The following is a 72089-nucleotide window of genomic DNA, read 5'->3' as shown; positions in this document are numbered from 1 at the left end:
AATTGTATAGTGGATGCCCAGCTTTAGTGATAGACAGATAAGTGTATAGCAGATGCCCAGCATTAGTGATAGACAGATAATTGTATAGTCGATGCCCAGCTTTAGTGATAGACAGATAAGTGTAGAGTGTATGCCCATTATTAGTGATAGACAGATAAGTGTATAGTGGCTGCCCACCATTAGTGATAGACAGATAATTGTATAGCGGATGCCCAGCATTAGTGATAGACAGATAAGTGTATAGTGTCTGCCCAGCATTAGTGATAGACAGATAAGTGTATAGTGTCTGCCCAGCATTAGTGATAGACAGATAAGTGTATAGTGGATACCCAGCATTAGTGACAGACAGATGTTTGTATAGTGGCTGCCCAGCATTAGTGATAGACAGATCTTTGTATAGTGTATGCCCAGCATTAGTGATAGACAGATAAGTGTATAGTGGATGCCCAGCATTAGTGATAGACAGATCTTTGTATAGTGGATGCACAGCATTAGTGATAGACAGATCTTTGTATAGTGGATGCCCAGCATTAGTGATAGACAGATAAGTGTATAGTGGATGCCCAGCATTAGTGATAGACAGATCTTTGTATAGTGGATGCCCAGCATTAGTGATAGACAGATAATTGTATAGTGGATGCCCAGCATTAGTGATAGACAGATCTTTGTATAGTGGATGCCCAGCATTAGTGATAGACAGACAAGTGTATAGTGGATGCCCAGCATTAGTGATAGACACATCTTTGTATAGTGTATGCCCATTATTAGTGATAGACAGATAAGTGTATAGTGTATGCCCAGCATTAGTGATAGACAGATAATTGTATAGTGGATGCCCAGCTTTAGTGATAGACAGATAATTGTATAGTGGATGCCCAGCATTAGTGATAGACAGATCTTTGTATAGTGGATGCCCAGCATTAGTGATAGAGAGATAATTGTATAGTGGCTGCCCAGCATTAGTGAAAGACAGATCTTTGTATAGTGGATGCCCAGCATTAGTGATAGACAGACAAGTGTATAGTGGATGCCCAGCATTAGTGATAGTCAGATCTTTGTATAGTGGATGCCCAGCATTAGTGATAGACAGATAAGTGTATAGTGGATGCCCAGCATTAGTGATAGACAGATAATTGTATAGTGGATGCCCAGCTTTAGTGATAGACAGATAATTGTATAGTGGATGCCCAGCATTAGTGATAGACAGATAAGTGTATAGCAGATGCCCAGCATTAGTGATAGACAGATAATTGTATAGTCGATGCCCAGCTTTAGTGATAGACAGATAATTCTATAGTGTATGCCCAGCTTTAGTGATAGACAGATATAATTGTATAGTGGATGCCCAGCATTAGTGATAGACAGATAATTGTATAGCGGATGTTCACCATTAGTGATAGACAGATAATTGTATAGTGGCTGCCCATTATTAGTGATAGACAGATAATTGTATAGTGTATGCCCAGCTTTAGTGATAGACAGATCATTGTATAGTGGATGCCCAGCATTAGTGATAGACAGATAATTGTATAGCGGATGCCCATTATTAGTGATAGACAGATAATTGTATAGCGGATGCCCATTATTAGTGATAGACAGATAATTGTATAGCGGATGCCCATTGTTAGTGATAGACAGATAATTGTATAGCGGATGCCCATCATTAGTGATATACAGATAAGTGTATAGTGTCTGCCCAGCATTAGTGATAGACAGATAAGTGTATAGTGGATGCCCAGCATTAGTGATAGACAGATCTTTGTATAGTGGCTGCCCAGCATTAGTGATAGACAGATCTTTGTATAGTGCATGCCCAGCATTAGTGATAGACAGATAAGTGTATAGTGGATGCCCAGCATTAGTGACAGACAGATCTTTGTATAGTGTATGCCCATTATTAGTGATAGACAGATAATTGTATAGTGTATGCCCAGTATTAGTGATAGATCAGTGTATAGTGGATGCCCAGCATTAGTGATAGACAGATAAGTGTATAGTGTGTGCCCAACATTAGTGATAGACAGATAAGTGTATAGTGTATGCACAGCATTAGTGATAGACAGATCATTGTGTAGTGTATGCCCATTATTAGTGATAGACAGATCATTGTATAGTGTATGCCCAGCATTAGTGATAGACAGATAAGTGTATAGTGGATGCCCAGCATTAGTGATAGACAGATCTTTGTATAGTGGATGCCCAGCATTAGTGAGAGATAGATAATTGTATAGTGGATTCCCAGCATTAGTGATAGACAGATAATTGTATAGTGGTGCCCAGTTTTAGTGATAGACAGATAATTGTATAGTGGATGCCCAGCTTTAGTGATAGACAGATAATTGTATAGTGGATGCCCAGCATTAGTGATAGACAGATAAGTGTATAGTGGATGCCCAGCATTAGTGATAGACAGATAAGTGTATAGTGGATGCCCAGCATTAGTGATAGACAGATCTTTGTATAGTGGATGCCCAGCATTAGTGATAGACAGATAATTGTATAGTGGATGCCCAGCATTTGTGATAGACAGATCTTTGTATAGTGGATGCCCAGCATTTGTGATACACAGACAAGTGTATAGTGGATGCCCAGCATTAGTGATAGACAGATAATTGTATAGTGGCTGTCCAGCATTAGTGATAGACAGATCTTTCTATAGTGGATGCCCAGCATTAGTGATACACAGACAAGTGTATAGTGGATGCCCAGCATTAGTGATAGACAGATCTTTCTATAGTGGATGCCCTGCATTAGTGATAGACAGATAAGTGTATAGTGGATGCCCAGCATTAGTGATAGACAGATAATTGTATAGTGGATGCCCAGCTTTAGTGATAGACAGATAAGTGTATAGCAGATGCCCAGCATTAGTGATAGACAGATAATTGTATAGTCGATGCCCAGCTTTAGTGATAGACAGATAAGTGTAGAGTGTATGCCCATTATTAGTGATAGACAGATAAGTGTATAGTGGCTGCCCACCATTAGTGATAGACAGATAATTGTATAGCGGATGCCCAGCATTAGTGATAGACAGATAAGTGTATAGTGTCTGCCCAGCATTAGTGATAGACAGATAAGTGTATAGTGTCTGCCCAGCATTAGTGATAGACAGATAAGTGTATAGTGGATACCCAGCATTAGTGACAGACAGATGTTTGTATAGTGGCTGCCCAGCATTAGTGATAGACAGATCTTTGTATAGTGTATGCCCAGCATTAGTGATAGACAGATAAGTGTATAGTGGATGCCCAGCATTAGTGATAGACAGATCTTTGTATAGTGGATGCACAGCATTAGTGATAGACAGACAAGTGCATAGTGGATGCCCAGCATTATAGATAGACAGATAAGTGTATAGTGGCAGCCCAGTATTAGTGATAGACAGATAATTGTATAGCGGATGCCCAACATTAGTGATAGACAGATAAGTGTATAGTGTATGCCCAGCATTAGTGATAGACAGATAATTGTATAGTGTATGAACATTATTAGTGATAGACAGATCATTGTATAGTGTATGCCCAGTATTAGTGATAGACAGATAAGTGTATAGTGGCTGCCCAGCATTAGTGATAGACAGATAATTGTATAGTGGATGCCCAGTTTTAGTGATAGATAAATAATTGTATAGTGGATACCCAGCTTTAGTGATAGACTGATAATTGTATAGTGGATGCCCAGCATTAGTGATAAACAGATAAGTGTATAGTGGCTGCCCAGCATTAGTGATAGACAGATCTTTGTATAGTGGCTGCCCAGCATTAGTGATAGACAGATAATTGTATAGTGGATGCCCAGCATTAGTGATAGACAGATAAGTGTATAGTGGATGCCCAGCCTTAGTGATTGACAGATCTTTGTATAGTGGATGCCCAGCATTAGTGATAGACAGATAATTGTATAGTGGATGCCCAGCATTAGTGATAGACAGATAAGTGTATAGTGGATGCCCAGCCTTAGTGATTGACAGATCTTTGTATAGTGGATGCCCAGCATTAGTGATAGACAGATAATTGTATAGTGGATGCCCAGCATTAGTGATAGACAGATCTTTGTATAGTGGATGCCCAGCATTAGTGATAGACAGACAAGTGTATAGTGGATGCCCAGCATTAGTGATAGACAGATAATTGTATAGTAGCTGCCCAGCATTAGTGATAGACAGATCTTTGTATAGTAGATGCCCAGCATTAGTGATAGACAGACAAGTGTATAGTGGATGCCCAGCATTAGTGATACACAGACAAGTGTATAGTGGATGCCCAGCATTAGTGATAGACAGATCTTTCTATAGTGGATGCCCTGCATTAGTGATAGACAGATAAGTGTATAGTGGATGCCCAGCATTAGTGATAGACAGATAATTGTATAGTGGATGCCCAGCTTTAGTGATAGACAGATAAGTGTATAGCGGATGCCCAGCATTAGTGATAGACAGATAATTGTATAGTCGATGCCCAGCTTTAGTGATAGACAGATAAGTGTAGAGTGTATGCCCATTATTAGTGATAGACAGATAAGTGTATAGTGGCTGCCCACCATTAGTGATAGACAGATAATTGTATAGCGGATGCCCAGCATTAGTGATAGACAGATAAGTGTATAGTGTCTGCCCAGCATTAGTGATAGACAGATAAGTGTATAGTGTCTGCCCAGCATTAGTGATAGACAGATAATTGTATAGTGGATGCCCAGCATTAGTGATAGACAGATGTTTGTATAGTGGCTGCCCAGCATTAGTGATAGACAGATCTTAGTATAGTGTATGCCCATTATTAGTGATAGACAGATAAGTGTATAGTGTATGCCCAGCATTAGTGATAGACAGATATTTGTATAGTGTATGCCCAGTATTAGTGATAGATCAGTGTGTAGTGGATGCCCAGCATTAGTGATAGACAGATCTTTGTATAGTGGATGCCCAGCATTAGTGATAGACAGATAAGTGTATAGTGTATGCCCAGCATTAGTGATAGACAGATCTTTGTATAGTGTATGCCCAGTATTAGTGATAGATCAGTGTGTAGTGGATGCCCAGCATTAGTGATAGACAGATCTTTGTATAGTGTATGCCCAGCATTAGTGATAGACAGATAATTGTATAGTGTATGCCCATTATTAGTGATAGACAAATCATTGTATAGTGTATGCCCAGCATTAGTGATAGACAGATAAGTGTATAGTGGCTGCCCAGCATTAGTGATAGACAGTTCTTTGTATAGTGGATGCCCAGCATTAGTGATAGATAGATAATTGTATAGTGGATGCCCAGCATTAGTGATAGACAGATAATTGTATAGTGGATGCCCAGCTTTAGTGATAGCCAGATAATTGTATAGTGGATGCCCAGCATTAGTGATAGACAGATAAGTGTATAGTGGATGCCCAGCATTAGTGATATACAGATCTTTGTATAGAGGATGCCCTGCATTAGTGATAGACAGATCTTTGTATAGTGGATGCCCAGCATTAGTGATAGACAGATAAGTGTATAGTGGATGCCCAGCATTAGTGATAGACAGATCTTTGTATAGTGGATGCCCAGCATTAGTGATAGACAGATAATTGTATAGTGGATGCCCAGCATTAGTGATAGACAGATCTTTGTATAGTGGATGCCCAGCATTAGTGATAGACAGACAAGTGTATAGTGGATGCCCAGCATTAGTGATAGACACATCTTTGTATAGTGTATGCCCATTATTAGTGATAGACAGATAAGTGTATAGTGTATGCCCAGCATTAGTGATAGACTGATCTTTGTATAGTGTATGCCCAGTATTAGTGATAGATCAGTGTGTAGTGGATGCCCAGCATTAGTGATAGACAGATCTTTGTATAGTGGATGCCCAGCATTAGTGATAGACAGATACGTGTATAGTGTATGCCCAGCTTTAGTGATAGACAGATAATTGTATAGTGTATGCCCATTATTAGTGATAGACAAATCATTGTATAGTGGATGCCCAGCATTAGTGATAGACAGATAAGTGTATAGTGGATGCCCAGCATTAGTGATAGACAGATAAGTGTATAGTGGATGCCCAGCATTAGTGATAGACAGATCTTTGTATAGTGGATGCCCAGCATTAGTGATAGACAGATAATTGTATAGTGGATGCCCAGCATTTGTGATAGACAGATCTTTGTATAGTGGATGCCCAGCATTAGTGATACACAGACAAGTGTATAGTGGATGCCCAGCATTAGTGATAGACAGATAATTATATAGTGGCTGTCCAGCATTAGTGATAGACAGATCTTTGTATAGTGGATGCCCAGCATTAGTGATACACAGACAAGTGTATAGTGGATGCCCAGCATTAGTGATAGACAGATCTTTCTATAGTGGATGCCCTGCATTAGTGATAGACAGATAAGTGTATAGTGGATGCCCAGCATTAGTGATAGACAGATAATTGTATAGTGGATGCCCAGCTTTAGTGATAGACAGATAAGTGTATAGCAGATGCCCAGCATTAGTGATAGACAGATAATTGTATAGTCGATGCCCAGCTTTAGTGATAGACAGATAAGTGTAGAGTGTATGCCCATTATTAGTGATAGACAGATAAGTGTATAGTGGCTGCCCACCATTAGTGATAGACAGATAATTGTATAGCGGATGCCCAGCATTAGTGATAGACAGATAAGTGTATAGTGTCTGCCCAGCATTAGTGATAGACAGATAAGTGTATAGTGTCTGCCCAGCATTAGTGATAGACAGATAAGTGTATAGTGGATACCCAGCATTAGTGACAGACAGATGTTTGTATAGTGGCTGCCCAGCATTAGTGATAGACAGATCTTTGTATAGTGTATGCCCAGCATTAGTGATAGACAGATAAGTGTATAGTGGATGCCCAGCATTAGTGATAGACAGATCTTTGTATAGTGGATGCACAGCATTAGTGATAGACAGACAAGTGCATAGTGGATGCCCAGCATTATAGATAGACAGATAAGTGTATAGTGGCAGCCCAGTATTAGTGATAGACAGATAATTGTATAGCGGATGCCCAACATTAGTGATAGACAGATAAGTGTATAGTGTATGCCCAGCATTAGTGATAGACAGATAATTGTATAGTGTATGAACATTATTAGTGATAGACAGATCATTGTATAGTGTATGCCCAGTATTAGTGATAGACAGATAAGTGTATAGTGGCTGCCCAGCATTAGTGATAGACAGATAATTGTATAGTGGATGCCCAGTTTTAGTGATAGATAAATAATTGTATAGTGGATACCCAGCTTTAGTGATAGACTGATAATTGTATAGTGGATGCCCAGCATTAGTGATAAACAGATAAGTGTATAGTGGCTGCCCAGCATTAGTGATAGACAGATCTTTGTATAGTGGCTGCCCAGCATTAGTGATAGACAGATAATTGTATAGTGGATGCCCAGCATTAGTGATAGACAGATAAGTGTATAGTGGATGCCCAGCCTTAGTGAATGACAGATCTTTGTATAGTGGATGCCCAGCATTAGTGATAGACAGATAATTGTATAGTGGATGCCCAGCATTAGTGATAGACAGATAAGTGTATAGTGGATGCCCAGCCTTAGTGATTGACAGATCTTTGTATAGTGGATGCCCAGCATTAGTGATAGACAGATAATTGTATAGTGGATGCCCAGCATTAGTGATAGACAGATCTTTGTATAGTGGATGCCCAGCATTAGTGATAGACAGACAAGTGTATAGTGGATGCCCAGCATTAGTGATAGACAGATAATTGTATAGTAGCTGCCCAGCATTAGTGATAGACAGATCTTTGTATAGTAGATGCCCAGCATTAGTGATAGACAGACAAGTGTATAGTGGATGCCCAGCATTAGTGATACACAGACAAGTGTATAGTGGATGCTCAGCATTAGTGATAGACAGAGCTTTCTATAGTGGATGCCCTGCATTAGTGATAGACAGATAAGTGTATAGTGGATGCCCAGCATTAGTGATAGACAGATAATTGTATAGTGGATGCCCAGCTTTAGTGATAGACAGATAAGTGTATAGCGGATGCCCAGCATTAGTGATAGACAGATAATTGTATAGTCGATGCCCAGCTTTAGTGATAGACAGATAAGTGTAGAGTGTATGCCCATTATTAGTGATAGACAGATAAGTGTATAGTGGCTGCCCACCATTAGCGATAGACAGATAATTGTATAGTGTCTGCCCAGCATTAGTGATAGACAGATAAGTGTATAGTGTCTGCCCAGCATTAGTGATAGACAGATAAGTGTATAGTGTCTGCCCAGCATTAGTGATAGACAGATCATAGTATAGTGTATGCCCATTATTAGTGATAGACAGATAAGTGTATAGTGTATGCCCAGCATTAGTGATAGACAGATCTTTGTATAGTGTATGCCCAGTATTAGTGATAGATCAGTGTGTAGTGGATGCCCAGCATTAGTGATAGACAGATCTTTGTATAGTGGATGCCCAGCATTAGTGATAGACAGATAAGTGTATAGTGTATGCCCAACATTAGTGATAGACAGATCTTTGTATAGTGTATGCCCAGTATTAGTGATAGATCAGTGTGTAGTGGATGCCCAGCATTAGTGATAGACAGATCTTTGTATAGTGTATGCCCAGCATTAGTGATAGACAGATAATTGTATAGTGTATGCCCATTATTAGTGATAGACAAATCATTGTATAGTGTATGCCCAGCATTAGTGATAGACAGATAAGTGTATAGTGGCTGCCCAGCATTAGTGATAGACAGTTCTTTGTATAGTGGATGCCCAGCATTAGTGATAGATAGATAATTGTATAGTGGATGCCCAGCATTAGTGATAGACAGATAATTGTATAGTGGATGCCCAGCTTTAGTGATAGCCAGATAATTGTATAGTGGATGCCCAGCATTAGTGATAGACAGATAAGTGTATAGTGGATGCCCAGCATTAGTGATATACAGATCTTTGTATAGTGGCTGCCCAGCATTAGTGATAGACAGATAATTGTATAGTGGATGCCCAGCATTAGTGATAAACAGATAAGTGTATAGAGGATGCCCTGCATTAGTGATAGACAGATCTTTGTATAGTGGATGCCCAGCATTAGTGATAGACAGATAAGTGTATAGTGGATGCCCAGCATTAGTGATAGACAGATCTTTGTATAGTGGATGCCCAGCATTAGTGATAGACAGATAATTGTATAGTGGATGCCCAGCATTAGTGATAGACAGATCTTTGTATAGTGGATGCCCAGCATTAGTGATAGACAGACAAGTGTATAGTGGATGCCCAGCATTAGTGATAGACACATCTTTGTATAGTGTATGCCCATTATTAGTGATAGACAGATAAGTGTATAGTGTATGCCCAGCATTAGTGATAGACTGATCTTTGTATAGTGTATGCCCAGTATTAGTGATAGATCAGTGTGTAGTGGATGCCCAGCATTAGTGATAGACAGATCTTTGTATAGTGGATGCCCAGCATTAGTGATAGACAGATACGTGTATAGTGTATGCCCAGCTTTAGTGATAGACAGATAATTGTATAGTGTATGCCCATTATTAGTGATAGACAAATCATTGTATAGTGGATGCCCAGCATTAGTGATAGACAGATAAGTGTATAGTGGATGCCCAGCATTAGTGATAGACAGATCTTTGTATAGTGGCTGCCCAGCATTAGTGATAGACAGATAATTGTATAGTGATGCCCAGCATTAGTGATAAACAGATAAGTGTATAGTGGATGCCCTGCATTAGTGATAGACAGATCTTTGTATAGTGGATGCCCAGCATTAGTGATAGACAGATAAGTGTATAGTGGATGCCCAGCATTAGTGATAGACAGATCTTTGTATAGTGGAAGCCCAGCATTAGTGATAGACAGATAATTGTATAGTGGATGCCCAGCATTAGTGATAGACAGATCTTTGTATAGTGGATGCCCAGCATTAGTGATAGACAGACAAGTGTATAGTGGATGCCCAGCATTAGTGATAGACAGATCTTTGTATAGTGGATGCCCAGCATTAGTGATAGACAGATAAGTGTATAGTGGATGCCCTGCATTAGTGATAGACAGATCTTTGTATAGTGGATGCCCAGCATTAGTGATAGACAGATAAGTGTATAGTGGATGCCCAGCATTAGTGATAGACAGATCTTTGTATAGTGGCTGCCCAGCATTAGTGATAGACAGATCTTTGTATAGTGGATGCCCAGCATTAGTGATAGACAGATAATTGTATAGTGGATGCCCAGCATTTGTGATAGACAGATCTTTGTATAGTGGATGCCCAGCATTAGTGATACACAGACAAGTGTATAGTGGATGCCCAGCATTAGTGATAGACAGATAATTGTATAGTGGCTGTCCAGCATTAGTGATAGACAGATCTTTGTATAGTGGATGCCCAGCATTAGTGATACACAGACAAGTGTATAGTGGATGCCCAGCATTAGTGATAGACATATCTTTCTATAGTGGATGCCCTGCATTAGTGATAGACAGATAAGTGTATAGTGGATGCCCAGCATTAGTGATAGACAGATAATTGTATAGTGGATGCCCAGCTTTAGTGATAGACAGATAAGTGTATAGCAGATGCCCAGCATTAGTGATAGACAGATAATTGTATAGTCGATGCCCAGCTTTAGTGATAGACAGATAAGTGTAGAGTGTATGCCCATTATTAGTGATAGACAGATAAGTGTATAGTGGCTGCCCACCATTAGTGATAGACAGATAATTGTATAGCGGATGCCCAGCATTAGTGATAGACAGATAAGTGTATAGTGTCTGCCCAGCATTAGTGATAGACAGATAAGTGTATAGTGTCTGCCCAGCATTAGTGATAGACAGATAAGTGTATAGTGGATACCCAGCATTAGTGACAGACAGATGTTTGTATAGTGGCTGCCCAGCATTAGTGATAGACAGATCTTTGTATAGTGTATGCCCAGCATTAGTGATAGACAGATAAGTGTATAGTGGATGCCCAGCATTAGTGATAGACAGATCTTTGTATAGTGGATGCACAGCATTAGTGATAGACAGACAAGTGCATAGTGGATGCCCAGCATTATAGATAGACAGATAAGTGTATAGTGGCAGCCCAGTATTAGTGATAGACAGATAATTGTATAGCGGATGCCCAACATTAGTGATAGACAGATAAGTGTATAGTGTATGCCCAGCATTAGTGATAGACAGATAATTGTATAGTGTATGAACATTATTAGTGATAGACAGATCATTGTATAGTGTATGCCCAGTATTAGTGATAGACAGATAAGTGTATAGTGGCTGCCCAGCATTAGTGATAGACAGATAATTGTATAGTGGATGCCCAGTTTTAGTGATAGATAAATAATTGTATAGTGGATACCCAGCTTTAGTGATAGACTGATAATTGTATAGTGGATGCCCAGCATTAGTGATAAACAGATAAGTGTATAGTGGCTGCCCAGCATTAGTGATAGACAGATCTTTGTATAGTGGCTGCCCAGCATTAGTGATAGACAGATAATTGTATAGTGGATGCCCAGCATTAGTGATAGACAGATAAGTGTATAGTGGATGCCCAGCCTTAGTGAATGACAGATCTTTGTATAGTGGATGCCCAGCATTAGTGATAGACAGATAATTGTATAGTGGATGCCCAGCATTAGTGATAGACAGATAAGTGTATAGTGGATGCCCAGCCTTAGTGATTGACAGATCTTTGTATAGTGGATGCCCAGCATTAGTGATAGACAGATAATTGTATAGTGGATGCCCAGCATTAGTGATAGACAGATCTTTGTATAGTGGATGCCCAGCATTAGTGATAGACAGACAAGTGTATAGTGGATGCCCAGCATTAGTGATAGACAGATAATTGTATAGTAGCTGCCCAGCATTAGTGATAGACAGATCTTTGTATAGTAGATGCCCAGCATTAGTGATAGACAGACAAGTGTATAGTGGATGCCCAGCATTAGTGATACACAGACAAGTGTATAGTGGATGCTCAGCATTAGTGATAGACAGAGCTTTCTATAGTGGATGCCCTGCATTAGTGATAGACAGATAAGTGTATAGTGGATGCCCAGCATTAGTGATAGACAGATAATTGTATAGTGGATGCCCAGCTTTAGTGATAGACAGATAAGTGTATAGCGGATGCCCAGCATTAGTGATAGACAGATAATTGTATAGTCGATGCCCAGCTTTAGTGATAGACAGATAAGTGTAGAGTGTATGCCCATTATTAGTGATAGACAGATAAGTGTATAGTGGCTGCCCACCATTAGTGATAGACAGATAATTGTATAGTGTCTGCCCAGCATTAGTGATAGACAGATAAGTGTATAGTGTCTGCCCAGCATTAGTGATAGACAGATAAGTGTATAGTGTCTGCCCAGCATTAGTGATAGACAGATCATAGTATAGTGTATGCCCATTATTAGTGATAGACAGATAAGTGTATAGTGTATGCCCAGCATTAGTGATAGACAGATCTTTGTATAGTGTATGCCCAGTATTAGTGATAGATCAGTGTGTAGTGGATGCCCAGCATTAGTGATAGACAGATCTTTGTATAGTGGATGCCCAGCATTAGTGATAGACAGATAAGTGTATAGTGTATGCCCAACATTAGTGATAGACAGATCTTTGTATAGTGTATGCCCAGTATTAGTGATAGATCAGTGTGTAGTGGATGCCCAGCATTAGTGATAGACAGATCTTTGTATAGTGTATGCCCAGCATTAGTGATAGACAGATAATTGTATAGTGTATGCCCATTATTAGTGATAGACAAATCATTGTATAGTGTATGCCCAGCATTAGTGATAGACAGATAAGTGTATAGTGGCTGCCCAGCATTAGTGATAGACAGTTCTTTGTATAGTGGATGCCCAGCATTAGTGATAGATAGATAATTGTATAGTGGATGCCCAGCATTAGTGATAGACAGATAATTGTATAGTGGATGCCCAGCTTTAGTGATAGCCAGATAATTGTATAGTGGATGCCCAGCATTAGTGATAGACAGATAAGTGTATAGTGGATGCCCAGCATTAGTGATATACAGATCTTTGTATAGTGGCTGCCCAGCATTAGTGATAGACAGATAATTGTATAGTGGATGCCCAGCATTAGTGATAAACAGATAAGTGTATAGAGGATGCCCTGCATTAGTGATAGACAGATCTTTGTATAGTGGATGCCCAGCATTAGTGATAGACAGATAAGTGTATAGTGGATGCCCAGCATTAGTGATAGACAGATCTTTGTATAGTGGATGCCCAGCATTAGTGATAGACAGATAATTGTATAGTGGATGCCCAGCATTAGTGATAGACAGATCTTTGTATAGTGGATGCCCAGCATTAGTGATAGACAGACAAGTGTATAGTGGATGCCCAGCATTAGTGATAGACACATCTTTGTATAGTGTATGCCCATTATTAGTGATAGACAGATAAGTGTATAGTGTATGCCCAGCATTAGTGATAGACTGATCTTTGTATAGTGTATGCCCAGTATTAGTGATAGATCAGTGTGTAGTGGATGCCCAGCATTAGTGATAGACAGATCTTTGTATAGTGGATGCCCAGCATTAGTGATAGACAGATACGTGTATAGTGTATGCCCAGCTTTAGTGATAGACAGATAATTGTATAGTGTATGCCCATTATTAGTGATAGACAAATCATTGTATAGTGGATGCCCAGCATTAGTGATAGACAGATAAGTGTATAGTGGATGCCCAGCATTAGTGATAGACAGATCTTTGTATAGTGGCTGCCCAGCATTAGTGATAGACAGATAATTGTATAGTGGATGCCCAGCATTAGTGATAAACAGATAAGTGTATAGTGGATGCCCTGCATTAGTGATAGACAGATCTTTGTATAGTGGATGCCCAGCATTAGTGATAGACAGATAAGTGTATAGTGGATGCCCAGCATTAGTGATAGACAGATCTTTGTATAGTGGAAGCCCAGCATTAGTGATAGACAGATAATTGTATAGTGGATGCCCAGCATTAGTGATAGACAGATCTTTGTATAGTGGATGCCCAGCATTAGTGATAGACAGACAAGTGTATAGTGGCTGCCCAGCATTAGTGATAGACAGATCTTTGTATAGTGGATGCCCAGCATTAGTGATAGACAGATAAGTGTATAGTGGATGCCCAGCATTAGTGATAGACAGATAATTGTATAGTGGATGCCCAGCTTTAGTGATAGACAGATAATTGTATAGTGGATGCCCAGCATTAGTGATAGACAGATCTTTGTATAGTGGCTGCCCAGCATTAGTGATAGACAGATCTTTGTATAGTGCATGCCCAGCATTAGTGATAGACAGATAAGTGTATAGTGGATGCCCAGCATTAGTGATAGACAGATCTTTGTATAGTTGCTGCCCAGCATTAGTGATAGACAGATAATTGTATAGTGTATGCCAATTATTAGTGATAGACAGATAATTGTATAGTGTATGCCCTTTATTAGTGATTGATCATTGTATAGTGTATGCCCATTATTAGTGATAGACAGATCTTTGTATAGTGTATGCCCAGTATTAGTGATAGATCAGTGTATAGTGGATGCTCAGCATTAGTGATAGACAGATAAGTGTATAGTGTGTGCCCAACATTAGTGATAGACAGATAAGTGTATAGTGTATGCCCAGCATTAGTGATAGACAGATCATTGTGTAGTGTATGCCCATTATTAGTGATAGACAGATCATTGTATAGTGTATGCCCAGCATTAGTGATAGACAGATAAGTGTATAGTGTATGCCCAGCATTAGTGATAGACTGATCTTTGTATAGTGTATGCCCAGTATTAGTGATAGATCAGTGTGTAGTGGATGCCCAGCATTAGTGATAGACAGATCTTTGTATAGTGGATGCCCAGCATTAGTGATAGACAGATACGTGTATAGTGTATGCCCAGCTTTAGTGATAGACAGATAATTGTATAGTGTATGCCCATTATTAGTGATAGACAAATCATTGTATAGTGGATGCCCAGCATTAGTGATAGACAGATAAGTGTATAGTGGATGCCCAGCATTAGTGATAGACAGATCTTTGTATAGTGGCTGCCCAGCATTAGTGATAGACAGATAATTGTATAGTGGATGCCCAGCATTAGTGATAAACAGATAAGTGTATAGTGGATGCCCTGCATTAGTGATAGACAGATCTTTGTATAGTGGATGCCCAGCATTAGTGATAGACAGATAAGTGTATAGTGGATGCCCAGCATTAGTGATAGACAGATCTTTGTATAGTGGAAGCCCAGCATTAGTGATAGACAGATAATTGTATAGTGGATGCCCAGCATTAGTGATAGACAGATCTTTGTATAGTGGATGCCCAGCATTAGTGATAGACAGACAAGTGTATAGTGGATGCCCAGCATTAGTGATAGACAGATCTTTGTATAGTGGATGCCCAGCATTAGTGATAGACAGATAAGTGTATAGTGGATGCCCAGCATTAGTGATAGACAGATAATTGTATAGTGGATGCCCAGCTTTAGTGATAGACAGATAATTGTATAGTGGATGCCCAGCATTAGTGATAGACAGATCTTTGTATAGTGGCTGCCCAGCATTAGTGATAGACAGATCTTTGTATAGTGCATGCCCAGCATTAGTGATAGACAGATAAGTGTATAGTGGATGCCCAGCATTAGTGATAGACAGATCTTTGTATAGTTGCTGCCCAGCATTAGTGATAGACAGATAATTGTATAGTGTATGCCCATTATTAGTGATAGACAGATAATTGTATAGTGTATGCCCTTTATTAGTGATTGATCATTGTATAGTGTATGCCCATTATTAGTGATAGACAGATTTTTGTATAGTGTATGCCCAGTATTAGTGATAGATCATTGTGTAGTGTATGCCCATTATTAGTGATAGACAGATCATTGTATAGTGTATGCCCAGCATTAGTGATAGACAGATAAGTGTATAGTGGATGCCCAGCATTAGTGATAGACAGATCTTTGTATAGTGGATGCCCAGCATTAGTGAGAGATAGATAATTGTATAGTGGATGCCCAGCATTAGTGATAGACAGATAATTGTATAGTGGATGCCCAGTTTTAGTGATAGACAGATAATTGTATAGTGGATGCCCAGCTTTAGTGATAGACAGATAATTGTATAGTGGATGCCCAGCATTAGTGATAGACAGATAAGTGTATAGTGGATGCCCAGCATTAGTGATAGACAGATAAGTGTATAGTGGATGCCCAGCATTAGTGATAGACAGATCTTTGTATAGTGGATGCCCAGCATTAGTGATAGACAGATAATTGTATAGTGGATGCCCAGCATTTGTGATAGACAGATCTTTGTATAGTGGATGCCCAGCATTAGTGATACACAGACAAGTGTATAGTGGATGCCCAGCATTAGTGATAGACAGATAATTGTATAGTGGCTGTCCAGCATTAGTGATAGACAGATCTTTGTATAGTGGATGCCCAGCATTAGTGATACACAGACAAGTGTATAGTGGATGCCCAGCATTAGTGATAGACAGATCTTTCTATAGTGGATGCCCTGCATTAGTGATAGACAGATAAGTGTATAGTGGATGCCAAGCATTAGTGATAGACAGATAATTGTATAGTGGATGCCCAGCTTTAGTGATAGACAGATAAGTGTATAGCAGATGCCCAGCATTAGTGATAGACAGATAATTGTATAGTCGATGCCCAGCTTTAGTGATAGACAGATAAGTGTAGAGTGTATGCCCATTATTAGTGATAGACAGATAAGTGTATAGTGGCTGCCCACCATTAGTGATAGACAGATAATTGTATAGCGGATGCCCAGCATTAGTGATAGACAGATAAGTGTATAGTGTCTGCCCAGCATTAGTGATAGACAGATAAGTGTATAGTGTCTGCCCAGCATTAGTGATAGACAGATAAGTGTATAGTGGATGCCCAGCATTAGTGATAGACAGATGTTTATATAGTGGCTGCCCAGCATTAGTGATAGACAGATCTTTGTATAGTGTATGCCCAGCATTAGTGATAGACAGATAAGTGTATAGTGGATGCCCAGCATTAGTGATAGACAGATCTTTGTATAGTGGATGCACAGCATTAGTGATAGACAGACAAGTGCATAGTGGATGCCCAGCATTATTGATAGACAGATAAGTGTATAGTGGCAGCCCAGTATTAGTGATAGACAGATCATTGTATAGTGTATGCCCATTATTAGTGATAGACAGATAATTGTTTAGTGTATGCCCTTTATAAGTGTTAGATCATTGTATAGTGTATGCCCATTATTAGTGATAGACAGATCTTTGTATAGCGTATGCCCAGTATTAGTGATAGATCAGTGTATAGTGGATGCCCAGCATTAGTGATAGACAGATAAGTGTATAGTGTATGCCCAACATTAGTGATAGACAGATAAGTGTATAGTGTATGCCCAGCATTAGTGATAGACAGATCATTGTATAGTGTATGAACATTATTAGTGATAGACAGATCATTGTATAGTGTATGCCCAGTATTAGTGATAGACAGATAAGTGTATAGTGGCTGCCCAGCATTAGTGATAGACAGATAATTGTATAGTGGATGCCCAGTTTTAGTGATAGATAAATAATTGTATAGTGGATACCCAGCTTTAGTGATAGACTGATAATTGTATAGTGGATGCCCAGCATTAGTGATAAACAGATAAGTGTATAGTGGATGCACAGCATTAGTGATAGACAGATCTTTGTATAGTGGCTGCCCAGCATTAGTGATAGACAGATAATTGTATAGTGGATGCCCAGCATTAGTGATAGACAGATAAGTGTATAGTGGATGCCCAGCCTTAGTGATTGACAGATCTTTGTATAGTGGATGCCCAGCATTAGTGATAGACAGATAATTGTATAGTGGATGCCCAGCATTAGTGATAGACAGATCTTTGTATAGTGGATGCCCAGCTTTAGTGATAGACAGACAAGTGTATAGTGGATGCCCAGCATTAGTGATAGACAGATAATTGTATAGTAGCTGCCCAGCATTAGTGATAGACAGATCTTTGTATAGTAGATGCCCAGCATTAGTGATAGACAGACAAGTGTATAGTGGATGCCCAGCATTAGTGATACACAGACAAGTGTATAGTGGATTCCCAGCATTAGTGATAGACAGATCTTTCTATAGTGGATGCCCTGCATTAGTGATAGACAGATAAGTGTATAGTGGATGCCCAGCATTAGTGATAGACAGATAATTGTATAGTGGATGCCCAGCTTTAGTGATAGACAGATAAGTGTATAGCGGATGCCCAGCATTAGTGATAGACAGATAATTGTATAGTCGATGCCCAGCTTTAGTGATAGACAGATAAGTGTAGAGTGTATGCCCATTATTAGTGATAGACAGATAAGTGTATAGTGGCTGCCCACCATTAGTGATAGACAGATAATTGTATAGCGGATGCCCAGCATTAGTGATAGACAGATAAGTGTATAGTGTCTGCCCAGCATTAGTGATAGACAGATAAGTGTATAGTGTTGTATAGTGGATGCCCAGCATTAGTGATAGACAGATGTTTGTATAGTGGCTGCCCAGCATTAGTGATAGACAGATCTTAGTATAGTGTATGCCCATTATTAGTGATAGACAGATAAGTGTATAGTGTATGCCCAGCATTAGTGATAGACAGATCTTTGTATAGTGTATGCCCAGTATTAGTGATAGATCAGTGTGTAGTGGATGCCCAGCATTAGTGATAGACAGATCTTTGTATAGTGGATGCCCAGCATTAGTGATAGACAGATAAGTGTATAGTGTATGCCCAGCATTAGTGATAGACAGATCTTTGTATAGTGTATGCCCAGTATTAGTGATAGATCAGTGTGTAGTGGATGCCCAGCATTAGTGATAGACAGATCTTTGTATAGTGTATGCCCAGCATTAGTGATAGACAGATAATTGTATAGTGTATGCCCATTATTAGTGATAGACAAATCATTGTATAGTGTATGCCCAGCATTAGTGATAGACAGATAAGTGTATAGTGGCTGCCCAGCATTAGTGATAGACAGATCTTTGTATAGTTGATGCCCAGCATTAGTGATAGATAGATAATTGTATAGTGGATGCCCAGCATTAGTGATAGACAGATAATTGTATAGTGGATGCCCAGCTTTAGTGATAGCCAGATAATTGTATAGTGGATGCCCAGCATTAGTGATAGACAGATAAGTGTATAGTGGATGCCCAGCATTAGTGATAGACAGATCTTTGTATAGTGGCTGCCCAGCATTAGTGATAGACAGATAATTGTATAGTGGATGCCCAGCATTAGTGATAAACAGATAAGTGTATAGAGGATGCCCTGCATTAGTGATAGACAGATCTTTGTATAGTGGATGCCCAGCATTAGTGATAGACAGATAAGTGTATAGTGGATGCCCAGCATTAGTGATAGACAGATCTTTGTATAGTGGATGCCCAGCATTAGTGATAGACAGATAATTGTATAGTGGATGCCCAGCATTAGTGATAGACAGATCTTTGTATAGTGGATGCCCAGCATTAGTAATAGACAGACAAGTGTATAGTGGATGCCCAGCATTAGTGATAGACAGATCTTTGTATAGTGGATGCCCAGCATTAGTGATAGACAGATAAGTGTATAGTGGATGCCCAGCATTAGTGATAGACAGATAATTGTATAGTGGATGCCCAGCATTAGTGATAGACAGATCTTTGTATAGTGGCTGCCCAGCATTAGTGATAGACAGATCTTTGTATAGTGCATGCCCTGCATTAGTGATAGACAGATAAGTGTATAGTGGATGCCCAGCATTAGTGATAGACAGATCTTTGTATAGTTGCTGCCCAGCATTAGTGATAGACAGATAATTGTATAGTGTATGCCCATTATTAGTGATAGACAGATAATTGTATAGTGTATGCCCTTTATTATTGATAGATCATTGTATAGTGTATGCCCATTATTAGTGATAGACAGATCTTTGTATAGTCTATCCCCAGTATTAGTGATAGATCAGTGTATAGTGGATGCCCAGCATTAGTGATAGACAGATAAGTGTATAGTGTGTGCCCAACATTAGTGATAGTCAGATAAGTGTATAGTGTATGCCCAGCATTAGTGATAGACAGATAATTGTGTAGTGTATGCCCATTATTAGTGATAGACAGATCATTGTATAGTGTATGCCCAGCATTAGTGATAGACAGATAAGTGTATAGTGGATGCCCAGCATTAGTGATAGACAGATCTTTGTATAGTGGATGCCCAGCATTAGTGAGAGATAGATAATTGTATAGTGGATGCCCAGCATTAGTGATAGACAGATAATTGTATAGTGGATGCCCAGTTTTAGTGATAGACACTTAATTGTATAGTGGATGCCCAGCTTTAGTGATAGACAGATAATTGTATAGTGGATGCCCAGCATTAGTGATAGACAGATAAGTGTATAGTGGATGCCCAGCATTAGTGATAGACAGATAAGTGTATAGTGGATGCCCAGCATTAGTGATAGACAGATCTTTGTATAGTGGATGCCCAGCATTAGTGATAGACAGATAATTGTATAGTGGATGCCCAGCATTAGTGATAGACAGATCTTTGTATAGTGGATGCCCAGCATTAGTGATAGACAGACAAGTGTATAGTGGATGCCCAGCATTAGTGATAGACAGATAATTGTATAGTGGCTGTCCAGCATTAGTGATAGACAGATCTTTGTATAGTGGATGCCCAGCATTAGTGATACACAGACAAGTGTATAGTGGATGCCCAGCATTAGTGATAGACAGATCTTTCTATAGTGGATGCCCTGCATTAGTGATAGACAGATAAGTGTATAGTGGATGCCCAGCATTAGTGATAGACAGATAATTGTATAGTGGATGCCCAGCTTTAGTGATAGACAGATAAGTGTATAGCGGATGCCCAGCATTAGTGATAGACAGATAATTGTATAGTCGATGCCCAGCTTTAGTGATAGACAGATAAGTGTAGAGTGTATGCCCATTATTAGTGATAGACAGATAAGTGTATAGTGGCTGCCCACCATTAGTGATAGACAGAAAATTGTATAGCGGATGCCCAGCATTAGTGATAGACAGATAAGTGTATAGTGTCTTCCCAGCATTAGTGATAGACAGATAAGTGAATAGTGTCTGCCCAGCATTAGTGATAGACAGATAAGAGTATAGTGGATTCCCAGCATTAGTGATAGACAGATGTTTGTATAGTGGCTGCCCAGCATTAGTGATAGACAGATCTTTGTATAGTGTATGCCCAGCATTAGTGATAGACAGATAAGTGTATAGTGGATGCCCAGCATTAGTGATAGACAGATCTTTGTATAGTGGATGCACAGCATTAGTGATAGACAGACAAGTGCATAGTGGATGCCCAGCATTATTGATAGACAGATAAGTGTATAATGGCAGCCCAGCATTAGTGATAGACAGATCATTGTATAGTGTATGCCCATTATTAGTGATAGACAGATAATTGTTTAGTGTATGCCCTTTATTAGTGTTAGATCATTGTATAGTGTATGCCCATTATTAGTGATAGACAGATCTTTGTATAGCGTATGCCCAGTATTAGTGATAGATCAGTGTATAGTGTATGCCCAACATTAGTGATAGACAGATAAGTGTATAGTGTATGCCCAGCATTAGTGATAGACAGATAATTGTATAGTGTATGGACATTATTAGTGATAGACAGATCATTGTATAGTGTATGCCCAGCATTAGTGATAGACAGATAAGTGTATAGTGGCTGCCCAGCATTAGTGATAGACAGATAATTGTATAGTGGATGCCCAGTTTTAGTGAAAGACAAATAATTGTATAGTGGATGCCCAGCTTTAGTGATAGACTGATAATTGTATAGTGGATGCCCAGCATTAGTGATAAACAGATAAGTGTATAGTGGATGCACAGCATTAGTGATAGACAGATCTTTGTATAGTGGCTGCCCAGCATTAGTGATAGACAGATAATTGTATAGTGGATGCCCAGCATTAGTGATAGACAGATAAGTGTATAGTGGATGCCCAGCCTTAGTGATTGACAGATCTTAGTATAGTGGATGCCCAGCATTAGTGATAGACAGATAATTGTATAGTGGATGCCCAGCATTAGTGATAGACAGATCTTTGTATAGTGGATGCCCAGCATTAGTGATAGACAGACAAGTGTATAGTGGATGCCCAGCATTAGTGATAGACAGATAATTGTATAGTGGCTGCCCAGCATTAGTAATAGACAGATCTTTGTATAGTGGATGCCCAGCATTAGTGATAGACAGACAAGTGTATAGTGGATGCCCAGCATTAGTGATAGACAGATCTTTGTATAGTGGATGCCCTGCATTAGTGATAGACAGATAAGTGTATATTGGATGCCCAGCATTAGTGATAGACAGATAATTGTATAGTGGATGCCCAGCATTAGTGATAGACAGATAAGTGTATAGCGGATGCCCAGCATTAGTGATAGACAGATAATTGTATAGTTGATGCCCAGCTTTAGTGATAGACAGATAAGTGTAGAGTGTATGCCCATGATTAGTGATAGACAGATAAGTGTATAGTGGCTGCCCAGCATTAGTGATAGACAGATAATTGTATAGCGGATGCCCAGCATTAGTGATAGACAGATAAGTGTAAAGTGTCTGCCCAGCATTAGTGATAGACAGATAAGTGTATAGTGGATGCCCAGCATTAGTGATAGACAGATCTTTGTATAGTGGCTGCCCAGCATTAGTGATAGACAGATCTTTGTATAGTGGATGCCCAGCATTAGTGATAGACAGACAAGTGTATAGTGGATGCCCAGTATTAGTGATAGACAGATAAGTTTATAGTGGCTGCCCAGCATTAGTGATTGACAGATAATTGTATAGTGTATGCCCTTTATTAGTGATAGATCATTGTATAGTGTATGCCCATTATTAGTGATATACAGATAAGTGTATAGTGTATGCCCAGCATTAGTGATAGACAGATCTTTGTATAGTGTATGCCCAGTATTAGTGATAGATCAGTGTGTAGTGGATGCCCAGCATTAGTGATAGACAGATCTTTGTATAGTGGATGCCCAGCATTAGTGATAGACAGATAAGTGTATAGTGTATGCCCAGCATTAGTGATAGACAGATAATTGTATAGTGTATGCCCATTATTAGTGATAGACAAATCATTGTATAGTGTATGCCCAGCATTAGTGATAGACAGATAATTGTATAGTGGATGCCCAGCATTAGTGATAGACAGATCTTTGTATAGTGGATGCCCAGCATTAGTGATAGACAGACAAGTGTATAGTGGATGCCCAGCATTAGTGATAGACAGATAATTGTATAGTGGATGCCCAGTTTTAGTGATAGATAAATAATTGTATAGTGGATACCCAGCTTTAGTGATAGACTGATAATTGTATAGTGGATGCCCAGCATTAGTGATAAACAGATAAGTGTATAGTGGATGCACAGCATTAGTGATAGACAGATCTTTGTATAGTGGCTGCCCAGCATTAGTGATAGACAGATAATTGTATAGTGGATGCCCAGCATTAGTGATAGACAGATAAGTGTATAGTGGATGCCCAGCCTTAGTGATTGACAGATCTTTGTATAGTGGATGCCCAGCATTAGTGATAGACAGATAATTGTATAGTGGATGCCCAGCATTAGTGATAGACAGATCTTTGTATAGTGGATGCCCAGCATTAGTGATAGACAGACAAGTGTATAGTGGATGCCCAGCATTAGTGATAGACAGATAATTGTATAGTAGCTGCCCAGCATTAGTGATAGACAGATCTTTGTATAGTAGATGCCCAGCATTAGTGATAGACAGACAAGTGTATAGTGGATGCCCAGCATTAGTGATACACAGACAAGTGTATAGTGGATGCCCAGCATTAGTGATAGACAGATCTTTCTATAGTGGATGCCCTGCATTAGTGATAGACAGATAAGTGTATAGTGGATGCCCAGCATTAGTGATAGACAGATAATTGTATAGTGGATGCCCAGCTTTAGTGATAGACAGATAAGTGTATAGCGGATGCCCAGCATTAGTGATAGACAGATAATTGTATAGTCGATGCCCAGCTTTAGTGATAGACAGATAAGTGTAGAGTGTATGCCCATTATTAGTGATAGACAGATAAGTGTATAGTGGCTGCCCACCATTAGTGATAGACAGATAATTGTATAGCGGATGCCCAGCATTAGTGATAGACAGATAAGTGTATAGTGTCTGCCCAGCATTAGTGATAGACAGATAAGTGTATAGTGTTGTATAGTGGATGCCCAGCATTAGTGATAGACAGATGTTTGTATAGTGGCTGCCCAGCATTAGTGATAGACAGATCTTAGTATAGTGTATGCCCATTATTAGTGATAGACAGATAAGTGTATAGTGTATGCCCAGCATTAGTGATAGACAGATCTTTGTATAGTGTATGCCCAGTATTAGTGATAGATCAGTGTGTAGTGGATGCCCAGCATTAGTGATAGACAGATCTTTGTATAGTGGATGCCCAGCATTAGTGATAGACAGATAAGTGTATAGTGTATGCCCAGCATTAGTGATAGACAGATCTTTGTATAGTGTATGCCCAGTATTAGTGATAGATCAGTGTGTAGTGGATGCCCAGCATTAGTGATAGACAGATCTTTGTATAGTGTATGCCCAGCATTAGTGATAGACAGATAATTGTATAGTGTATGCCCATTATTAGTGATAGACAAATCATTGTATAGTGTATGCCCAGCATTAGTGATAGACAGATAAGTGTATAGTGGCTGCCCAGCATTAGTGATAGACAGATCTTTGTATAGTTGATGCCCAGCATTAGTGATAGATAGATAATTGTATAGTGGATGCCCAGCATTAGTGATAGACAGATAATTGTATAGTGGATGCCCAGCTTTAGTGATAGCCAGATAATTGTATAGTGGATGCCCAGCATTAGTGATAGACAGATAAGTGTATAGTGGATGCCCAGCATTAGTGATAGACAGATCTTTGTATAGTGGCTGCCCAGCATTAGTGATAGACAGATAATTGTATAGTGGATGCCCAGCATTAGTGATAAACAGATAAGTGTATAGAGGATGCCCTGCATTAGTGATAGACAGATCTTTGTATAGTGGATGCCCAGCATTAGTGATAGACAGATAAGTGTATAGTGGATGCCCAGCATTAGTGATAGACAGATCTTTGTATAGTGGATGCCCAGCATTAGTGATAGACAGATAATTGTATAGTGGATGCCCAGCATTAGTGATAGACAGATCTTTGTATTGTGGATGCCCAGCATTAGTAATAGACAGACAAGTGTATAGTGGATGCCCAGCATTAGTGATAGACAGATCTTTGTATAGTGGATGCCCAGCATTAGTGATAGACAGATAAGTGTATAGTGGATGCCCAGCATTAGTGATAGACAGATAATTGTATAGTGGATGCCCAGCATTAGTGATAGACAGATCTTTGTATAGTGGCTGCCCAGCATTAGTGATAGACAGATCTTTGTATAGTGCATGCCCAGCATTAGTGATAGACAGATAAGTGTATAGTGGATGCCCAGCATTAGTGATAGACAGATCTTTGTATAGTTGCTGCCCAGCATTAGTGATAGACAGATAATTGTATAGTGTATGCCCATTATTAGTGATAGACAGATAATTGTATAGTGTATGCCCTTTATTATTGATAGATCATTGTATAGTGTATGCCCATTATTAGTGATAGACAGATCTTTGTATAGTGTATCCCCAGTATTAGTGATAGATCAGTGTATAGTGGATGCCCAGCATTAGTGATAGACAGATAAGTGTATAGTGTGTGCCCAACATTAGTGATAGTCAGATAAGTGTATAGTGTATGCCCAGCATTAGTGATAGACAGATAATTGTGTAGTGTATGCCCATTATTAGTGATAGACAGATCATTGTATAGTGTATGCCCAGCATTAGTGATAGACAGATAAGTGTATAGTGGATGCCCAGCATTAGTGATAGACAGATCTTTGTATAGTGGATGCCCAGCATTAGTGAGAGATAGATAATTGTATAGTGGATGCCCAGCATTAGTGATAGACAGATAATTGTATAGTGGATGCCCAGTTTTAGTGATAGACACTTAATTGTATAGTGGATGCCCAGCTTTAGTGATAGACAGATAATTGTATAGTGGATGCCCAGCATTAGTGATAGACAGATAAGTGTATAGTGGATGCCCAGCATTAGTGATAGACAGATCTTTGTATAGTGGATGCCCAGCATTAGTGATAGACAGATCTTTGTATAGTGGATGCCCAGCATTAGTGATAGACAGATAATTGTATAGTGGATGCCCAGCATTAGTGATAGACAGATCTTTGTATAGTGGATGCCCAGCATTAGTGATAGACAGACAAGTGTATAGTGGATGCCCAGCATTAGTGATAGACAGATAATTGTATAGTGGCTGTCCAGCATTAGTGATAGACAGATCTTTGTATAGTGGATGCCCAGCATTAGTGATACACAGACAAGTGTATAGTGGATGCCCAGCATTAGTGATAGACAGATCTTTCTATAGTGGATGCCCTGCATTAGTGATAGACAGATAAGTGTATAGTGGATGCCCAGCATTAGTGATAGACAGATAATTGTATAGTGGATGCCCAGCTTTAGTGATAGACAGATAAGTGTATAGCGGATGCCCAGCATTAGTGATAGACAGATAATTGTATAGTCGATGCCCAGCTTTAGTGATAGACAGATAAGTGTAGAGTGTATGCCCATTATTAGTGATAGACAGATAAGTGTATAGTGGCTGCCCACCATTAGTGATAGACAGAAAATTGTATAGCGGATGCCCAGCATTAGTGATAGACAGATAAGTGTATAGTGTCTTCCCAGCATTAGTGATAGACAGATAAGTGAATAGTGTCTGCCCAGCATTAGTGATAGACAGATAAGTGTATAGTGGATTCCCAGCATTAGTGATAGACAGATGTTTGTATAGTGGCTGCCCAGCATTAGTGATAGACAGATCTTTGTATAGTGTATGCCCAGCATTAGTGATAGACAGATAAGTGTATAGTGGATGCCCAGCATTAGTGATAGACAGATCTTTGTATAGTGGATGCACAGCATTAGTGATAGACAGACAAGTGCATAGTGGATGCCCAGCATTATTGATAGACAGATAAGTGTATAGTGGCAGCCCAGCATTAGTGATAGACAGATCATTGTATAGTGTATGCCCATTATTAGTGATAGACAGATAATTGTTTAGTGTATGCCCTTTATTAGTGTTAGATCATTGTATAGTGTATGCCCATTATTAGTGATAGACAGATCTTTGTATAGCGTATGCCCAGTATTAGTGATAGATAAGTGTATAGTGTATGCCCAACATTAGTGATAGACAGATAAGTGTATAGTGTATGCCCAGCATTAGTGATAGACAGATAATTGTATAGTGTATGGACATTATTAGTGATAGACAGATCATTGTATAGTGTATGCCCAGCATTAGTGATAGACAGATAAGTGTATAGTGGCTGCCCAGCATTAGTGATAGACAGATAATTGTATAGTGGATGCCCAGTTTTAGTGAAAGACAAATAATTGTATAGTGGATGCCCAGCTTTAGTGATAGACTGATAATTGTATAGTGGATGCCCAGCATTAGTGATAAACAGATAAGTGTATAGTGGATGCACAGCATTAGTGATAGACAGATCTTTGTATAGTGGCTGCCCAGCATTAGTGATAGACAGATAATTGTATAGTGGATGCCCAGCATTAGTGATAGACAGATAAGTGTATAGTGGATGCCCAGCCTTAGTGATTGACAGATCTTAGTATAGTGGATGCCCAGCATTAGTGATAGACAGATAATTGTATAGTGGATGCCCAGCATTAGTGATAGACAGATCTTTGTATAGTGGATGCCCAGCATTAGTGATAGACAGACAAGTGTATAGTGGATGCCCAGCATTAGTGATAGACAGATAATTGTATAGTGGCTGCCCAGCATTAGTAATAGACAGATCTTTGTATAGTGGATGCCCAGCATTAGTGATAGACAGACAAGTGTATAGTGGATGCCCAGCATTAGTGATAGACAGATCTTTGTATAGTGGATGCCCTGCATTAGTGATAGACAGATAAGTGTATATTGGATGCCCAGCATTAGTGATAGACAGATAATTGTATAGTGGATGCCCAGCATTAGTGATAGACAGATAAGTGTATAGCGGATGCCCAGCATTAGTGATAGACAGATAATTGTATAGTTGATGCCCAGCTTTAGTGATAGACAGATAAGTGTAGAGTGTATGCCCATGATTAGTGATAGACAGATAAGTGTATAGTGGCTGCCCAGCATTAGTGATAGACAGATAATTGTATAGCGGATGCCCAGCATTAGTGATAGACAGATAAGTGTATAGTGTCTGCCCAGCATTAGTGATAGACAGATAAGTGTATAGTGGATGCCCAGCATTAGTGATAGACAGATCTTTGTATAGTGGCTGCCCAGCTTTAGTGATAGACAGATCTTTGTATAGTGGATGCCCAGCATTAGTGATAGACAGACAAGTGTATAGTGGATGCCCAGTATTAGTGATAGACAGATAAGTTTATAGTGGCTGCCCAGCATTAGTGATTGACAGATAATTGTATAGTGTATGCCCTTTATTAGTGATAGATCATTGTATAGTGTATGCCCATTATTAGTGATATACAGATAAGTGTATAGTGTATGCCCAGCATTAGTGATAGACAGATCTTTGTATAGTGTATGCCCAGTATTAGTGATAGATCAGTGTGTAGTGGATGCCCAGCATTAGTGATAGACAGATCTTTGTATAGTGGATGCCCAGCATTAGTGATAGACAGATAAGTGTATAGTGTATGCCCAGCATTAGTGATAGACAGATAATTGTATAGTGTATGCCCATTATTAGTGATAGACAAATCATTGTATAGTGTATGCCCAGCATTAGTGATAGACAGATAATTGTATAGTGGATGCCCAGCATTAGTGATAGACAGATCTTTGTATAGTGGATGCCCAGCATTAGTGATAGACAGACAAGTGTATAGTGGATGCCCAGCATTAGTGATAGACAGATAATTGTATAGTGGATGCCCAGTTTTAGTGATAGATAAATAATTGTATAGTGGATACCCAGCTTTAGTGATAGACTGATAATTGTATAGTGGATGCCCAGCATTAGTGATAAACAGATAAGTGTATAGTGGATGCACAGCATTAGTGATAGACAGATCTTTGTATAGTGGCTGCCCAGCATTAGTGATAGACAGATAATTGTATAGTGGATGCCCAGCATTAGTGATAGACAGATAAGTGTATAGTGGATGCCCAGCCTTAGTGATTGACAGATCTTTGTATAGTGGATGCCCAGCATTAGTGATAGACAGATAATTGTATAGTGGATGCCCAGCATTAGTGATAGACAAATCTTTGTATAGTGGATGCCCAGCATTAGTGATAGACAGACAAGTGTATAGTGGATGCACAGCATTAGTGATAGACAGATAATTGTATAGTGGATGCCCAGTTTTAGTGATAGATAAATAATTGTATAGTGGATACCCAGCTTTAGTGATAGACTGATAATTGTATAGTGGATGCCCAGCATTAGTGATAAACAGATAAGTGTATAGTGGATGCACAGCATTAGTGATAGACAGATCTTTGTATAGTGGCTGCCCAGCATTAGTGATAGACAGATAATTGTATAGTGGATGCCCAGCATTAGTGATAGACAGATAAGTGTATAGTGGATGCCCAGCCTTAGTGATTGACAGATCTTTGTATAGTGGATGCCCAGCATTAGTGATAGACAGATAATTGTATAGTGGATGCCCAGCATTAGTGATAGACAGATCTTTGTATAGTGGATGCCCAGCATTAGTGATAGACAGACAAGTGTATAGTGGATGCCCAGCATTAGTGATAGACAGATAATTGTATAGTAGCTGCCCAGCATTAGTGATAGACAGATCTTTGTATAGTAGATGCCCAGCATTAGTGATAGACAGACAAGTGTATAGTGGATGCCCAGCATTAGTGATACACAGACAAGTGTATAGTGGATGCCCAGCATTAGTGATAGACAGATCTTTCTATAGTGGATGCCCTGCATTAGTGATAGACAGATAAGTGTATAGTGGATGCCCAGCATTAGTGATAGACAGATAATTGTATAGTGGATGCCCAGCTTTAGTGATAGACAGATAAGTGTATAGCGGATGCCCAGCATTAGTGATAGACAGATAATTGTATAGTCGATGCCCAGCTTTAGTGATAGACAGATAAGTGTAGAGTGTATGCCCATTATTAGTGATAGACAGATAAGTGTATAGTGGCTGCCCACCATTAGTGATAGACAGATAATTGTATAGCGGATGCCCAGCATTAGTGATAGACAGATAAGTGTATAGCGGATGCCCAGCATTAGTGATAGACAGATAATTGTATAGTTGATGCCCAGCTTTAGTGATAGACAGATAAGTGTAGAGTGTATGCCCATGATTAGTGATAGACAGATAAGTGTATAGTGGCTGCCCAGCATTAGTGATAGACAGATAATTGTATAGCGGATGCCCAGCATTAGTGATAGACAGATAAGTGTATAGTGTCTGCCCAGCATTAGTGATAGACAGATAAGTGTATAGTGGATGCCCAGCATTAGTGATAGACAGATCTTTGTATAGTGGCTGCCCAGCTTTAGTGATAGACAGATCTTTGTATAGTGGATGCCCAGCATTAGTGATAGACAGACAAGTGTATAGTGGATGCCCAGTATTAGTGATAGACAGATAAGTTTATAGTGGCTGCCCAGCATTAGTGATTGACAGATAATTGTATAGTGTATGCCCTTTATTAGTGATAGATCATTGTATAGTGTATGCCCATTATTAGTGATATACAGATAAGTGTATAGTGTATGCCCAGCATTAGTGATAGACAGATCTTTGTATAGTGTATGCCCAGTATTAGTGATAGATCAGTGTGTAGTGGATGCCCAGCATTAGTGATAGACAGATCTTTGTATAGTGGATGCCCAGCATTAGTGATAGACAGATAAGTGTATAGTGTATGCCCAGCATTAGTGATAGACAGATAATTGTATAGTGTATGCCCATTATTAGTGATAGACAAATCATTGTATAGTGTATGCCCAGCATTAGTGATAGACAGATAATTGTATAGTGGATGCCCAGCATTAGTGATAGACAGATCTTTGTATAGTGGATGCCCAGCATTAGTGATAGACAGACAAGTGTATAGTGGATGCCCAGCATTAGTGATAGACAGATAATTGTATAGTGGATGCCCAGTTTTAGTGATAGATAAATAATTGTATAGTGGATACCCAGCTTTAGTGATAGACTGATAATTGTATAGTGGATGCCCAGCATTAGTGATAAACAGATAAGTGTATAGTGGATGCACAGCATTAGTGATAGACAGATCTTTGTATAGTGGCTGCCCAGCATTAGTGATAGACAGATAATTGTATAGTGGATGCCCAGCATTAGTGATAGACAGATAAGTGTATAGTGGATGCCCAGCCTTAGTGATTGACAGATCTTTGTATAGTGGATGCCCAGCATTAGTGATAGACAGATAATTGTATAGTGGATGCCCAGCATTAGTGATAGACAAATCTTTGTATAGTGGATGCCCAGCATTAGTGATAGACAGACAAGTGTATAGTGGATGCACAGCATTAGTGATAGACAGATAATTGTATAGTGGATGCCCAGTTTTAGTGATAGATAAATAATTGTATAGTGGATACCCAGCTTTAGTGATAGACTGATAATTGTATAGTGGATGCCCAGCATTAGTGATAAACAGATAAGTGTATAGTGGATGCACAGCATTAGTGATAGACAGATCTTTGTATAGTGGCTGCCCAGCATTAGTGATAGACAGATAATTGTATAGTGGATGCCCAGCATTAGTGATAGACAGATAAGTGTATAGTGGATGCCCAGCCTTAGTGATTGACAGATCTTTGTATAGTGGATGCCCAGCATTAGTGATAGACAGATAATTGTATAGTGGATGCCCAGCATTAGTGATAGACAGATCTTTGTATAGTGGATGCCCAGCATTAGTGATAGACAGACAAGTGTATAGTGGATGCCCAGCATTAGTGATAGACAGATAATTGTATAGTAGCTGCCCAGCATTAGTGATAGACAGATCTTTGTATAGTAGATGCCCAGCATTAGTGATAGACAGACAAGTGTATAGTGGATGCCCAGCATTAGTGATACACAGACAAGTGTATAGTGGATGCCCAGCATTAGTGATAGACAGATCTTTCTATAGTGGATGCCCTGCATTAGTGATAGACAGATAAGTGTATAGTGGATGCCCAGCATTAGTGATAGACAGATAATTGTATAGTGGATGCCCAGCTTTAGTGATAGACAGATAAGTGTATAGCGGATGCCCAGCATTAGTGATAGACAGATAATTGTATAGTCGATGCCCAGCTTTAGTGATAGACAGATAAGTGTAGAGTGTATGCCCATTATTAGTGATAGACAGATAAGTGTATAGTGGCTGCCCACCATTAGTGATAGACAGATAATTGTATAGCGGATGCCCAGCATTAGTGATAGACAGATAAGTGTATAGTGTCTGCCCAGCATTAGTGATAGACAGATAAGTGTATAGTGTTGTATAGTGGATGCCCAGCATTAGTGATAGACAGATGTTTGTATAGTGGCTGCCCAGCATTAGTGATAGACAGATCTTAGTATAGTGTATGCCCATTATTAGTGATAGACAGATAAGTGTATAGTGTATGCCCAGCATTAGTGATAGACAGATCTTTGTATAGTGTATGCCCAGTATTAGTGATAGATCAGTGTGTAGTGGATGCCCAGCATTAGTGATAGACAGATCTTTGTATAGTGGATGCCCAGCATTAGTGATAGACAGATAAGTGTATAGTGTATGCCCAGCATTAGTGATAGACAGATCTTTGTATAGTGTATGCCCAGTATTAGTGATAGATCAGTGTGTAGTGGATGCCCAGCATTAGTGATAGACAGATCTTTGTATAGTGTATGCCCAGCATTAGTGATAGACAGATAATTGTATAGTGTATGCCCATTATTAGTGATAGACAAATCATTGTATAGTGTATGCCCAGCATTAGTGATAGACAGATAAGTGTATAGTGGCTGCCCAGCATTAGTGATAGACAGATCTTTGTATAGTTGATGCCCAGCATTAGTGATAGATAGATAATTGTATAGTGGATGCCCAGCATTAGTGATAGACAGATAATTGTATAGTGGATGCCCAGCTTTAGTGATAGCCAGATAATTGTATAGTGGATGCCCAGCATTAGTGATAGACAGATAAGTGTATAGTGGATGCCCAGCATTAGTGATAGACAGATCTTTGTATAGTGGCTGCCCAGCATTAGTGATAGACAGATAATTGTATAGTGGATGCCCAGCATTAGTGATAAACAGATAAGTGTATAGAGGATGCCCTGCATTAGTGATAGACAGATCTTTGTATAGTGGATGCCCAGCATTAGTGATAGACAGATAAGTGTATAGTGGATGCCCAGCATTAGTGATAGACAGATCTTTGTATAGTGGATGCCCAGCATTAGTGATAGACAGATAATTGTATAGTGGATGCCCAGCATTAGTGATAGACAGATCTTTGTATTGTGGATGCCCAGCATTAGTAATAGACAGACAAGTGTATAGTGGATGCCCAGCATTAGTGATAGACAGATCTTTGTATAGTGGATGCCCAGCATTAGTGATAGACAGATAAGTGTATAGTGGATGCCCAGCATTAGTGATAGACAGATAATTGTATAGTGGATGCCCAGCATTAGTGATAGACAGATCTTTGTATAGTGGCTGCCCAGCATTAGTGATAGACAGATCTTTGTATAGTGCATGCCCAGCATTAGTGATAGACAGATAAGTGTATAGTGGATGCCCAGCATTAGTGATAGACAGATCTTTGTATAGTTGCTGCCCAGCATTAGTGATAGACAGATAATTGTATAGTGTATGCCCATTATTAGTGATAGACAGATAATTGTATAGTGTATGCCCTTTATTATTGATAGATCATTGTATAGTGTATGCCCATTATTAGTGATAGACAGATCTTTGTATAGTGTATCCCCAGTATTAGTGATAGATCAGTGTATAGTGGATGCCCAGCATTAGTGATAGACAGATAAGTGTATAGTGTGTGCCCAACATTAGTGATAGTCAGATAAGTGTATAGTGTATGCCCAGCATTAGTGATAGACAGATAATTGTGTAGTGTATGCCCATTATTAGTGATAGACAGATCATTGTATAGTGTATGCCCAGCATTAGTGATAGACAGATAAGTGTATAGTGGATGCCCAGCATTAGTGATAGACAGATCTTTGTATAGTGGATGCCCAGCATTAGTGAGAGATAGATAATTGTATAGTGGATGCCCAGCATTAGTGATAGACAGATAATTGTATAGTGGATGCCCAGTTTTAGTGATAGACACTTAATTGTATAGTGGATGCCCAGCTTTAGTGATAGACAGATAATTGTATAGTGGATGCCCAGCATTAGTGATAGACAGATAAGTGTATAGTGGATGCCCAGCATTAGTGATAGACAGATCTTTGTATAGTGGATGCCCAGCATTAGTGATAGACAGATCTTTGTATAGTGGATGCCCAGCATTAGTGATAGACAGATAATTGTATAGTGGATGCCCAGCATTAGTGATAGACAGATCTTTGTATAGTGGATGCCCAGCATTAGTGATAGACAGACAAGTGTATAGTGGATGCCCAGCATTAGTGATAGACAGATAATTGTATAGTGGCTGTCCAGCATTAGTGATAGACAGATCTTTGTATAGTGGATGCCCAGCATTAGTGATACACAGACAAGTGTATAGTGGATGCCCAGCATTAGTGATAGACAGATCTTTCTATAGTGGATGCCCTGCATTAGTGATAGACAGATAAGTGTATAGTGGATGCCCAGCATTAGTGATAGACAGATAATTGTATAGTGGATGCCCAGCTTTAGTGATAGACAGATAAGTGTATAGCGGATGCCCAGCATTAGTGATAGACAGATAATTGTATAGTCGATGCCCAGCTTTAGTGATAGACAGATAAGTGTAGAGTGTATGCCCATTATTAGTGATAGACAGATAAGTGTATAGTGGCTGCCCACCATTAGTGATAGACAGAAAATTGTATAGCGGATGCCCAGCATTAGTGATAGACAGATAAGTGTATAGTGTCTTCCCAGCATTAGTGATAGACAGATAAGTGAATAGTGTCTGCCCAGCATTAGTGATAGACAGATAAGTGTATAGTGGATTCCCAGCATTAGTGATAGACAGATGTTTGTATAGTGGCTGCCCAGCATTAGTGATAGACAGATCTTTGTATAGTGTATGCCCAGCATTAGTGATAGACAGATAAGTGTATAGTGGATGCCCAGCATTAGTGATAGACAGATCTTTGTATAGTGGATGCACAGCATTAGTGATAGACAGACAAGTGCATAGTGGATGCCCAGCATTATTGATAGACAGATAAGTGTATAGTGGCAGCCCAGCATTAGTGATAGACAGATCATTGTATAGTGTATGCCCATTATTAGTGATAGACAGATAATTGTTTAGTGTATGCCCTTTATTAGTGTTAGATCATTGTATAGTGTATGCCCATTATTAGTGATAGACAGATCTTTGTATAGCGTATGCCCAGTATTAGTGATAGATCAGTGTATAGTGTATGCCCAACATTAGTGATAGACAGATAAGTGTATAGTGTATGCCCAGCATTAGTGATAGACAGATAATTGTATAGTGTATGGACATTATTAGTGATAGACAGATCATTGTATAGTGTATGCCCAGCATTAGTGATAGACAGATAAGTGTATAGTGGCTGCCCAGCATTAGTGATAGACAGATAATTGTATAGTGGATGCCCAGTTTTAGTGAAAGACAAATAATTGTATAGTGGATGCCCAGCTTTAGTGATAGACTGATAATTGTATAGTGGATGCCCAGCATTAGTGATAAACAGATAAGTGTATAGTGGATGCACAGCATTAGTGATAGACAGATCTTTGTATAGTGGCTGCCCAGCATTAGTGATAGACAGATAATTGTATAGTGGATGCCCAGCATTAGTGATAGACAGATAAGTGTATAGTGGATGCCCAGCCTTAGTGATTGACAGATCTTAGTATAGTGGATGCCCAGCATTAGTGATAGACAGATAATTGTATAGTGGATGCCCAGCATTAGTGATAGACAGATCTTTGTATAGTGGATGCCCAGCATTAGTGATAGACAGACAAGTGTATAGTGGATGCCCAGCATTAGTGATAGACAGATAATTGTATAGTGGCTGCCCAGCATTAGTAATAGACAGATCTTTGTATAGTGGATGCCCAGCATTAGTGATAGACAGACAAGTGTATAGTGGATGCCCAGCATTAGTGATAGACAGATCTTTGTATAGTGGATGCCCTGCATTAGTGATAGACAGATAAGTGTATATTGGATGCCCAGCATTAGTGATAGACAGATAATTGTATAGTGGATGCCCAGCATTAGTGATAGACAGATAAGTGTATAGCGGATGCCCAGCATTAGTGATAGACAGATAATTGTATAGTTGATGCCCAGCTTTAGTGATAGACAGATAAGTGTAGAGTGTATGCCCATGATTAGTGATAGACAGATAAGTGTATAGTGGCTGCCCAGCATTAGTGATAGACAGATAATTGTATAGCGGATGCCCAGCATTAGTGATAGACAGATAAGTGTATAGTGTCTGCCCAGCATTAGTGATAGACAGATAAGTGTATAGTGGATGCCCAGCATTAGTGATAGACAGATCTTTGTATAGTGGCTGCCCAGCTTTAGTGATAGACAGATCTTTGTATAGTGGATGCCCAGCATTAGTGATAGACAGACAAGTGTATAGTGGATGCCCAGTATTAGTGATAGACAGATAAGTTTATAGTGGCTGCCCAGCATTAGTGATTGACAGATAATTGTATAGTGTATGCCCTTTATTAGTGATAGATCATTGTATAGTGTATGCCCATTATTAGTGATATACAGATAAGTGTATAGTGTATGCCCAGCATTAGTGATAGACAGATCTTTGTATAGTGTATGCCCAGTATTAGTGATAGATCAGTGTGTAGTGGATGCCCAGCATTAGTGATAGACAGATCTTTGTATAGTGGATGCCCAGCATTAGTGATAGACAGATAAGTGTATAGTGTATGCCCAGCATTAGTGATAGACAGATAATTGTATAGTGTATGCCCATTATTAGTGATAGACAAATCATTGTATAGTGTATGCCCAGCATTAGTGATAGACAGATAATTGTATAGTGGATGCCCAGCATTAGTGATAGACAGATCTTTGTATAGTGGATGCCCAGCATTAGTGATAGACAGACAAGTGTATAGTGGATGCCCAGCATTAGTGATAGACAGATAATTGTATAGTGGATGCCCAGTTTTAGTGATAGATAAATAATTGTATAGTGGATACCCAGCTTTAGTGATAGACTGATAATTGTATAGTGGATGCCCAGCATTAGTGATAAACAGATAAGTGTATAGTGGATGCACAGCATTAGTGATAGACAGATCTTTGTATAGTGGCTGCCCAGCATTAGTGATAGACAGATAATTGTATAGTGGATGCCCAGCATTAGTGATAGACAGATAAGTGTATAGTGGATGCCCAGCCTTAGTGATTGACAGATCTTTGTATAGTGGATGCCCAGCATTAGTGATAGACAGATAATTGTATAGTGGATGCCCAGCATTAGTGATAGACAAATCTTTGTATAGTGGATGCCCAGCATTAGTGATAGACAGACAAGTGTATAGTGGATGCACAGCATTAGTGATAGACAGATAATTGTATAGTGGATGCCCAGTTTTAGTGATAGATAAATAATTGTATAGTGGATACCCAGCTTTAGTGATAGACTGATAATTGTATAGTGGATGCCCAGCATTAGTGATAAACAGATAAGTGTATAGTGGATGCACAGCATTAGTGATAGACAGATCTTTGTATAGTGGCTGCCCAGCATTAGTGATAGACAGATAATTGTATAGTGGATGCCCAGCATTAGTGATAGACAGATAAGTGTATAGTGGATGCCCAGCCTTAGTGATTGACAGATCTTTGTATAGTGGATGCTCAGCATTAGTGATAGACAGATAATTGTATAGTGGATGCCCAGCATTAGTGATAGACAGATCTTTGTATAGTGGATGCCCAGCATTAGTGATAGACAGACAAGTGTATAGTGGATGCCCAGCATTAGTGATAGACAGATAATTGTATAGTAGCTGCCCAGCATTAGTGATAGACAGATCTTTGTATAGTAGATGCCCAGCATTAGTGATAGACAGACAAGTGTATAGTGGATGCCCAGCATTAGTGATACACAGACAAGTGTATAGTGGATGCCCAGCATTAGTGATAGACAGATCTTTCTATAGTGGATGCCCTGCATTAGTGATAGACAGATAAGTGTATAGTGGATGCCCAGCATTAGTGATAGACAGATAATTGTATAGTGGATGCCCAGCTTTAGTGATAGACAGATAAGTGTATAGCGGATGCCCAGCATTAGTGATAGACAGATAATTGTATAGTCGATGCCCAGCTTTAGTGATAGACAGATAAGTGTAGAGTGTATGCCCATTATTAGTGATAGACAGATAAGTGTATAGTGGCTGCCCACCATTAGTGATAGACAGATAATTGTATAGCGGATGCCCAGCATTAGTGATAGACAGATAAGTGTATAGTGTCTGCCCAGCATTAGTGATAGACAGATAAGTGTATAGTGTTGTATAGTGGATGCCCAGCATTAGTGATAGACAGATGTTTGTATAGTGGCTGCCCAGCATTAGTGATAGACAGATCTTAGTATAGTGTATGCCCATTATTAGTGATAGACAGATAAGTGTATAGTGTATGCCCAGCATTAGTGATAGACAGATCTTTGTATAGTGTATGCCCAGTATTAGTGATAGATCAGTGTGTAGTGGATGCCCAGCATTAGTGATAGACAGATCTTTGTATAGTGGATGCCCAGCATTAGTGATAGACAGATAAGTGTATAGTGTATGCCCAGCATTAGTGATAGACAGATCTTTGTATAGTGTATGCCCAGTATTAGTGATAGATCAGTGTATAGTGGATGCCCAGCATTAGTGATAGACAGATCTTTGTATAGTGTATGCCCAGCATTAGTGATAGACAGATAATTGTATAGTGTATGCCCATTATTAGTGATAGACAAATCATTGTATAGTGTATGCCCAGCATTAGTGATAGACAGGTAAGTGTATAGTGGCTGCCCAGCATTAGTGATAGACAGATCTTTGTATAGTTGATGCCCAGCATTAGTGATAGATAGATAATTGTATAGTGGATGCCCAGCATTAGTGATAGACAGATAATTGTATAGTGGATGCCCAGCTTTAGTGATAGCCAGATAATTGTATAGTGGATGCCCAGCATTAGTGATAGACAGATAAGTGTATAGTGGATGCCCAGCATTAGTGATAGACAGATCTTTGTATAGTGGCTGCCCAGCATTAGTGATAGACAGATAATTGTATAGTGGATGCCCAGCATTAGTGATAAACAGATAAGTGTATAGAGGATGCCCTGCATTAGTGATAGACAGATCTTTGTATAGTGGATGCCCAGCATTAGTGATAGACAGATAAGTGTATAGTGGATGCCCAGCATTAGTGATAGACAGATCTTTGTATAGTGGATGCCCAGCATTAGTGATAGACAGATAATTGTATAGTGGATGCCCAGCATTAGTGATAGACAGATCTTTGTATAGTGGATGCCCAGCATTAGTAATAGACAGACAAGTGTATAGTGGATGCCCAGCATTAGTGATAGACAGATCTTTGTATAGTGGATGCCCAGCATTAGTGATAGACAGATAAGTGTATAGTGGATGCCCAGCATTAGTGATAGACAGATAATTGTATAGTGGATGCCCAGCATTAGTGATAGACAGATCTTTGTATAGTGGCTGCCCAGCATTAGTGATAGACAGATCTTTGTATAGTGCATGCCCAGCATTAGTGATAGACAGATAAGTGTATAGTGGATGCCCAGCATTAGTGATAGACAGATCTTTGTATAGTTGCTGCCCAGCATTAGTGATAGACAGATAATTGTATAGTGTATGCCCATTATTAGTGATAGACAGATAATTGTATAGTGTATGCCCTTTATTATTGATAGATCATTGTATAGTGTATGCCCATTATTAGTGATAGACAGATCTTTGTATAGTGTATCCCCAGTATTAGTGATAGATCAGTGTATAGTGGATGCCCAGCATTAGTGATAGACAGATAAGTGTATAGTGTGTGCCCAACATTAGTGATAGTCAGATAAGTGTATAGTGTATGCCCAGCATTAGTGATAGACAGATAATTGTGTAGTGTATGCCCATTATTAGTGATAGACAGATCATTGTATAGTGTATGCCCAGCATTAGTGATAGACAGATAAGTGTATAGTGGATGCCCAGCATTAGTGATAGACAGATCTTTGTATAGTGGATGCCCAGCATTAGTGAGAGATAGATAATTGTATAGTGGATGCCCAGCATTAGTGATAGACAGATAATTGTATAGTGGATGCCCAGTTTTAGTGATAGACACTTAATTGTATAGTGGATGCCCAGCTTTAGTGATAGACAGATAATTGTATAGTGGATGCCCAGCATTAGTGATAGACAGATAAGTGTATAGTGGATGCCCAGCATTAGTGATAGACAGATAAGTGTATAGTGGATGCCCAGCATTAGTGATAGACAGATCTTTGTATAGTGGATGCCCAGCATTAGTGATAGACAGATAATTGTATAGTGGATGCCCAGCATTAGTGATAGACAGATCTTTGTATAGTGGATGCCCAGCATTAGTGATAGACAGACAAGTGTATAGTGGATGCCCAGCATTAGTGATAGACAGATAATTGTATAGTGGCTGTCCAGCATTAGTGATAGACAGATCTTTGTATAGTGGATGCCCAGCATTAGTGATACACAGACAAGTGTATAGTGGATGCCCAGCATTAGTGATAGACAGATCTTTCTATAGTGGATGCCCTGCATTAGTGATAGACAGATAAGTGTATAGTGGATGCCCAGCATTAGTGATAGACAGATAATTGTATAGTGGATGCCCAGCTTTAGTGATAGACAGATAAGTGTATAGCGGATGCCCAGCATTAGTGATAGACAGATAATTGTATAGTCGATGCCCAGCTTTAGTGATAGACAGATAAGTGTAGAGTGTATGCCCATTATTAGTGATAGACAGATAAGTGTATAGTGGCTGCCCACCATTAGTGATAGACAGAAAATTGTATAGCGGATGCCCAGCATTAGTGATAGACAGATAAGTGTATAGTGTCTTCCCAGCATTAGTGATAGACAGATAAGTGAATAGTGTCTGCCCAGCATTAGTGATAGACAGATAAGTGTATAGTGGATTCCCAGCATTAGTGATAGACAGATGTTTGTATAGTGGCTGCCCAGCATTAGTGATAGACAGATCTTTGTATAGTGTATGCCCAGCATTAGTGATAGACAGATAAGTGTATAGTGGATGCCCAGCATTAGTGATAGACAGATCTTTGTATAGTGGATGCACAGCATTAGTGATAGACAAACAAGTGCATAGTGGATGCCCAGCATTATTGATAGACAGATAAGTGTATAGTGGCAGCCCAGCATTAGTGATAGACAGATCATTGTATAGTGTATGCCCATTATTAGTGATAGACAGATAATTGTTTAGTGTATGCCCTTTATTAGTGTTAGATCATTGTATAGTGTATGCCCATTATTAGTGATAGACAGATCTTTGTATAGCGTATGCCCAGTATTAGTGATAGATCAGTGTATAGTGGATGCCCAGCATTAGTGATAGACAGATAAGTGTATAGTGTATGCCCAACATTAGTGATAGACAGATAAGTGTATAGTGTATGCCCAGCATTAGTGATAGACAGATAATTGTATAGTGTATGGACATTATTAGTGATAGACAGATCATTGTATAGTGTATGCCCAGCATTAGTGATAGACAGATAAGTGTATAGTGGCTGCCCAGCATTAGTGATAGACAGATAATTGTATAGTGGATGCCCAGTTTTAGTGAAAGACAAATAATTGTATAGTGGATGCCCAGCTTTAGTGATAGACTGATTATTGTATAGTGGATGCCAAGCATTAGTGATAAACAGATAAGTGTATAGTGGATGCACAGCATTAGTGATAGACAGATCTTTGTATAGTGGCTGCCCAGCATTAGTGATAGACAGATAATTGTATAGTGGATGCCCAGCATTAGTGATAGACAGATAAGTGTATAGTGGATGCCCAGCCTTAGTGATTGACAGATCTTAGTATAGTGGATGCCCAGCATTAGTGATAGACAGATAATTGTATAGTGGATGCCCAGCATTAGTGATAGACAGATCTTTGTATAGTGGATGCCCAGCATTAGTGATAGACAGACAAGTGTATAGTGGATGCCCAGCATTAGTGATAGACAGATAATTGTATAGTGGCTGCCCAGCATTAGTAATAGACAGATCTTTGTATAGTGGATGCCCAGCATTAGTGATAGACAGACAAGTGTATAGTGGATGCCCAGCATTAGTGATAGACAGATCTTTGTATAGTGGATGCCCTGCATTAGTGATAGACAGATAAGTGTATATTGGATGCCCAGCATTAGTGATAGACAGATAATTGTATAGTGGATGCCCAGCATTAGTGATAGACAGATAATTGTATAGTTGATGCCCAGCTTTAGTGATAGACAGATAAGTGTAGAGTGTATGCCCATGATTAGTGATAGACAGATAAGTGTATAGTGGCTGCCCAGCATTAGTGATAGACAGATAATTGTATAGCGGATGCCCAGCATTAGTGATAGACAGATAAGTGTATAGTGTCTGCCCAGCATTAGTGATAGACAGATAAGTGTATAGTGGATGCCCAGCATTAGTGATAGACAGATCTTTGTATAGTGGCTGCCCAGCATTAGTGATAGACAGATCTTTGTATAGTGGATGCCCAGCATTAGTGATAAACAAATCTTTGTATAGTGGATGCCCAGCATTAGTGATAGACAGAAAAGTGTATAGTGGATGCCCAGTATTAGTGATAGACAGATAAGTTTATAGTGGCTGCCCAGCATTAGTGATTGACAGATAATTGTATAGTGTATGCCCTTTATTAGTGATAGATCATTGTATAGTGTATGCCCATTATTAGTGATATACAGATAAGTGTATAGTGTATGCCCAGCATTAGTGATAGACAGATCTTTGTATAGTGTATGCCCAGTATTAGTGATAGATCAGTGTGTAGTGGATGCCCAGCATTAGTGATAGACAGATCTTTGTATAGTGGATGCCCAGCATTAGTGATAGACAGATAAGTGTATAGTGTATGCCCAGCATTAGTGATAGACAGATAATTGTATAGTGTATGCCCATTATTAGTGATAGACAAATCATTGTATAGTGTATGCCCAGCATTAGTTATAGACAGATAAGTGTATAGTGGATGCCAAGCATTAGTGATAAACAGATAAGTGTATAGTGGCTGCCCAGCATTAGTGATAGACAGATAATTGTATAGTGGATGCCCAGTTTTAGTGAAAGACAAATAATTGTATAGTGGATGCCCAGCTTTAGTGATAGACTGATAATTGTATAGTGGATGCCAAGCATTAGTGATAAACAGATAAGTGTATAGTGGATGCACAGCATTAGTGATAGACAGATCTTTGTATAGTGGCTGCCCAGCATTAGTGATAGACAGATAATTGTATAGTGGATGCCCAGCATTAGTGATAGACAGATAAGTGTATAGTGGATGCCCAGCCTTAGTGATTGACAGATCTTAGTATAGTGGATGCCCAGCATTAGTGATAGACAGATAATTGTATAGTGGATGCCCAGCATTAGTGATAGACAGATCTTTGTATAGTGGATGCCCAGCATTAGTGATAGACAGACAAGTGTATAGTGGATGCCCAGCATTAGTGATAGACAGATAATTGTATAGTGGCTGCCCAGCATTAGTAATAGACAGATCTTTGTATAGTGGATGCCCAGCATTAGTGATAGACAGACAAGTGTATAGTGGATGCCCAGCATTAGTGATAGACAGATCTTTGTATAGTGGATGCCCTGCATTAGTGATAGACAGATAAGTGTATATTGGATGCCCAGCATTAGTGATAGACAGATAATTGTATAGCGGATGCCCAGCATTAGTGATAGACAGATAATTGTATAGTTGATGCCCAGCTTTAGTGATAGACAGATAAGTGTAGAGTGTATGCCCATGATTAGTGATAGACAGATAAGTGTATAGTGGCTGCCCAGCATTAGTGATAGACAGATAATTGTATAGCGGATGCCCAGCATTAGTGATAGACAGATAAGTGTATAGTGTCTGCCCAGCATTAGTGATAGACAGATAAGTGTATAGTGGATGCCCAGCATTAGTGATAGACAGATCTTTGTATAGTGGCTGCCCAGCATTAGTGATAGACAGATCTTTGTATAGTGGATGCCCAGCATTAGTGATAGACAAATCTTTGTATAGTGGATGCCCAGCATTAGTGATAGACAGACAAGTGTATAGTGGATGCCCAGTATTAGTGATAGACAGATAAGTTTATAGTGGCTGCCCAGCATTAGTGATTGACAGATAATTGTATAGTGTATGCCCTTTATTAGTGATAGATCATTGTATAGTGTATGCCCATTATTAGTGATATACAGATAAGTGTATAGTGTATGCCCAGCATTAGTGATAGACAGATCTTTGTATAGTGTATGCCCAGTATTAGTGATAGATCAGTGTGTAGTGGATGCCCAGCATTAGTGATAGACAGATCTTTGTATAGTGGATGCCCAGCATTAGTGATAGACAGATAAGTGTATAGTGTATGCCCAGCATTAGTGATAGACAGATAATTGTATAGTGTATGCCCATTATTAGTGATAGACAAATCATTGTATAGTGTATGCCCAGCATTAGTTATAGACAGATAAGTGTATAGTGGCTGCCCAGCATTAGTGATAGACAGATCTTTGTATAGTGGATGCCCAGCATTAGTGATAGATAGTTAATTGTATAGTGGATGCCCAGCATTAGTGATAGACAGATAATTGTATAGTGGATGCCCAGCTTTAGTGATAGCCAGATAATTGTATAGTGGATGCCCAGCATTAGTGATAGACAGATAAGTGTATAGTGGATGCCCAGCATTAGTGATAGACAGATCTTTGTATAGTGGCTGCCCAGCATTAGTGATAGACAGATAATTGTATAGTGGATGCCCAGCATTAGTTATAAACAGATAAGTGTATAGTGGATGCCCTGCATTAGTGATAGACAGATCTTTGTATAGTGGATGCCCAGCATTAGTAATAGACAGATAAGTGTATAGTGGATGCCCAGCATTAGTGATAGACAGATCTTTGTATAGTGGATGCCCAGCATTAGTGATAGACAGATAAGTGTATAGTGGATGCCCAGCATTAGTGATAGACAGATAATTGTATAGTGGATGCCCAGCTTTAGTGATAGACAGATAATTGTATAGTGGATGCCCAGCATTAGTGATAGACAGATAAGTGTATAGCGGATGCCCAGCATTAGTGATAGACAGATAATTGTATAGTCGATGCCCAGCTTTAGTGATAGACAGATAATTGTATAGTGGATGCCCAGCTTTAGTGATTGACAGATATAATTTTATAGTGGCTGCCCAGCATTAGTGATAGACAGATAATTGTATAGCGGATGTCCAGCATTAGTGATAGACAGATAATTGTATAGTGGCTGCCCATTATTAGTGATAGACAGATAATTGTATAGTGTATGCCCAGCTTTAGTGATAGACAGATAATTGTATAGTGGATGCCCAGCATTAGTGATAGACAGATAATTGTATAGCGGATGCCCATTATTAGTGATAGACAGATAATTGTATAGCGGATGCCCATTATTAGTGATAGACAGATAATTGTATAGCGGATGCCCATTATTAGTGATAGTCAGATAATTGTATAGCGGATGCCCAGCATAACCATTTATTTATTAGTGGCTCTGGGAGCCCAAATCAGGGCTAGTATTGCAGAGTGTTGCTGAGTTATAATGTTGAGCATTGATCAGTTGCCCCAGCGATATTTTCATGATAAATTGCTGTGATAAGTGATTTTTGGGGCTGCGAGAAGCGTTGATAATAAAATCGTTGTTATCGCTGTAAATTGAATAATAGCTGCCCGTGTTCCTTGCTCCATGTAAGCATTGACACGCTACAAATGACGCAAGCTGTGCACGCATACTGTAATTGCACGCAAACCATTGTATTTACATACAGGGAAGTGATGCAGCTTATTGATCACTTGTAATAAACACAGCCGCCTACCGCCAGTAGCTCTATGATACATAAAAGAGGGGAATGAGCAGCATATTGGGAGGAAAAAATGAAAATGTTTAAATGAATGATGATAGTGAGCTATGCTAAGTGTTCTCACTTGTGCTAGATCAGCGTTGTCACTAACAAACTGGCAGCGATTGTGTACGGAATCAGTATGATTTACCACCGGCCGCACAATTCCCAACAGCGGCAGCCTGGCAGGGGTGAAAATCCCGATCGTGCAAAGGTAAGTATTTACTAACCATATTCTAACCATATTCTACCCCCTAACCCTCCCTTAGGGGTGCCTAACCCTAACCTCCCCCCCAAGTGCCTAACCCTAATCCCCCTTTTCCCGCCGCATAAACCTAAATCCCCCGGGGGGTGCCTAACCCTAACCTCCCATGGGGCTGCTTAACCCTAAGTCCCCCCCGGGAGCCCCTAACCTAACCCTCCCCGCCCATGGCTGTCCGCGCCTGGTTTACCAACGATCGGTAAGCCGGGTGTCGGGCTCCCGGTGTAGGTCTAATGAGAGGGGTTGTGATTTGGACACCTGTCATTAGACCCTTGCTGGGAGTAGACAGTCGAGAAGCCGGCGGTCGGGATTACGTCCATCGGTTTCCCAACTGCTACCCATTGTGCACATGTGATATCTGATGCACAGATGGACGTGGTCAGGTTGGAACGACCTGTTTGCTGCTAATCTTACATGGGACGTGTGTGTGTGTATGTGTCTGTGTGTGTGTGTGTGTGTGTGTGTGTGTCTGTTTGTGTGTGTGTCTGTGTGTGTGTGTGTCTGTGTGTGTGTGTGTCTGTGTGTGTATCAAACCACTGAAATGCACATAAATTATGCGTGCGCTTTAACATAATTGACATTTTCTAAGTTTTGTTTATGGTTTGGACGTTTCCCCAGCATATTATGTAACGTGGGCTGGGGTTCTGAGAGTTGTTCCTTATTGGCACCTTTGGAGAGTTAGGAAGTACTTGATGTTAGGAATGTTCGGCAATGCAGATACCATTAATACTTTTACAGGCCGGCGCTTGCACAGATAAACATGACTGTTAATAATTCTTTTCCTTCTCACTTCCTTGCTTTACATTGAAACAATACCCACAAGTTTAAATGTATATTGCTCCTATTAAATCAAAGTCTGTAGGATAGATTGGTACTATAAACATATTTATGTTTTGTAGAAATTAATTGTTTAGACCAAAGATTCAATTTTTCAAATGTTGTCACATGTAAAAATTTAATTTTTGTCATTTCTGGATAAGCTCATGACCCGAGGGGAGGCTTACTATCCGTCTAATTCATAGAGCCGGTGATCAAATGCTTTGGGTGTGGTATAAACAGGGCCGTAACTAGGGTAATGCGGCCTGTGCCATCGCACAGGGCACCGCAGGGCAGGAGGCGCTGTTTGGGCCTGTCACTTATCCTGTTTATTATCACTGTCACTTGTAGCTTCCTCTTCTTTTATCCCCAGCATCTCCTGGCCTCTCCTATCTCTTCCCTGGCCCTTCCCCATAAGGCCATGGTCCTCTCTCAGGTGCACTATATTATGTCCCTATTTATCCCCAGCATCTCCTGGCCTCCCCTATCTCTTCCCTGGCCCTTCCCCATGAGGCCATGGCCCTCTCTCAGGTGCACTATATTATGTCCCTATTTATCCCCAGCAACTCCTGGCCTCCCCTATCTCTTCCCTGGCCCTTCCCCATGAGGCCATGGCCCTCTCTCAGGTGCGCTATCTTATGTCCCTATTTATCCCCAGCATCTCCTGGCCTCCCCTATCTCTTCCCTGGCCCTTCCCCATGAGGCCATGGCCCTCTCTCAGGTGCGCTATCTTATGTCCCTATTTATCCCCAGCATCTCCTGGCCTCCCCTATCTCTTCCCTGGCCCTTCCCCATGAGGCCATGGCACTCTCTCAGGTGCACTATATTATGTCCCTATTTATCCCCAGCATCTCCTGGCCTCCCTTATCTCTTCCCTGGCCCTTCCCCATGAGGCCATGGCCCTCTCTCAGGTGCACTATATTATGTCCCTATTTATCCCCATCATCTCCTGGCATCCCCTATCTCTTCCCTGGCCCTTCCCCATGAGGCCATGGCCCTCTCTCAGGTGCACTATATTATGTCCCTATTTATCCCCATCATCTCCTGGCATCCCCTATCTCTTCCCTGGCCCTTCCCCCACGGGCCTGATTCAGAGGCGCACGCTATTTTCGTGCCCTCGCTCTGAATCAGGGCGGTTTTTTTTTTCTGTAGTTTCGGCTACCCACAGTTTGTGACCACCCACAGCTTTTGCGAGCGGCCTGGCGGTGGTCGCGATTATCGTGACCATCTGGCTTGCGAGGAGACCCTGTGGTAGGGTCTCAGGTCTCACAAGACCGAGTGGACTCCCTGCTCTAATAGAGAAGGAAGTCCACTACTGACATAACCTCAATAACAATAATTTTCAGGCATTTTTAACCACCTCACAGCTCACAATATTGCTTTCACTACTATTTTTTACCAATATTAGCCAACGGCTGCAGCGAGCTGGCCGGCTACAGTAAGCGACAGAGCAGCGTCAAGTATCTGCTTAGAACAAGCAGCAAAATTATTATTTAAAAAATTACAGGAAGATACAGAAAGAAATTGGGGATAATAAAAACTGTGTATCTGCTTTGTGTGTGCGTATTTTTCATTATTATTTTACTCTTAATGTATCTCTATATATATAAAAAAATAAAGGTCCTGATTCAGGGACGGACGCTCTGAATCAGGGCGGCATTTTTTTATTTGTGAGCCGGCCTCCTGGCCGCTCGCTAAGCTGTGGGTGACCACCCACAGCTTTTGTGAGCGGCCAGGTGATGGTCACGACCATCGGGCTTGTGACGAGACCCTTGTGGTAGGGTCTCGTCCATCGCAAGCCCCAGTGAGCTTCCGATTCTAACAGAGCCAGAAGCTCACTACTGAGGCCGCCCCCAAACGGCAGACGTTCCTTTGGGAGTGCCTCCGTTTGGCCAGCCACCCCCCCCTGCCCGCCTCCAAAATGGGGCGAGCTGTCAATCAAAATCGACTGTCGCCCTGTTTTGGTGCGAGACCCGTAGCGACAGAGCTCCTGTCGCTGGCTGGGTCTCTCGCATGTGCACGCCGAAGCCGGCTCCGGTGTGGGAGACCAACGACCCCCGCTGTGCGCTCGTGAGCTGGACTGAATCTGGCCCAAAATCCCCAGTTTAGGGGTCTGTCTAATCTCTTGAATCACTGGATAGATTTTGATGGGGACAAGGGCACCATGGTGAGGAAGCTTTACAGGAAGCCCAGGAAATACGGCGTACATTGTGCAAAGAGGACATTGCTCATTGCATTTTTGGCAGCTGGGGATAGGTGCACATGGAGGCTGCCGAAATATGCACAGGTGCCCCATCCTCGGGTACATTCTGCTGATCGTGCTTACAGTAGCTGCAATAGAAATCTCTCATCCATGATCCTCCTGCCCTTCCCAGCACATCCGAGGAGCCAGGCCCCAGTCAGCTGCTGTGTATCACCTTGAGAAATGAAGATACTTCCGAAACGCGTATAACCTTGAGAAAGGAAGATACGTCCGAAACGCGTTGGTGTGGAGAACACCGCTGCCATTCTGAGCCTGAGAGGGATGATCACTGGATGAATGCTGACGGTGATGTACCACGGGTATTACATCCATTCCCTTATGGTTTTAACAGTCCCTACCTTCTAGGCCCACTCTGGTATGTGTGTATTCCCTGAGGGTCTTTTTTAAACTGTTGTAATACCTGTCTTTGCTGCCTTACACGATAAGAGGTCATTTGTTTTATGGTGGCCTTCCCCTACTTTTTGCCTCAATAGCCAGACGTTTGTGTACTTTTACAGTATGATTACAGATAAGTGTCGTAATTTAGCGCGTGTTATCTCTTCATTCACCAACTGAACATGATGGAATTTACATTTATTACTAACGACCCTGGAGTCTGAATTCGCAGTCTCAGGAGCAGGTGCTGATAAAACACCACATCGAATAAACCAAACCCCATACCGTATATTACACAGATTATAAACAGGACTTGGGGTCTGTTTATTGAAGCAGTGCATCTGGGATTCATTTACTAAACAACGTTTCAGTCCCAGTAAAAAGGGGAATATCATTTAAAGTAAACTGTGTATATCCTTAATAAATGTGGTTATTTCCATATATTTGCAGCTGCAAAACTGGGGAAAACCAGTGAACAGGAATTGCACCACATTTAGGACTAAAGGAATAAAATGCTTTTAATTGGGATTTCAGTGGAAATCTGTTGCTACTTATCTGTAGAAATGGAATGCTGACCTAAGGTTCATAAACTCCATGTACTAAGTGCAGCTACCAGGTTGTGTCTGGGATTTATTGCACTAACCATATAGTAAAGCTGCCCATCCACTAGCAGACATGAAAATGACTGCACGATTAGGACATTGTAATGGTGCAGTCGTTTGTCAGTCTGTGATGAGCCTGCACTGAGCGAGCAGTCGTTCAGTGCAGGCTCATCAATCATCTGCAAACATGCTGAACCTGACGTTATCATCAGGTTGACCAGCATGTTTGCCCAATGATAGATGTCTAAACGACCAGCAGGCACGCGCATCGCTGGTCGTTTTAGACATATTTGCATACAATTTATGAGCGATCGTTATCTTTAAATCGCTCAACTTAATCGTCTAGTGGATGGGCACCTTTAGCTGTTAAGACCTAGACAGGTATGTATACACACATGTATGCACTTACTTCAGGGTCATACAAGCGTACCAGCATTTTCACACCTAAGAAATACAACACGCATGCAGTTGTCGGTTGACGTATGTAAATGATCAGCTTTTCACCTTTTGCTCGGAACAGATCTACTAAAAATTAGCAAAATTTCCACAGGATATTTGCACCTTTCTGCCTTTCGGGCGCAAGCTTTGGATTTAGCTTTACTGACCCCAGCAGCGTGAAATACACGGACCTCCTGATTAGTCCTACGGTTGCTCAATGACCGATGTTCACGCATTTGATTTGAAGCTACATCTCTAGACACAGCATGAGATCGCAGAAGCCGTCAGTTGGCGAATTATTACTTAGGACGCCACTTGTGGCTTTTGTAAATTGTAGAACAACCGATATGTACAAAGACCCAGCGGCTGTGTTACAGAGTCTATCTCTGAATCAGACCCTGCGCTTTTAGGGGAGAATATATAGATATCGGTCTATCAATACAGGTATATGGTGACCTGGTCGTAAAAGATACTTTATAATTAGTACGAGGTAGGAGGTTCTAAAATGATTGACTTAGTGATATGTTCTAGCACTAAATGAAACTGAATAATGGACTAATATTTGTATCAAGCCTTAGGATAAATGAGGGATTGTGGCCATGTTTCTGGCGAACTCACTACGACAACGGTCAGATACAGATTGTGGAGTGACCCAATAATGCATATTAGGAAAGAAGATGTTGAGGAAAGACTCCAAGGGAGGAACATGTCCGGCTTAGAGGAGACAGTAGGAAGAGGAGAGGTGCTGTGACAGTCACATAGGATGAAAGCATTGTTACAGCAGTAGGGAGATCTCATTTCTGGCGATTCGCTGTCACAATATGAACGATGCTTTTCCCGGACAATCTCAGAAGCTCGTTTTCCTGTGCAGCTTTATGAAGTTTAAGAGGTAATTAATGGATTTCGTTTCCACGAGGTGCCGGCTTCTCGGACATTGCCAAGAATTTAATTCCCCCACTAGTGTAGGTTTTTTTTAAATAACACAAATAACTAAATATGAATTCAGAAACAAGCAGAGACGCTTACAAATTTGGGAGGAAGACGGAATAAGAACACAAAGGAGAACTTTCCTGCAACGAGAAGATACATCCATGGAAAAGTCTTTCAGCAGCAAAAACATGAACTATGAAGATGCTTCTATTTTTAAGACCTCAGGTAGAAAAAAATTAAAAGAAAAATCCCAGAAGCAGCAGCCCACAGAACACAGCAGGTTAGGTGGACCTGTAGGCGCCATCTTTCTAAGCCCAGAAGCAGCAGCCCACAGAACACAGCAGGTTAGGTGGACCTGTAGGCGCCATCTTTCTAAGCCCAGAAGCAGCAGCCCACAGAAGGCAGCAGGTTAGGTGGACCTGTAGGTGCCATCTTTCTAAGCCCAGAAGCAGCAGCCCACAGAACACAGCAAGTTAGGTGGACCTGTAGGCGCCATCTTTCTAAGCCCAGAAGCAGCAGCCCACAGAAGGCAGAAGCTTAGGTGGACCTGTAGGTGCCATCTTTCTAAGCCCAGAAGCAGCAGCCCACAGAACACAGCAGGTTAGGTGGACCCGTAGGCGCCATCTTTCTAAGCCCAGAAGCAGCAGTCCACAGAAGGCAGCAGGTTAGGTGGACCTGTAGGCGCCATCTTTCTAAGCCCAGAAGCAGCAGCCCACAGAACGCAGCAGGTTAGGTGGACCTGTAGGCGCCATCTTTCTAAGCCCAGAAGCAGCAGCCCACAGAACACAGCAGGTTAGGTGGACCCGTAGGCGCCATCTTTCTAAGCCCAGAAGCAGCAGCCCACAGAAAGCAGCAGGTTAGGTGAACCTGTAGGCGCCATCTTTCTAAGCCCAGAAGCAGCAGCCCACAGAATGCAGCAGGTTAGGTGGACCTATAGGCGCTATCTTTCTAAGCCCAAAAGCAGCAGCCCACAGAATGCAGCAGGTTAGGTAGACCTGCAGGCGCCATCTTTCTAAGCCCAGAAGCAGCAGCCTACAGAACAAAGCAGGTTAGGTGGACCCGTAGGCGCCATCTCTCGTTGGCCGGGAATGTTAGACTCTGAAAAAATGGGATTTTGGTACCTACCGGTAGATCCTTTTCTCTGATTCCACAGGGGACACTGGAGGTGCTTACTCTGGGGTATAGAGGCGTGGATAACTGGAGCCGGCACTTTAAATAATTTAGAAGTGTGAAGCTTCTCCCCCTCTATTCCCCATCAGCCCTCAGTTTAGAAAATGAAGACCGAGAGGAGATGGAGAACAAGTGGAGTAAGAAAAGGAGAGAAGAACACACAATATATCATACAACATACAGAACAAGCCGAACAGGCAGGCTAAGAGCGCAGAGGCAAAGTTTTCCCCACGGGCGGGAGCGCTCTGAGGCACCTGCAGAACTAGGCAGCCAAAACGGGTTGCCGAAGTAGCAAACATATCAAAGTTATAAAACTTGACAAACCTGTGAACTGAACACCAAGTGGCCGCACAGCACAATTGTGAAGTGGAGGCTCCTCTACCGGCCGCCCATGACACACCCACAGAACGTGTGGAATGAGCCTAATGGATGAAGGAGGCCGACAGTCAACACTAACATAAGCCTGATGAATAGTCAGCAGAATTCAACGTGCCAAAGTCTGGTTAGACGATGGCCAACCCTTCCGAACAGCATCATAGAGGACAAAAAACGACTCAGACTTACGGATGGACGCTGTCCTGGAGAGCCCTATCCACATACAAGGTAGAAGAAACACCAGAGTCCTCCACCAACAATGGTACCACAATAGGCTGATTGATATGAAAAGCCGACACAACCTTGGCAAGTAAAACGGCTGCCATCCGGCTTATAAGACGGAGCACCCACTTCTGAAACTCTACGAGCCGAAGCGAGAGCCAGGAAGAGAACCGTCTTCCAAGACAGGTACTTAAGATCAACCTCCTCCAAAGGTTCAAACTAGGGGTGAGCGGGTTCGGTTTTACTCGGATTTACTCGGTTCTTATCGCCACTTTACCGCAAATTCGGATTTATTATATTGGCTATCCAAAACACATGATAGGCGATAGCCAATAAAATGCTGTTTAAAGATCCGAGTAAATCCGAGTAAAACCGAACCCGCTCACCCCTAGTTCAAACATGAGTGAGTGAAGAAACAGAAGCACTAAGTTTAGATCCCAGGAAGCTATTGGAGGTACAAAAGTGGGCTGCACGCACAAGACCCCTTGAAGAAACGTCTGCACCTCAGGAATGAGGGCCAATTTTCAATTTCCCTTGAAAGAAAATGGAAAAGGCAGAGACCTGCACCCTTAAGGTTCCCAGACGAAGGCCAGAATCCAGACCTGTCTGAAGGAAAAGCAGAAACTGGGTGAGATATGAGCACGCCAGATGCGGTGATAATGCGCAGCCGAAACTGGCAAAAGAGTCACCCCGGTAAACTCAGTTGCGCTAGGTTGGGGTGTATGAAAGGGCCCTGCTGTAGAAGATCCGGGCGCAGAGGAAGGGACCACGGATCGTCTGACAATAGGGATCGAAAGTCCGAGAACCAACTTCTCCAAGGCCAGTTCGGAGCCACGAGAATTACAGAGGCTGTCGCTTGTCTTATCCTTTTTTAGAAGACAAGTAAGAAGCAGAATCAGAGGAAAAAAGGTAAACGAAGTCGCAGATTCACTGACTTGTCAGAGCATCTACTGCTTCCGCCTGCGGATCTCGAGTTCTTGACATGTATACTGGTAGCTGACAATTCAGTCGTGACACCATGAGGTCCACCTGAGGACATCCCCATCAACGTATCAGCACGTTGAACACATCTGGATGAAGCTTCCATTCCCCGGAATGGATATCCTGTCAACCTAGGTAATCTGTTTCCCAGTTGTCCACACCCGGGATGAATACCGCCGACAGGATTATTGAATGGTTCTCAGCCCACCGGAGGATCCGAGTTACTTCTCGCATAGCTATGCGACTCAGACTTTCTCCATGGTGGTTGATGTAAGCGACGGCCGTTGCGTTGTCGGACTGAACTCTTACCGGATGAGCCTTTAGAAACTCGGTTGCCTCTATCAGAGCATTGTAAAGTGCTCTGAGTTCCAATGCATTTATGAGCCATCTCTGTTCTAGAGGGGACCCTCTAAAATTGGTAATCGAGGACTACTGCTCCCCATCCTCGGAGGCTGGCATCCATTGTTACAATGATCCAGTCCCACACTCCGAATCTCCGGCCCACTAAAAGATTTGTGGATTACGTCCAACAGAGAAGGGCCATTCTGGTAATCGGGCTCAGACGGATCTGTTGATGTAGAAGCAGATGAGACCCTGCACCTGTGCCAACAGGTCCATCTGAAAAACCTTGGAGTGAAATTGCCGAACTGTAGTGCCTCGAAAGCAGCTACCCGCTTTCCTAAGAGATGCAGACAAAGAAGCATTAACACCTTCTTTGGATTGAGGACTAGCTGAACTAACAACCGGATATCCTTGGCTGTTAGAAGAAAAATCCTCTGTGATTCCATATCCACTATCATGCCCAGAAATAGAAGCTTCTGGGACGGATTGAGATTTGACTTCTTGAAGTTGATTATCCAACCGTGTTGGGTTAGAGTGTGATAGGTCAGTAAGGCATGATCTGATAGAAGAGATACTGATGGAGCCTTGAGCAACAAAATGTCCAAATAAGGGATTATGGGTCTCATTCAGACCTGCTCGTGAGCGCAGGACACTCGCAAGCGGGTCAATGTTACCCAAATGCGCATGCGCACGATGGAGGGAGCTCCGTCGTGCGCATGCGCGAGACCCGGATAGCGACAGCCAAGCTGTCGCTCTGGGTCTCGCACCAAAGGGGGCGTGCTGTCGATGGTGAGTGACAGCATGCCCCCTTTGGTGGGTGTGTCAAGGGCGTGGATGCCAGACGGAGGCGTTCCCATGGGAACGCCTACCGTCTGGGTCTGGCCCCACTGACATCACTAGTGATGTCAGTGGGAGTGATTTTGGCTCTGATAGAGCCAAAATCACTCCAGGGCTTGCGGCAGCGAGACCCTACCGCAGGGTCTCGTCGCAAGCCCGATGGTCGCGATGGTCTTGACCATCGTGACCATCATCATGGACGCTCACATAAGCTCGCATGGACGCTCGCATAGGCTCGCATAAGCTGTGGGACGGCCGCTCCAAATTTAAATAGGACGGCCCTGATTCAGAGCGAGCGCTCTGGTCAGAGCGTCTGGCTCTGAATCAGGGCCTATGTTCACTCCTGATGACCGAAGGAGAGCGATCATGACTGACATGATTTTGGTGAATATGCGGGGAGCCGAGGATAACCCGAACGGCCATGCCCGAAACTGGTAATGATCTTTCAATATGGCAAAACGCAGAACAGCTTGGTGTGGTTCCCAATGGGAACATGGAGATAAGCCTCCTTGATATCCAGGGATAATAAGAACCCCCCTGGTTCCAAGCTCGCAATGACGGACTGCAGATTTTCCATTTTGAAATGATACATCTTCAGAGACAGATTTTAAGGACCTGAGGTTTAAGATGGGTCTGACCGCACTATTCAGTTTGGGCACTACAAACAGGTTTGAGTAAAACCCCATACCTCGCTGATGCTCCGGAACCGGAACTAGCACAGATGAAACTACTAGAGACCTGATAGCCTCCTGTAGAATTTGAAATTCTTGGAAGCGTGCTCCCACCGCAGGAAACCCCAGGTGGGACGGAAGACCATCAAGCCACCCGATTCTCAGCTGGTTTAGGCTCTGGTCTACGTGCAACCGTGTGTGGACGACCTCTACCTCTGCAGCCTCTCGGTTGTGTGGAAGCATCTCTGGCTCTACCACAAAAGGAATGAGGTGCTCGAAAGGAATGAAATGAAGGTCCAGTATAAGGTCTTCTGGAAGCCGGAGCAGTAGACGGGAGGAAAGAGGACTTACCCCCCCTGGCCTAGGATATCCACTTGTCCAATTCTGGGCCAAAAAGCATATCACCCGTGAATGGTAAACCCTCAACCGCACGCTTGGACTCTGCATCTGCCTGCCAAGCATGCAACCACAGAGCTCTGCATTCAGAAAGAGCAGATGCAGGCACTTATCTGACTGATATCCTTAGAAACTTCTCCTAAGTAAACTGCAGACTCACAGATGTATTCTGCTAGTAGAATTAATTCTGCTCTGGAAGTACCCAAGTGTAATCAACTGGTCAACCCAGCAAACCACAGCCTTGTTAGCCCAGGCAGTAATAAGGGTAGGTCAAAGCTGAGCTCCTGCTGTGGTATATATAGATCATAGTGTTGTCTCAAACTTACGAACCGAATGGTCCTTTAAAACAGTAGCTCCCGGCACCGGAACTGCTGTTTTCTTAGAGAGACTGAAATCAGATGCATCTACAGGAGGAGGTGTTTCCTAGTTCTCCATCATGGATGATGGAAAAGGGTAGCTAGGGGGAAACCTGCGTGGAATTTGGATCCGCTTATCCGGCTGTTTCCAGGCCACTGATAACTGTTGTTGAAGTTGTTGTGAGAACGGAAAAAAAACCCCGCTGAACTCAGGTTGTTCGTGAAATAGTTCCCACTCCTGGGATGCAGTAACTATCTCCTCAGGCAAATTAAGGACCTTTCTGACTGCCAAGATTAGAGATTCCACCCCAGGGGAGGCGGACTCTAACTCCTGAGGGGTTTCTTGTAAAACTTCCTCCAAATCACCCTCTACGGTATCCTCTGTAGCAAGGAATTGTTCATCCGACTCTTTTGACTGGAGAACAGTCATTAGAGTACGCTCTTGTGACTTTTTTTTTTTGGTAGGAAGTGGAGGGTGCAGGCACCGTTTTACTCTGAACCAGGGTGTCTCCTGCCCATGGCGGAGCAGAAGAGCTAGTAATCGCCATCTGTGAACCCGTTGTTATACAAGCATCACATAACGTGGACACAGTGGCATGTGGTTTTGTCTGTTCCAAGTGTAACAACAAACAGACTAACAGCTTTTGAGAAGCCTTGGTTTTGTTGGACCTGGTACACACAGTCACCCAGAGAAACACAGCATAAAACAGAAAAGACACAGACAAGATAAAACAAGAAGGCTGTGGGACACAGAGGAGGAGAAACCCCCCTCCCACAGATCAGATTCCCCTGCACTTACACCCCAGTTACTTACAGCCTCTCTACCAGGGATGTAATCAGGAGATGTTGTCCTGCAGCACAGGAATGGCAGCAGAGGAATCCATACTTCTGTGTCTGACACTGCAATCTCTTATATAGAGATGCAGTATGAGCTGATGTGTAATAAAGAGCGGCAGCCCTGCTGTATACAGCCGCTTGCCGCATAGGGAGAGACCCGCGCTGCCTTTAAGCTCCGCCCCTTCTTTATGCCCTGAAGGGCTGCACAAGATGGCTTCTGTGGCCATTACCCTCCCCCCCCGTGCGCCTCATACCACGTGTACAGCGGGGAGAGTTAGAGCAGGTGGCCGTGCTAGTAGCGCACTTAACCTGCTGCCTCGCGCCACTGTAACAGCGGGGAGAGGATTGAGGGAGCCGCGCTGAGCAGCGCTCTGCATAAGCTGCCCCGCGACACTGTAACAGCGGGACCTGGTGCCGCGCTAATCAGTAGGAGGAGGGACAGCAGTGAAACGCGCTGAGCAGAGGGTGGAGGGAGATCCAGGTGCCGCGCTGTAGCGCGCTTCATAAGCAGCCCAGCGTCTCCTGTAATAGCGGAAGGAGGGAGAGCAGGGGAGCCGCGTGTAGCGCTCTGCATAAGCTGCCCTGCACACTAACTTTGTACAACGCTGGGCAGCGGCGGGGCTGGGAGCCGGGGGATGCGCAGGTGGTTACTCACTGCGTGGTCCCCCATAGAAGTCTCTCTGCAGTCAGCACTTCTCTTCTTCCTTGTTGAGAATGTGCTGTGGCGGTAAGGAGCTGTCAGTGCTTTTAGTAGAAACACTGTGCACTCCTTCCTGCCTCCTATAAGGACAGGGCGCCAGGTACCCGGACCCCACCTTTAGAGAGGTGGCAAAGGGTACCTAAAAGTGTCAAAAAGATGCTATAAAATAAAATAACCTAAATAAATAAAGTAAATGTGTTGCTGGAGCACACGGATTGTGACCAGCTCCTAGTAGGCACATTTTCTAAATTGAGGGCTGATGGGGCATAGAGGGGGAGGAGCTTCACACTTCTAAATTATTTAAAGTGCCGGCTTCAGTTATCCACGCCTCTATACCCCAGCGTAAGCACCTCCAGTGTCCCCTAGTGGATGAAAGAGAAAAGATCCTTTCATACATGATGGTATTTGAATTGAAAACAGCAACTAAATGACCTATTGCTGGAGGTATATAGACATATTGGATAAACCATTATTTTTGTAATAGGGAGATTTTGCAAACATGGAAATAGTGTTACCATATTCATTACACCTATGTATACAGGGTAATATGCAAATGCTACTTTCAGCCTTCCCCTTGTGTACTATCAGCGCTGAAGAGTGTGAGCCATGAGACGCCCACTTTCACTGCCGTGGACGGTCAACTCCATCTGTGGTTCTGAAGAATCCACCATCAGCGCAACATAAACACTTGCACCAGCCTATGGCAGACGCCGTTTCTCCATCTGAACACCATATAAACATTGCCTCTGTGGCTGCATCTTGGCGACTGAGAACGCAGCCATGTTCACTCAGCTGCTAATACTGTAACGTACTATAGCATTTCACATACAGATACACTCGCAGTCACACAGAGAATATAGGCATGTAGTGACATCCGCAATCACACAGAATACAGGCATGCAGATAAACCCGCAGTCACACACAGAATATAGGCATGCAGATACACCCGCAGTCACACACAGAATACAGCCATGCAGATACACCCGCAGTCACACAGAGAATATAGGCATGCAGATACAGCCTCAGTCACACACAGAATATAGGCATGCAGATACACCCACAGTCACACACACAGAATATAGGCATGCAGATACACCCACAGTCACACACAGAATATAGGCATGCAGATACACCCGCAGTCACACACAGAATATAGGAATGCAGATACACCCGCAGTCACACACAGAACATAGGCATGCAGATACACCCGCAGTCACACACACAGAATATAGGCATGCAGATACACCCGCAGTCACACACACAGAATATAGGCATGCAGATACACCCGCAGTCACACACAGAATATAGGCATGCAGATACACCCACAGTCACACACACAGAATATAGGCATGCAGATACACCCGCAGTCACACACACAGAATATAGGAATGCAGATACACGCGCAGTCACACACAGAACATAGGCAAGCAGATACAGCCGCAGTCACACACACAAAATACTGGCATGCAGATACAGCCACAGTCACACACACAGAATACAGGCATGCAGATACAGCCGCAGTCACACACAGAATACAGGCATTTAGTGACATCCGCAGTCACACAGAGAATATAGGCATGTAGTGACATCCGCAGTCACACAGAATACCGGCATGCAGATACACCCGCAGTCACACAGAATATAGGCATGCAGATACAGCCGCAGTCACATGCAGAATATAGGCATGCAGATACACCCGCAGTCACACACACAGAATATATGTATGCAGATATACCCGGAGTCACACACACAGAATATAGGCATGCAGATACAGCCGCAGTCACACACACAGAATACAGGCATGAAGATACAGCCGCAGTCACACACAGAATACAGGCATTTAGTGACATCCGCAGTCACACAGAGAATATAGGCATGTAGTGACATCCGCAGTCACACAGAATACCGGCATGCAGATACACCCGCAGTCACACACAGAATATAGGCATGCAGATATACCCGCAGTCACACACACAGAATATAGGCATGCAGATACACCCGCAGTCACACACACAGAATATAGGCATGCAGATACAGCCGCAGTCACACACAGAATACAGGCATGCAGATACACCCGCAGTCACACACACAGAATATATGTATGCAGATATACCCGCAGTCACACACACAGAATATAGGCATGCAGATACACCCGCAGTCACACACAGAATATAGGCATGCAGATATACCCGCAGTCACACACACAGAATATAGGCATGCAGATACAGCCGCAGTCACACACACAGAATACAGGCATGCAGATACAGCCGCAGTCACACACACAGAATATAGGAATGCAGACACAGCCGCAGTCACACACAGAATACAGGCATGCAGATATACCAGCAGTCACACAGAATATAGGCATGCAGATACAGCAGCAGTCACAAAGAATATAGGCATGCAGGTACAGCCGCAATCACACACAGAATATAGGCATGCAGATACAGCAGCAGTCACACACAGAATACAGGCATGCAGATACACCCGCAGTCACACACAGAATACAGGCATGCAGACAGACCCTCAGTCACATACACAGAATACAGGCATGCAGATACACCCGCAGTCACACACACAGAATATAGGCATGCAGATACAGCCACAGTCACACACACAGAATACAGGCATACAGATACAGCCGCAGTCACACACACAGAATATAGGAATACAGATACAGCCGCAGTCACACACAGAATACAGGCATGCAGATACAGCCGCAGTCACACACACAGAATATAGGAATACAGATACAGCCCCAGTCACACACAGAATACAGGCATGCAGATACAACCGCAGTCACACAGAATATAGGCATGCAGATACACCCGCAGTCACACACACAGAATACAGGCAAGCAGATACACCCGCAGTCACACACAGAATACAGGCATGCAGATACACCCGCAGTCACACACAGAATATAGGAATGCAGATACAGCCGCAGTCACACACAGAATATAGGCATGCAGATACACCCGCAGTCACACACAGAATATAGGCATGCAGATACACCCGCAGTCACACACAGAATACAGGCATGCAGATACAGCCGCAGTCACACACAGAAAACAGGCATGCAGATACACCCGCAGTCACACAGAATATAGGCATGCAGATACACCCGCAGTCACACACAGAATATAGGCATGCAGATACACCCGCAGTCACACACATAGAATATAGGCATGCAGATACACCCGCAGGTCACACACACAGAATATAGGCATGCAGATACACCCGCAGTCACACACAGAATATAGGAATGCAGATACACCCGCAGTCACACACACAGAATATATGTATGCAGATATACCCGCAGTCACACACACAGAATATAGGCATGCAGATACACCCGCAGTCACACACAGAATATAGGCATGCAGATATACCCGCAGTCACACACACAGAATATAGGCATGCAGATACACCCGCAGTCACACACACAGAATATAGGCATGCAGATACAGCCGCAGTCACACACAGAATACAGGCATGCAAATATACCCGCAGTCACACACACAGAATATAGGCATGCAGATACAGCCGCAGTCAGACACAGAATACAGGCATGCAGATACAGACGCAGTCACACACAGAATATAGGAATGCAGACACAGCCGCAGTCACACAAAGAATACAGGCAAGCAGATATACCCGCAGTCACACAGAATATAGGCATGCAGATACAGCCGCAGTCACACACAGAATATAGGCATGCAGATACAGCCACAGTCGCACACAGAATACAGGCATGCAGATACACCCGCAGTCACACACAGAATACAGGCATGCAGACAGACCCGCAGTCACACACACAGAATATAGGCATGCAGATACAGCCGCAGTCACACACACAGAATACAGGCATGCAGATACAGCCGCTGTCACACACACAGAATATAGGAATACAGATACAGCCGCAGTCACACACAGAATACAGGCATGCAGATACAGCCGCAGTCACACACACAGAATATAGGAATACAGATACAGCCGCAGTCACACACAGAATACAGGCATGCAGATACAACCGCAGTCACACAGAATATAGGCATGCAGATACACCTGCAGTCACACACAGAATACAGGCATGCAGATACACCCGCAGTCACACACAGAATACAGGCATGCAGATACACCCGCAGTCACACACAGAATATAGGAATGCAGATACAGCCGCAGTCACACACAGAATACAGGCATGCAGATACAGCCGCAGTCACAAACACAGAATATAGGAATACAGATACAGCCACAGTCACACACAGAATACAGGCATGCAGATACACCCGCAGTCACACAGAATATAGGCATGCAGATACACCCGCAGTCACACACAGAATACAGGCAAGCAGATACACCCACAGTCACACACAGAATACAGGCATGCAGATACACCCGCAGTCACACACAGAATATAGGAATGCAGATACAGCCGCAGTCACACACAGAATATAGGCATTCAGATACAGCCGCAGTCACACACAGAATATAGGCATGCAGATACACCCGCAGTCACACAGAATACAGGCATGCAGATACAGCCGCAGTCACACACAGAAAACAGGCATGCAGATACACCCGCAGTCACACAGAATATAGGCATGCAGATACACCCGCTGTCACACACAGAATATAGGCATGCAGATACACCCGCAGTCACACACATAGAATATCGGCATGCAGATACACCCGCAGTCACACACACAGAATATAGGCATGCAGATACACCCGCAGTCTCACACAGAATATAGGCATGCAGATACACCCGCAGTCACACACACAGAATATATGTATGCAGATATACCCGCAGTCACACACACAGAATATAGGCATGCAGATACACCCGCAGTCACACACAGAATATAGGCATGCAGATATACCCGCAGTCACACACACAGAATATAGGCATGCAGATACACCCACAGTCACACACACAGAATATAGGCATGCAGATACAGCCGCAGTCACACACAGAATACAGGCATGCAGATATACCCGCAGTCACACACACAGAATATAGGCATGCAGATACAGCCACAGTCAGACACAGAATACAGGCATGCAGATACAGCCGCAGTCACACACACAGAATATAGGAATGCAGACACAGCCGCAGTCACACAAAGAATACAGGCAAGCAGATATACCCGCAGTCACACAGAATATAGGCATGCAGATACACCCGCAGTCACAAAGAATATAGGCATGCAGATACAGCCGCAGTCACACACAGAATATAGGCATGCAGATACAGCCACAGTCGCACACAGAATACAGGCATGCAAATACACCCGCAGTCACACACACAGAATACAGGCATGCAGACAGACCCGCAGTCACACACACAGAATATAGGCATGCAGATACAGCCGCAGTCACACACACAAAATACTGGCATGCAGATACAGCCACAGTCACACACACAGAATACATGCATGCAGATACAGCCGCAGTCACACACAGAATACAGGCATTTAGTGACATCCGCAGTCACACAGAGAATATAGGCATGTAGTGACATCCGCAGTCACACAGAATACCGGCATGCAGATACACCCGCAGTCACACAGAATATAGGCATGCAGATACAGCCGCAGTCACATGCAGAATATAGGCATGCAGATACACCCGCAGTCACACACACAGAATATATGTATGCAGATATACCCGGAGTCACACACACAGAATATAGGCATGCAGATACAGCCGCAGTCACACACACAGAATACAGGCATGAAGATACAGCCGCAGTCACACACAGAATACAGGCATTTAGTGACATCCGCAGTCACACAGAGAATATAGGCATGTAGTGACATCCGCAGTCACACAGAATACCGGCATGCAGATACACCCGCAGTCACACACAGAATATAGGCATGCAGATATACCCGCAGTCACACACACAGAATATAGGCATGCAGATACACCCGCAGTCACACACACAGAATATAGGCATGCAGATACAGCCGCAGTCACACACAGAATACAGGCATGCAGATACACCCGCAGTCACACACACAGAATATATGTATGCAGATATACCCGCAGTCACACACACAGAATATAAGCATGCAGATACACCCGCAGTCACACACAGAATATAGGCATGCAGATATACCCGCAGTCACACACACAGAATATAGGCATGCAGATACAGCCGCAGTCACACACACAGAATACAGGCATGCAGATACAGCCGCAGTCACACACACAGAATATAGGAATGCAGACACAGCCGCAGTCACACACAGAATACAGGCATGCAGATATACCAGCAGTCACACAGAATATAGGCATGCAGATACAGCAGCAGTCACAAAGAATATAGGCATGCAGGTACAGCCGCAATCACACACAGAATATAGGCATGCAGATACAGCAGCAGTCACACACAGAATACAGGCATGCAGATACACCCGCAGTCACACACAGAATACAGGCATGCAGACAGACCCTCAGTCACATACACAGAATACAGGCATGCAGATACACCCGCAGTCACACACACAGAATATAGGCATGCAGATACAGCCACAGTCACACACACAGAATACAGGCATACAGATACAGCCGCAGTCACACACACAGAATATAGGAATACAGATACAGCCGCAGTCACACACAGAATACAGGCATGCAGATACAGCCGCAGTCACACACACAGAATATAGGAATACAGATACAGCCCCAGTCACACACAGAATACAGGCATGCAGATACAACCGCAGTCACACAGAATATAGGCATGCAGATACACCCGCAGTCACACACACAGAATACAGGCAAGCAGATACACCCGCAGTCACACACAGAATACAGGCATGCAGATACACCCGCAGTCACACACAGAATATAGGAATGCAGATACAGCCGCAGTCACACACAGAATATAGGCATGCAGATACACCCGCAGTCACACACAGAATATAGGCATGCAGATACACCCGCAGTCACACACAGAATACAGGCATGCAGATACAGCCGCAGTCACACACAGAAAACAGGCATGCAGATACACCCGCAGTCACACAGAATATAGGCATGCAGATACACCCGCAGTCACACACAGAATATAGGCATGCAGATACACCCGCAGTCACACACATAGAATATAGGCATGCAGATACACCCGCAGGTCACACACACAGAATATAGGCATGCAGATACACCCGCAGTCACACACAGAATATAGGCATGCAGATACACCCGCAGTCACACACACAGAATATATGTATGCAGATATACCCGCAGTCACACACACAGAATATAGGCATGCAGATACACCCGCAGTCACACACAGAATATAGGCATGCAGATATACCCGCAGTCACACACACAGAATATAGGCATGCAGATACACCCGCAGTCACACACACAGAATATAGGCATGCAGATACAGCCGCAGTCACACACAGAATACAGGCATGCAAATATACCCGCAGTCACACACACAGAATATAGGCATGCAGATACAGCCGCAGTCAGACACAGAATACAGGCATGCAGATACAGACGCAGTCACACACAGAATATAGGAATGCAGACACAGCCGCAGTCACACAAAGAATACAGGCAAGCAGATATACCCGCAGTCACACAGAATATAGGCATGCAGATAAAGCCGCAGTCACACACAGAATATAGGCATGCAGATACAGCCACAGTCGCACACAGAATACAGGCATGCAGATACACCCGCAGTCACACACAGAATACAGGCATGCAGACAGACCCGCAGTCACACACACAGAATATAGGCATGCAGATACAGCCGCAGTCACACACACAGAATACAGGCATGCAGATACAGCCGCTGTCACACACACAGAATATAGGAATACAGATACAGCCGCAGTCACACACAGAATACAGGCATGCAGATACAGCCGCAGTCACACACACAGAATATAGGAATACAGATACAGCCGCAGTCACACACAGAATACAGGCATGCAGATACAACCGCAGTCACACAGAATATAGGCATGTCAGATACACCTGCAGTCACACACAGAATACAGGCATGCAGATACACCCGCAGTCACACACAGAATACAGGCATGCAGATACACCCGCAGTCACACACAGAATATAGGAATGCAGATACAGCCGCAGTCACACACAGAATACAGGCATGCAGATACAGCCGCAGTCACAAACACAGAATATAGGAATACAGATACAGCCACAGTCACACACAGAATACAGGCATGCAGATACACCCGCAGTCACACAGAATATAGGCATGCAGATACACCCGCAGTCACACACAGAATACAGGCAAGCAGATACACCCACAGTCACACACAGAATACAGGCATGCAGATACACCCGCAGTCACACACAGAATATAGGAATGCAGATACAGCCGCAGTCACACACAGAATATAGGCATTCAGATACAGCCGCAGTCACACACAGAATATAGGCATGCAGATACACCCGCAGTCACACAGAATACAGGCATGCAGATACAGCCGCAGTCACACACAGAAAACAGGCATGCAGATACACCCGCAGTCACACAGAATATAGGCATGCAGATACACCCGCTGTCACACACAGAATATAGGCATGCAGATACACCCGCAGTCACACACATAGAATATCGGCATGCAGATACACCCGCAGTCACACACACAGAATATAGGCATGCAGATACACCCGCAGTCACACACAGAATATAGGCATGCAGATACACCCGCAGTCACACACACAGAATATATGTATGCAGATATACCCGCAGTCACACACACAGAATATAGGCATGCAGATACACCCGCAGTCACACACAGAATATAGGCATGCAGATATACCCGCAGTCACACACACAGAATATAGGCATGCAGATACACCCACAGTCACACACACAGAATATAGGCATGCAGATACAGCCGCAGTCACACACAGAATACAGGCATGCAGATATACCCGCAGTCACACACACAGAATATAGGCATGCAGATACAGCCACAGTCAGACACAGAATACAGGCATGCAGATACAGCCGCAGTCACACACACAGAATATAGGAATGCAGACACAGCCGCAGTCACACAAAGAATACAGGCAAGCAGATATACCCGCAGTCACACAGAATATAGGCATGCAGATACACCCGCAGTCACAAAGAATATAGGCATGCAGATACAGCCGCAGTCACACACAGAATATAGGCATGCAGATACAGCCACAGTCGCACACAGAATACAGGCATGCAAATACACCCGCAGTCACACACACAGAATACAGGCATGCAGACAGACCCGCAGTCACACACACAGAATATAGGCATGCAGATACAGCCGCAGTCACACACACAGAATACAGGCATGCAGATACAGCTGCTGTCACACACACAGAATATAGGAATACAGGTACAGCCGCAGTCACACACAGAATAATGGCATGCATATACAACCGCAGTCACACAGAATATAGTCATGCAGATACACCTGCAGTCACACACAGAATACAGGCATGCAGATACACCCGCAGTCACACACAGAATACAGGCATGCAGATACACCCGCAGTCACACACAGAATATAGGAATGCAGATACAGCCGCAGTCACACACAGAATATAGGCATGCAGATATACCCGCAGTCACAGACAGAATACAGGAATGCAGATACAGCCACAGTCACACACAGAATACAGGCATGCAGATACACCCGCATTCACACAGAATATAGGCATGCAGATACACCCGCAGTCACACACAGAATATAGGCATGCAGATACACCCGCAGTCACACACATAGAATATAGGCATGTAGATACACCCGCAGTCACACACACAGAATATAGGCATGCAGATACAACCGCAGTCACACACAGAATATAGGCATGCAGATACACCCACAGTCACACACATAAAATATAGTCATGCAGATACAGCCACAGTCACACACACAGAATATAGGCATGCAGATAAACCCGCTGTCACACACAGAATACAGGCATGCAGATACATACGCAGTTATGCACAGAATATAGGCATGCAGATACACCCACAGTCACACACGGAATATAGGCATGCAGATACACACGCAGTCATACACAGAATACAGGCATGCAGATATACCCGCAGTCACACACACAGAATATAGGAATACAGATACAGCCGCAGTCACACACAGAATACAGGCATGCAGATACAGCCGCAGTCACACACACAGAATATAGGAATACAGATACAGCCGCAGTCACACACAGAATACAGGCATGCAGATACAACCGCAGTCACACAGAATATAGGCATGCAGATACACCCGCAGTCACACACACAGAATACAGGCAAGCAGATACACCCGCAGTCACACACAGAATACAGGCATGCAGATACACCCGCAGTCACACACAGAATATAGGAATGCAGATACAGCCGCAGTCACACACAGAATATAGGCATGCAGATACACCCGCAGTCACACACAGAATATAGGCATGCAGATACACCCGCAGTCACACACAGAATACAGGCATGCAGATACAGCCGCAGTCACACACAGAAAACAGGCATGCAGATACACCCGCAGTCACACAGAATATAGGCATGCAGATACACCCGCAGTCACACACAGAATATAGGCATGCAGATACACCCGCAGTCACACACATAGAATATAGGCATGCAGATACACCCGCAGGTCACACACACAGAATATAGGCATGCAGATACACCCGCAGTCACACACAGAATATAGGCATGCAGATACACCCGCAGTCACACACACAGAATATATGTATGCAGATATACCCGCAGTCACACACACAGAATATAGGCATGCAGATACACCCGCAGTCACACACAGAATATAGGCATGCAGATATACCCGCAGTCACACACACAGAATATAGGCATGCAGATACACCCGCAGTCACACACACAGAATATAGGCATGCAGATACAGCCGCAGTCACACACAGAATACAGGCATGCAAATATACCCGCAGTCACACACACAGAATATAGGCATGCAGATACAGCCGCAGTCAGACACAGAATACAGGCATGCAGATACAGACGCAGTCACACACAGAATATAGGAATGCAGACACAGCCGCAGTCACACAAAGAATACAGGCAAGCAGATATACCCGCAGTCACACAGAATATAGGCATGCAGATACAGCCGCAGTCACACACAGAATATAGGCATGCAGATACAGCCACAGTCGCACACAGAATACAGGCATGCAGATACACCCGCAGTCACACACAGAATACAGGCATGCAGACAGACCCGCAGTCACACACACAGAATATAGGCATGCAGATACAGCCGCAGTCACACACACAGAATACAGGCATGCAGATACAGCCGCTGTCACACACACAGAATATAGGAATACAGATACAGCCGCAGTCACACACAGAATACAGGCATGCAGATACAGCCGCAGTCACACACACAGAATATAGGAATACAGATACAGCCGCAGTCACACACAGAATACAGGCATGCAGATACAACCGCAGTCACACAGAATATAGGCATGCAGATACACCTGCAGTCACACACAGAATACAGGCATGCAGATACACCCGCAGTCACACACAGAATACAGGCATGCAGATACACCCGCAGTCACACACAGAATATAGGAATGCAGATACAGCCGCAGTCACACACAGAATACAGGCATGCAGATACAGCCGCAGTCACAAACACAGAATATAGGAATACAGATACAGCCACAGTCACACACAGAATACAGGCATGCAGATACACCCGCAGTCACACAGAATATAGGCATGCAGATACACCCGCAGTCACACACAGAATACAGGCAAGCAGATACACCCACAGTCACACACAGAATACAGGTATGCAGATACACCCGCAGTCACACACAGAATATAGGAATGCAGATACAGCCGCAGTCACACACAGAATATAGGCATTCAGATACAGCCGCAGTCACACACAGAATATAGGCATGCAGATACACCCGCAGTCACACAGAATACAGGCATGCAGATACAGCCGCAGTCACACACAGAAAACAGGCATGCAGATACACCCGCAGTCACACAGAATATAGGCATGCAGATACACCCGCTGTCACACACAGAATATAGGCATGCAGATACACCCGCAGTCACACACATAGAATATCGGCATGCAGATACACCCGCAGTCACACACACAGAATATAGGCATGCAGATACACCCGCAGTCACACACAGAATATAGGCATGCAGATACACCCGCAGTCACACACACAGAATATATGTATGCAGATATACCCGCAGTCACACACACAGAATATAGGCATGCAGATACACCCGCAGTCACACACAGAATATAGGCATGCAGATATACCCGCAGTCACACACACAGAATATAGGCATGCAGATACACCCACAGTCACACACACAGAATATAGGCATGCAGATACAGCCGCAGTCACACACAGAATACAGGCATGCAGATATACCCGCAGTCACACACACAGAATATAGGCATGCAGATACAGCCACAGTCAGACACAGAATACAGGCATGCAGATACAGCCGCAGTCACACACACAGAATATAGGAATGCAGACACAGCCGCAGTCACACAAAGAATACAGGCAAGCAGATATACCCGCAGTCACACAGAATATAGGCATGCAGATACACCCGCAGTCACAAAGAATATAGGCATGCAGATACAGCCGCAGTCACACACAGAATATAGGCATGCAGATACAGCCACAGTCGCACACAGAATACAGGCATGCAAATACACCCGCAGTCACACACACAGAATACAGGCATGCAGACAGACCCGCAGTCACACACACAGAATATAGGCATGCAGATACAGCCGCAGTCACAC

Source organism: Taudactylus pleione, unplaced genomic scaffold (genome assembly GCF_031769625.1).
Source record: "Taudactylus pleione unplaced genomic scaffold, aTauple2 ptg000830l, whole genome shotgun sequence".
Classification (NCBI taxonomy): Eukaryota; Metazoa; Chordata; class Amphibia; order Anura; family Myobatrachidae; genus Taudactylus; species Taudactylus pleione.
Note: the sequence above shows the minus strand (reverse complement) of the source record.